Consider the following 71,392-nt stretch of genomic DNA (forward strand, 5'->3'; position numbering starts at 1 on the left):
CCTGTCTTTTCTTGATCTAGAGGGGAAGTAATGATGAGCATAGTATTTCACAGATGTGGGTTTGACTCTCATTACCTTGTGACCCTAGAGCTTTTCCTAAAATCTCTGAGCCTCCATTTTCTCATGAACATGGGGATAATAATGACCATCTCATAGGACTATGCTGGGAAGGAAGAAATGTAGTGTAAAATAATTAAATGATTGGCTGCCTGTCCTTTTTTCTAGGTAAAGCCTAACCAGCAGTGTGAGATGTATGCGTGTTTGCCTGGGCTCCTGCCTCAGGTTTCTGTGCTGGGCAGGGCACATGGCAGCAGGAATAGCTGTCACTGATGATGGAAATGTGAAGTATGACTCCCATGCCTGATGGCTCTTGTTCCCACCCTTCATTTTGTAGCTCTATTCACAGGTCCCAGGGTGCCTCTGCGGAAAGCAGAGGGCCTGCCTGCGACTTGACAGGAGGCTCAGAAAGGGAGGACAAGGTGGTGGCCACATGCTGCCCTGGGAGCAGGCTAACGGCAGGAGAAGGAGTAAGTCCAAGGAGGGTCAGCAGGTCACATGGTGCCAAGGAGTTTCTGGAGGTGGAGCGGGATCCACAACTCTTACCTCATTGGGAATTTCTTGGACTCTCTAGGAAGCTTTGTGTGATAATGGGGGTTGGGACTTGATCAAGGGATTGTCAATGAGGGACAAGACATGGATTAGGACTCAGGGAGAGGGCAGTGTCTGATCTCACAGGGCTGAATATCAACTCCCCACACCTCCCCAGGCTGAGCACAGATGCTGCACATGTAGACACTCTGGAAACCTGCACTGACTGTCTGAATGGACTCACGGGTGCAATTCCCCCACAGTGGCTCCCTTCCCTGAACTGTGGGAACTTCCATATCTGCTATCTCCTTCCTTCCTGAGAAACTCAGCCTGAGAGAAGGGGCCATCCAGGTATGGGGAGATCCACACGCCTCCACTTGCTGGCCACCTGCTTCCCACATTCCATTCCACACCACAAGGCCCCAGGAATTGGTCTTAGGACAAGACCTGAGGAACTGAACAGGAGAACTTGGGGGGCTCATTGCATGACCCTAGGATGGACGGCAAGTGGTCCTGGATCCCATTCTCATTTCTAAGTTCTCATGAGCTCTACTTATCTCTCCCTTAGCCCAAACTCCAATTTCTCCAGCTTAGAAGGTTTGGTTTTTGAAATTGAATAACGGGAAGAGGTTTTAGAGCATTCCACATTCTTCCCAATGCAGAATTTGGAGTATAAATGCTCTAGCGTGCAGCATTAGTTTCCTATTTCTGCACTTAAATTTACCCCACAACTTACTGGCTTAAAACAACAAATATTTTCTCACAGGTTATCTGGGTCAGGAATCTGAGTGCAGCTTAACTGGGTTCTCTGGCTCACAGTCTCATAAAGACTCTAGTTAGTGTGTCAACCAAAGCTACCATCAACTCAAGGCTTCACTGGGGGCTTGATATCTGCCTCCACGCTCACCTCCATGTCTGGTGACAAGACTCAGAGCTTTGGTGGCCATGACATATCACATTAGTTCCCTGCCCCATGGATCTCTCCCAGGGGCACCTCGCACGATGGCAGCTGACTTCCCTCATTGTAAGTGAGAGAGAGGAAGAGCAAGACAGCAGTCACATTCTTTTTGTGACTTAACTTTGGAAGTGATATCTCATCATTTTTGCTGTATTCTATTCATTTAGAGTTGAGTCACTGGAGCAGTCCACCCTTAAGGGAAAGTGGCTGCACAAGGATGTGAATTTCAGCATTGCTGGGAGCCATCTTAAAGACTGTCCACTACATGTGCCTAAAACATGGAATGATTCTTGGTCCTCTTTTCCCTCATACCCCACATCTAAGTCATACCCCACATCTTGTCATCTCTACATTCAAATAGACACAGAATTCAACCACTTCCCACAACCTCCATGGCTATCTCCTTGTTCTAAGTCACTGTTATCACTCCCCTGGATTATTGCCATAGTTTCCTAACTCTGGTCTCCCTGCTTCCACCTTACACACATCAGGCTATTTTTATCACAGCAGCCAGAGGGATCCTATCACACTTCAGACGCCCCCAGTGCCTTCCTATCTCAAAGTAAAGTCGAGAGGAGTCTGTAATAAGCTATGGACCCCTATTCGAGCTGCCCCCACCTCTCTGACTATATGTCTTGCCACTTTCCCACTTACACACTGGGCTCTGGCCACAATGGGCCCTTGACATTCACTGTCTTCCCTCAGGAATTTTGCCTTTGTTGTCCTCTCTTCCTCGAATAATCTTCTCCCATTAGGTGCATAGCTTATTCTTTCACTTCTTTTAAGTCTCTACCCAAACATTATGTTATTTCTAAAACACTCTCTGACGTCCCGACATAAAGCAGTACCCACAAACCTAGCATTCCCGTCCCTGTTATACTGCCATATGCTGCTCATAGCAATCTCACCGTCTGACATGCTATGTACTTACTTGGTTATTATCACATGACCCCTTCACATGCATGTTAGCTCCTTGGGGAACAAGGAGTTGCCTTTTTTTAATTTTTTTTATTTTTTTTATTTTTTTTATTTTTTTTATTTTTTTTAGGAGTTGCCTTTTTATTTTCACTGTTGTACACCCTTGTCTAGAACAGTGGCTGGACCACCCATGTACTTAATAAAGACTTGCTGAGTGAATGATTCTACGCTTCATTCAGCACTTCAGTTACCATTTTCACTGGAAAGCAGTTGGAATTTAAAAACTTTTCTCTACAAGTCACCTGACTTTTGCATTAAAAAGCCTTAGCTCTACAGTCTACTACCTTGGCTTTGAGCTTAAAAGACCCACTGCGCAACTCAACCACCTCTTGGATCTAAGCTGTGTCCACCTGCACACTTAGTAATGTTGCCTGAGTCTTAGGGTCTAACACTAAAGGAAACTTGGGGTAAGAGTCTGTATATACAATTCACAAAATGTTTGGTAAGGGTCTTCTTTGTTAATATCCCCAGACCTTATCCCACTCCACAGGCATGATGCTTCCTCCCCTTTCCTTCCTATGATACCTACCAAATCTCAGCCAAGAGTCAGACATCAGCAATAGGGACATTCAAGGAGTCTGCCTCTTTATCTCCTGATAACATTCACCCAGGAAGCTTCCAATACTAAAAGTAGAGCTCAACCTGGGCCAAATGGGTCAAGATTGAGGTGGCTGCAAGTCACCACTGTGGTTAATTATAAGTGCCAGGTTCCCTGGGCTTCCAGGGATGGAGAAGTCTCAAGAAGAAAGAAAAGGAGGAGAGGGCAGCTGTGCGATGCCAGAAAAAGTTGGGATCCTGTGGCTCTACTGCTTCCAGGGAGAGTCAGACCAGAGGCTATCACCTGGGGTCACAGCACACACACTTACATGAAATTACTAGCCATTCTCTCCTTGCTTCAAAAACACTGTTAAACATTTTGAGTAGGAAACAGAGCAGACCCAACCTCTGTTCTCACTGAGGCAAAAGCTCTAGTGGGAAAGGCAAACGTTGACCATAAATGTATGATTACAAGTTCTGATAAGGTAATTAAGGATGCTTTAGGTTTATCTATAATGTAAAAAGGGGTGGATATCCTCAATACCATGAAGAAAGTGAAGATGTGAGGAGTTTGAGTCACTGAAAAAAGGACGGTGTAGTTGATCTCAAACATGAGTGAAAGAACTTCCAAGTTGAAGCTGGGAAACACTTTGGGTGAATCAAAATCAGGTGGGTACATGAGAAGACTCTTGATATACCTTAAGGGCAGAGACATGCCACTTAAAAAGAGTGACATGATCCGATTTCTGTTTTAAAATGCGCCTCTGGCTACAGTGTGAGGAAAAGACTTAAAAGGGAAAGAGTTAGTGAGGCAGCTGATAGGCTGTTCAAGCCCGAGATGAATTCAAAGAAATGACACAGGAGGATTTGCGATGTATTTAGATGAAAGGATGGGGGGTGGGAATGATACGCAGGTTTGCAGGCTTGATTAAGTAAGTGGATGGGAATGTCAGACACTGAGATGGGGACACAGAATGAAGAGCCTGATGGGGGAGGTAAATAATGAGGACGGTTTGTAATTTCTAAGTTGACAGTAGGATACAGGCATGTAGATGATTTGCATGCTGTCATGCACATACAAAATGGTTCCAGAATTCCATCCAAAGTTCTTTTGGCCCCAAAGCTTGTCCCCTAACACCAAGTTCAATGGTCCCTGCTAGCAAGGACCACCAAATACAGTGAAGGAGGTAGACTCTATGAGTGGGTTGGAGAGCAAGGTTGCCAAGGGTGCTGTTCTAGTTACTATTGTTGCATACAAAACACCCTAAAACCTAGGGGCAATAAACAGCCATTTCAGGAGGGTCAGTGATGTTATGGCCAGGAATTCAGACAGGGTATGAGAATGGCTTGTTTCTGCTTTATGTTGCCTGGGGTCTTGGCTGGGAAGACTCAGCTAGGAGTGACAAATTCCAGGAGCTGTTATCATCTCAAAGCTTCTTCGTTTATACATGTAACAGTGGAGTTGGCTGTTGGCTGGCACCTTAGAAACTCTTACATGTGTCTTTATCATGCAGTCTCTGTGTTTTGTGCTAGTTTAGGCCTCCTCATAGCAGGGCAGCAAGATTTGAAAAATGAGCATCCCAAGATATAAAATAGAAGGACAGGGAAGTTTTATGGTCAAGCCCTCAGAAGTCGCATCACATCACCTGTGTTGTTCTCACAAGCCTGTCCAGATTCATGGGAGAGGATACTTTTACCCACTTCTCCATGGGAGGAGTGTCAAAGAGCATGAGGGAAGGGGGCTATTGCTGCAGTCAGCTCTGGAAAATGCAGTCTCTCACCATTGAAAAGGTGGAGTGGGTTGGAATGATGAATGCTAAATGGAACGCTCTGGCCAGTTCCTTGTCAAGGGCCCAACAGGGAATCTCAATCAGAAGGAAAGAGGAAGGAAGGAAGGAAGGAAGAAAGAAAGGAAGGAAGAAAGAAAAAGGTAGAATAATAAGGTCTCAAGCTAAGAAGGAACTTCTCATGTGACAGAACAAATTATTTGGTCTCTGACTTCCTCTTTGATCTGCCCCTTCTCATCACCAACACACAGTCAGCTGCAGGAAGGATGAAAGGATCAGGATCAGTGGGGAAACTGAGTCACAGAAGGCAGTGTCTGGCATGGGGACCATAGAAGCTCACATCTGAGAGGCCTGGACACAGCTTTTGTGCTGGCTGTTGCTGCTCGGACGAGGAGGCACATTCCTGATGTGGGAGTTTCCCCTGCTCATCCACTCCATTCTGCCCCAGAGCTGACCCCAGACCAGAGCAGACAGAACAGGCACCCCTGCTTCTCCCAGCTGTGATCTGGTTGTGTTGTTCTCCCTGCAGATGAACATGCTAAGGCCCCTCCTCACCTCCCACAGGCCTCCTCCATCCTCTAAAACAGCAGCCATCCTTCCCCTCCACGTATTTTAACTCCTTGCTCACCCAAAGCCACGTCCCCTGCCATGCACTCTCCAAGCCAGAGGCGCCCATCAGACGTGGCTTATTTTTAACACTGACACCTCTGGAGGGGAGAGAACAGGGCCTCACTCCTCTGAGGCCCCTTTCCCAGGAGCTCCCCCCCTGAACAGCTGTGCAGTTCACTGAGCCCACTTGTTGGGCTGTTATAGAAGATGGAACACACCCTCCATATGGCAAAATTTGTCCCTGAAGCTCCTGGATGAGGAATGGCCACCAGCACCCTTGAGATGGAGTGTGGGTGTCCTGGGATCACAGCCTAGGCACTAAGACAGTCTTCCAGGGCCTCTCCAAGCATCTTGGGGCCCTTATAGCAGTAATTTCTTAGCGTGTGCCTGATTCCTGTTTCACAATCTAGAAGCAGGAACTCTCAATATCCCACAGCACTTTCCTCCCATGATAGTCACTTCCTCTTATATCAGGGAGACAAGGCTTCATTTCCCACCACAGAGCACAGAGTCTTGGGCCTCTCCAGGACAACATTCAAAGCAGGTTCCATACTGTATTTGTTTTTCTCTTTCTGACTTACTTCACTCTGTATGACAGACTCTAACTCTATCCACCTCACTACAAATAACTCCATTTCGTTTCTTTTTATGGCTGAGTAATATTCCATTGTATGTATGTGCCACAAATACAGTATGCTAACACATATATATGGAATCTAAGGAAAAAGAAAAAAAAAGGTCATAAAGAACCTAGTGGTAAGATGGGAATAAAGACACAGACCTACTAGAGAATGGACTTGAAGATATGGGGAGGGGTAAGGGTAAGCTGTGACAAAGTGAGAGAGTGGTATAGACATATATACACTACCAAATGTAAAATAGATGGCTAGTGGGAAGCAACCACATAGCACAGGGAGATCAGCTCGGTGCTTTGTGACCACCTAGAGGGGTGGGATAGGGAGGGTGGGAGGGAGGGAGATGCAAGAGGGAAGAGATATGGGAACATATGTATATGTATAACTGATTCACTTTGTTATAAAGCAGAAACTGACACACCATTGTAAAGCAATTATACTCAAATAAAGATGTTAAAAAAAAAAAAAAAAGCAGGTCCCAGGAGCCACCAAGATGCATGTCCCTGCCTCCTCGTTCTAACTGCCGCTTCCATCTTGCTGCTGCCTCTGCTACTGGGACTTACCGGTGAGCGCCATGGCCTCAGGTAACACTGTGCAGGGATGCTCACCTGAGTTTGGTAGTGGTACCATTTCTGCACTGGCTGTGGGGCAGGTAGAGTCTGTTCCAGGGCCTCATTCTTTTCTGCCTCTTTCTCTTCAGGACGTTTCTCTGAATATTCTCTTTTACAACAAGGATCTCCTAAACAAATTCCCCCAGAATTCTTATTACTTAAGAAGCCCTTTCCTCTCCAGTTCAGGTTCAGGCAAGATTTAGCCCACCCAAGCATTTCTCAGGACAGGGATTCCTAGCTGCTCCTCAACTCCTATATTTCTGACACCCTGTGAAGGATCCATGACCCTCTGCGGCTTTACCTGCAAGAATGGGTACCATCCTGAGGAAGGAAGTGAATGTGTGGCACATGACTCTTCCATCTTGCTGAAGACCATAGAATCTGGGAGTCAGAGTTGTCTTAGTTCAGAGGGACATAGATAGATGATAGATAGATAGATAGATAGATAGATCAACCACCACTACACATGCATTGTAGAACTATTAGAAAAAAATTGGTAAGTGGTACTTTTTAGACTATTAAGTCTCCCAGAGTCTCAGATTTTTAGAATTATATTCTTCATGTGGGAGTTATACCTGCCTGTTCACTTTATTTTCCCTAGATCTGACCCAAGACCCAGGCAGACTGGTGAGGCATCTCTCCCCTCCCAGCAGTGTTTACATCTCAGTTGAAAGGTCATCCTAAAAGTGACTAAAAGCATAAATATATTTTTGAAACCTAATGCCTGGGTTTTAATTCAAGTTCCATCACTTATACCATGTTTGACATTGGACAATTACTGAACTTCTCTGTGCCTCTGTTGTCTGAAAAATGGGGTAAATAATAATACCTTACTAATAGGATTGTGGTGAAAATTAAAGAACTTCGTTAATATATTTAAGTATTTTGAGTGATGTTTGGCACACAATAGCTTCTGTGGAAGCTCTGGCTGTTATATTCTCCAGGGTTTAGTTAATGCAAATATGAACACATAAAAATGATCCCACTGTTTCTGGCCTTTACAACACTCATTCTGGGTCCTTGACAAGCTTGTGTCTTCGTTTAAAACTCACGTAAGGCATGAAAAACAGGAATCATTCGTCATGCTTCATAGAAAAAGGAACCAAAACAGAGGGAGAGTTCTTCCCAGAATCTCCAGGCTTATCAGTACTGGGGCTGGGTGTTGAGCCCATGTCCACCTGGTGCCCAGGCCAGGGCCCTCCCTTGGACTCCAGGTCAACAGTGGGAGGCCCTCAGGCACAGTCCTGGCTTTTTTTTTTTTTTAAATTTTCAGTTTCAGGGTCACTAAAAACCTCAAGAGGAGTCCCTTAGGCCAGACAGGGGACCTGGAACTGACTTGTGTTTCCCTCCAGGAGTGGCAGGTGAGGAAACGCTGCAGGTGATTCAGCCTGAGAAGTCAGTGTCAGTTGCAGCAGGAGAGACGGCCACTCTGCACTGCAGCGTGACCTTCCTGCTCCCCGTGGGACCCGTCAAGTGGTTCAGGGGAACTAGCCAGGCCCAGAGTGAATCTACAATATCAGAGGAGGCCCCTTCTCCCGAGTACAATTATTTCAGACACAACAGGGAGAAACAACACTGACTTTTCCATCCACATCAGTAACATCACCTCAGCAGATGCTAGTGTCTACTACTGTGTGAAGTTCCAAAGAGGAAGCCCTGATGTGGAGATTAAGTCTGGACCAGGCACCTGGCTCTTTGTGTGTGGTAAGTCCAGACCCCTGAAAATCCAGCCCTCTGTTCTAAGACAGTCACAACTTCCAGTCTTTATCCTAAGGTTCGTGGGTTGTTAGCATTGTGTCAAGTCTGAGGATAAAAGATGAGGATAGTGAGAAGTCACAGTGAAGAAGAAGAGTAAAATGTAATCCCAGGGACATATCAGTACAATCCTAACCCTTCAGAACCTTACAGTTTTCAAAGGCCACAAAAAAGGCTTAAAAGCACAGTGGGTAAAGGTATAGACTCCGGGCCCAAATGGCCTGGTTTCGACTTCTAGCTCTCATTAACAAGCTGTGTGACATTAGTGAATTGCTTAAATACTCTGTGCCTCAATTTCCTCATCTAAAAGATAAGGATGAAAATAATATTTACTTTACGGATTTGTTGTGAGGATTATAAATATAAGTGCGTTTATAATACAAAGTACTTAGAAGAGACCTGTAACATATGAAGTATTATATTAGTGTATATTGTCAGTATTCAGGATATTAAAACCAATCAGATGTAAAAATACATTCTTAATAGCATGGAACCATATATTACACAGAAACAAAGATGTTAGAATTATTGAGGCAGAAAATTGTAAATATTACTTTTTTATGTAGAATATGTAATGCTTATGTTTCTTGAATTTTGTCCTGCATTTGTATAAATCCTGTATATTCTTGGATTTGGTCCTGACTCATACAGTCAAGGCTGAAGACAAACCCTGCAAGACTCAATATCATCCATTAAAAGAAAGCCTGGGAAGCAGAGCAAATAGTTCAGGCCTGTTTGTTAGCAAAGAAATGATTATAATGTTTTTGATATTAAAAAATGAACATGAAAGTTTACTCTAGCAGGATCATAGAAACATACAACAACAGAACTTTTGAATCTTTAAAATTTTAAAGCCTTAGCACCATGGAGAAACAAGGATAATGGTAGGTGGTCTCTTGGGACAAAGAGAAGGTCATATGATTTTCAAGATTTGAAAATAAATAGCAAATTGTATGTGAACATTTGAAGGAAATCAGCATGAAATGTGCAAGGGTAACATTGAACACTAGAATATAAGGAGTACAGCCTTCAAAACTTAGGGAACCTGATTTCCACCTAAAATTCTACACACAGCCAGTTTAAGTTTGCAAGATCATCAAGAACTACATTTCATGTAACCATTTTTTTTTTTTACCAAACAGGGGTTAAATAAAAACCAGGTAAGAATGAAAAGCAGTAATAGGAGACTAGAGACCCCAAGGTAACAGCCATGCACGAGGCTTAGGAATGGCCACCGGTCATTCCAGACCAAGAGGACTGAGAGCTTTAAAGAGGAACATCTCCAAAAGATAGAATTGTTAGAATATTAAATAGTTCACAAACTTATGCCCACCATTTCTAATATTATTTAACATTGAGCTGAAATATAATCCAATGCTTTTAGAAAGAAGAAAGCAATAGAAAGCATAAGAATTATAAAGAAAATGGGAAAGCTGTCTCTCTATGGCATCTGGAAAACTTAATAAGATCAACATTAAATTTTACAATCAATAAGATAATTTAGTAATGTAGCAAGTTATAAAATTAACAAACAAAAAGAAAAATCTTTCATATATCAAACAACAACCAGTAAGAAGATATAATGGAAAAGACAAGACATACATGATAGAAAATTTAAATTAAATTAAATACTTGGGTCAACTTCTACTAAACCCATAATAAGAACTAGATTTACTCACCCACTAAAAATATAGGCAGGACTTCCCTTGCGGTACAGTGGTTAAGAACCCACCTGCCAATGCAGGGGACACGGGTTCAAGCCCTGGTCCAGGAAGATCCCACATGCCACGGATCAACTAAGCCCGTGTGCCACAACTACTGAGCCTGTGCTCTAGAGCCTGTGTGCCAAAACTACTGAGCCCCTGTGCCACAACTACTGAAGCCCACGAACCTAGAGCCCATGCTTCACAACAAGAGAAGCCCCTGCAATGAGAAGCCCGCGCACCGCAATGAGAAGCCCGCGCGCCGCAATGAAGAGTAGCCAAAGCTTGCCACAACTAGAGAAAGTCCGCTTGCAGCAACGAAGACCCAACGTAGCCAATAAATAAATAAAAAAATTTTTTAAAATCTAGGCAAACTATATGAAACAATGGTTGACAAGACATTGGACATCAGGCAACAAACAACAATAATATCTAAGAGATGAGAAACAAATGAGGTGAGACCAAAGGTTACCTCCAGTTTACTCTCTGGGAAAGCTTGCAGGGCACCATGCAGGGAGAGAGGACTCAGATGGAGCCTAGAAGTCTCCCTGAGTTGATTAGGAGGAGTTAGAAGTCCAAGGAGGACAAGGTGGTAGAATTTTCAGAGTGGAGCACCAAAGAGGAAAGAGATACACAGAGAGTGAACTCCAAAGATCTTGAGCTTGGCCTCAGGGGGAAAGTCCCAGGAGCTCACAAAAGGCCAAGACTAGTGCCTGTTCCCATCAAACTGAGTGAAAAACCTCATATTTTGTAGGCATCTGGGAGAGTACACAGAAGGGTTCTGCTGCAGTAGAGGTAAAAGAATTAGCTCTAGGCTAAATGATACTGTGATTCAGCACCACAAATCTTAACTACAACATATGAAAATGTCAAACTGTTCCCAGGTAATTTAGCCATGTCCCAAAATAAGTCGAGCATATTTGTTACATTACAAATTTTCCAATGCCCAACAAAGTAAAAGTCACATCTGGCATGCAATAAAAATGACCAGGCATGAAAAAACAGGAAAATTCAATTTGTAATGAGAAAATCAATCATTTGAAAATGAACCAGAAATGACAGATAATAGAATTAGTACACAAGGACATTAAAGTTATTATAACTACACTATGGATGTTCAAGTAGCTAGAGGAAAGTTAAATATGTGAAGTAGAGGCATGGAAAACATTTTAAAAGATCAAGACTGAAGTTTTAGAGATGGAAACTGCAATGACTAGGATGAAAAATAGACTAGATGGGATTAATTGCAGATAACACACTGAAGAAAAAGATTAATGAACTAAAAGACACAGCAACTGAAACAATCAATAGTCCAGACCCAAATGACTGCACTGAGGAATTCTACCAGACATTTAAGGAATAAATACTAACAATTCTACACATATTCTTCCAGAAAATTGAAGAGGAAGTAATGCCTCCCAATTTTTAGGGTGAACATTATTCTGGTTCTAAAACCAGATAAGGAAAAATATATACCAATATCTCTCATGAACATAGAATTATTATAAAGCTACAATAATCGTACAGGGTAGTATTAGCATCAAGACACACAAGTAGATCAATGGAACAGAATAGAGACTACAGAAATAAACCTGTACATATCGCCAATTGATTTCTTTCAAAAAAAAAAAGTGGTGGAGGAAAGAAAACAAAAAATTGTAAAGGCAATTTGGTGGAGAAAAGAGTTTTTTCAACACTGGCGCTGGATGAATTGGAGCATTAGTAGGCAGACCAATGGAACAGAATTTAAAAATCCAGAAATGAATACAGTTCCTCCTACCATACACCAAAATAAATCCATATGGATCAGATATTTAAATGGAAAAAGTGAAACTGCAAGTATTAGATGAAACTATGTGTGAATTCTTTTATAATCTGGAAGTGGGGAAAACTTTCCCAACATAATTCAAAAAAAAAGAAGCAAAATAAGAATTTGACCAACTGTACAAAAAGAAACTTGCATATGGATGTATACAAGTATAATATTTTGTAACTGATAATATAGACAAAGAATCACCCTAATATATATATATATAGAGCTTCTAAAATTTTAGAAGAAAAACACAAGAAACTTCATAGTATTATGAGCAATCCATATGAAAAGACAATTTACAGAAAATGAAATAGGAATATCTCTTAAACATATAAAAAATATGTTCATCACCTTTATATAAGAGGAAATGCAATTTAAAACTACACTGGGACACAATTTCTCACCTATTTGCTTGGCTAAAAATTCAAAAGTTTAACAACACACTGTGTGGCAGGAGCTATGGGGAAACTGATGCTTCCATATTTTGCTGGTTGAAATGCAAAATTACATTACTCAAAAGGAGGTGAATGTGACAACATCCAGGAAAATTATATGTTACATATACATAGTCGTAATTACATATTATCCTGTGAATACAATCTATCTCTTACAAATGTACCTCAAGGTATGCTAACATAAGTGCAAGATGACTTACAGTTAGTCTCTTGATTACAGCACTATTAGTGAGGACAAAAGATGTGTTTCTAAATAAATTGTGGTACAGTTAGACAATGGGGTTCTCTGCACTGTAAAAAAGCATGAGAAGAACTCAGCACACTGCTTCAGAGGGACCACAGGATAACATTAAACAAGAAAACAACATGTAGAACAGTGTGTGGAGCACACTAGGTTTTATGATTAGAAAAGTGGGAAATACTAGAATATTCATATTGGCTTATTTTTTTAAAAAAAGAAAATAAATCAAAATCTAATTTTAAAAATTTACTGATGGGGAAGGTAAGAGAGTAGAAGGGACAGGAATGAAAGCTAGACTTCTCTGCTCTACCTTGATTGAGGTTTTGACTTTGAAAACCTATGAACATTTAAAAATTCAAAATGAACAAAGTCCTAAATACTAAACTACTAAATCTGAAATGAAATTACTTAATCTAACTATGGCTTACCCTGACAAAGGCAAATTATCTCAAGGGACTTTAAAACATACAGTTTTAGGATGGATTCACCCAGAGGCAGATCCTGAGACAAGGATTTGAGTGCAGGGTCCCCCAACAAGGCAGTGGTGAATCAGAAAGTTTAAAAAGGGTAGGTCCCCAAGCCAACTACCACTGCAGGTAACTGGAGCTTAATCCAGTTGGGAAACTGTGAGAAATGATACATAAGTCTCAGATTTATCCCTCTCTATGGGAAAGGAGTTTGGGATATTATATATCAACTCCCTTTTGGTCATTGATTGAGAGCTGCTTCCAAAGGCATTAGAGGGTCAGTACTCCAATACTTTCAGTGTTCCGTGTGCACAGGTAACCTTCCAAAAAAACAACCATAAAAAAAAAAATAAATAAATAAACCTGTCAGGTAAAACCATGAAGTTACTGGCATTGGAGTGCTCCTGAGTGCACTAAAGTCGTCAAGCTCAGGGAATTTGGGTGAGCCTTGGAGATAGTATGCAACACATAAGAATGTGTATCTATATCCCCAATGAAACATATCTTGAGGACAAAAAGAACCAAAAATACCCCAAATGCTATTCAATAATCATATTGATTGGTATTAATATTGGTGTTGGTGTTGATAAATATTATATATGTATTGTAGGATGCAGTAAATAAGTAATTGTGTTGGTGTCCTTAGAAATTGGGATTTTCAGTATGAGAAGCAGATACAGAGCAGAATCAAAGAAGTTACATTTAAAAACTGCATTCTTAAAATTAAATTAAAACTATTAGCATTAATCCAGTTAATTGTCTTTCTCCTAAAAAAATTACTTACTTCACTACCCTGTCCACCATAATGACCTGGTATACATGTACTCCAAACAGAAGTCCACTACAATACTTTGTGTTTTAAAAAATACTGGTGGGAATTATACCCATCTGGCAGAAAGTTTGGAGACAAAGTTGTCATAGGTTCATAGAAAACTAAACCAATGAAGAGAATGAGACACTTAAAAACTCCTGGGAAAACAAAAAGTTGTACAAGGAAGGAAATTTACTCATGACTTATTAAATGGCCCAGTTGTGAACAATGCTTCTTTGGTCTTAATGATAAAAGTGCTGAATCCTGATAATATCAAAGAGTGGATGTGTCCCTGATAGAAAGATGTGAGGAGAGGAAGTGTGAATAGCAGGTGGAGGGAGATATAAGAGAACTAAGTCATCACCTCCTACAGTAGTAGGTCTATCCATAACATATGACACTGAGAAATGATAGCATGAGCATGTTATGTAGAAAGATAGAGAGAATGTCCAAACAATCAGCTAAAATAGCTAAGAGTGATTGGTCTGTAATTTTTGCAAGGAAAGGAAGCTATGGGTCTGATATTTTTATTACACACCTTAAATGACTTTTTTTAAAAACATCTTTATTGGAATATAATTGCTTTACAATGGTGTGTTAGTTTCTGCTTTATAACAAAGTGAATCAGTTATACATATACATATGTCCCCATATCTCTTCCCTCTTGCATCTCCCTCCCTCCCACCCTCCCTATCCCATGCCTCTAGGTGGTCAGAAAGCACCGAGTTGATCTCCCTGTGCTATGCGGCTGCTTCCCACTAGCTATCTATTTTACGTTTGGTAGTGTACATATGTGCATGAACAATGTGCTTTGGGAAGGAAAGGATGGAGGCAGAGTTATATGATCAGACCTGCATTTTAGCATGATCAGCATAGTCTAGTTTCTGAGTGTGGGTGCAAAGGTGGAGAAGCAAAGTCAGTGAGACAAGCCCGCAAGCTGTTATGATAAGAAGAGGCAAAATAAAAATGAAGAAGAGGAGAAAACTGAACATGAGAGACTGGGGTCATGTCTCACTGGGTGAACCATAAGGGCGGGTATTGTACTAGACAGTAACTTGCCATCTTCATTTCTCTCTCTTCTCTATCCACCTTGCCTTGATCAAAGCTAAGCCTTCTCTTCCAGAGATTTCTGGCCCCTCCAACAGGGCCAATCCAGGCCAGATAGTGAATCTCACCTCCTTATCAATTGGCTTCTTTCCCAAAAACATACACCTCAAATGGTTTGAAAATGGTGTGGAGCTTCCAGCCCATCAGACCCTCATCGTCCGTCCTGAAGATGCTTCCTCCTACATCATCATCAGTGCTGCCCTGGTGACCCTTGCCTTGCCCTTACTCCGCTCCTAGGTCACCTGCCAAGTGGCTCACAGTGAATTGCAGAGGTAAGGGCCACCCACCTACCCCCATGGCCCAACCTAGGTGACCTCCACCTGTTCCCTGTTTGGAGCACCTGACCTGAGTTCTCCCATTCATTCTTCACCAAACCGCACGTGACGTGGGTATGAGTTTCCCTAACTTTTATGACCATCCTATTTCCTTTAAGGCCATGATCCAGTCCTTCTCTTTCCATGCTTCCTTCTCTTTAGTATATACTGGGAGCTGGAATTTCATTCATTTAACAAGTGTTTATTGAGTATTTGCTATGTGGCAGCATTATTCTAGGTGCTAGGGTTTTCATGGTAAACAGAACAGACCTGGTTCTGCATCACTGAGTTCATAGTCATGGAACTTCGTCAACCAATATGGTATAACTATATGATTATGACTTTTAACATTTGCTGTGATAGAAAGAGTACTGAAATAAACCCATGCACATATGGTCATCTTATCTTTGATAAAGGAGACAAAAATATACAATGGAGAAAAGACAGCCTCTTCAATAAGTGGTACTGGGAAAACTGGACAGCTATATGTAAAAGAATGAAATTAGAACACTCCCTAACACCATACACAAAAATAAATTCAAAATGGATTAAAGACCTAAATGTAAGGCCAGACACTATAAAACCCTTAGAGGAAAACATAGGCAGAACACTCTATGACATAAATCACAGCAAGATTCTTTTTGACACACCTCCTAGAGAAATGGAAATAAAAACAAAAATAAACAAATGGGACCTAAGGAAATTTAACAGCTTTTGCACAACAAAGGAAACCATAAACAAGACGAAAAGACAACCCTCAGAATGGGAGAAAATATTTGCAAATGAAGCAACTGACAAAGGATTAATCTCCAAAAGATACAAGCAGCTCATGCAGCTCAATATCAAAAAAACAAACAACCCAATCCAAAAATGAGCAGAAGACCTAAATAGGCATTTCTCCAAAGAAGATATACAGGTTGCCAACAAACACATGAAAGGATGCTCAACATCACTAATCTTCAGAGAAATGCAAATCAAAACTACAATAAGGTATCATCTCACACTGGTCAGAATGGCCATCATCAAAAAATCTGCAAACAACAAATGCTGGAGAGGATGTGGAGAAAAGGGAACCCTCTTGCACTGATGGTGGGAATGTAAATTGATACAGCCACTATGGAGAACAGTATGGAGGCTCCTTAAAAAACTAAAAAGAGAACTACCATACGACCTAGCATTCCCACTGCTGGGCATATACCCTGAGAAAACCATAATTCAGAAAGAGTCATGTACCACAATATTCATTGCAGCTCTATTTACAAGAGCCAGGACATGGAAGCAACGTAAGTATCCATTGACAGATGAATGGATAAAGAAGATGTAGCACATATATACAATCGAATATTACTCAGCCATAAAAAGAAACAAAATTGAATTATTTGTAGTGAGGTGGATTGACCTAGAGTCTGTCATACAGAGTGAAGTAAGTCAGAAAGAGAAAAACAAATACCGTATGCTAACACATATATATGGAATCTAAGAAACAAACAAACAAAAATGGTTCTGATGAACCTAGGGGCAGGACAGGAATAAAGACGCAGACATAGAGAATGGACTCAAGGACACAGGGAGTGGGAAGGGTAAGCTGGGACGAAGTGAGAAAGTGGCATGGACATATATACACTACCAAATGTAAAATAGATAGCTAGTGGGAAGCAGCCGCATAGCACAGGGAGATCAGCTCGGTGCTTTGTGACCATCTAGAGGGGTAGGATAGGGAGGGTGGGAGGGAGACGCAAGAGGGAGGAGATATGGGGATATATGTATATGTATAGCTGATTCACTTTTTTAGCAGAAACTAACACACCATTGTAAAGCAATTATACTCCAATAAAGATGTTTTAAAAAAAAAGAAGAGTACTGAAATAGATGGAAACAAGAGAGATTTAGTTTACAAGGAAATATGTTTTTGAAGTAGCGATGGTAGAACCAAGGCATAAAAGATGAAAAAGAGTCACCCAAGTTAAGAGTAGAGTGTTCCAGGCAGAAGAAACAGAACGTGCAAGGCCCTGAGGTGGGGTGGGGTGGAGAGTAAGACATGTTTGCGGAGCAGAGAGGAGGCCCAAGTGGATGGATCTTAGTGAGAAGAGGGGTGCCTGAGAAAGGAAATGGCTGGAGAGAAGGGACAGGGACCAGATCACACAGCTCTTATAGGCCACAGCAAGGAAGTTTCTCTCACTTTGGAATCTCCACATGGGCTCCTAAACCCTTGTCCAGACCACCATGTCACCACTGCTTTGCAGCCAGTACTGCCTTTGAAACAGGCTTCCTAAATCCACCTTGGCAGCAAGGGAGGGAACAATGCAGGCAAGGCCACGCCCCACCTTTCTTACTCTGACCTAATAAGACAAACCCATTATGGTGGTGTCAGACTTTGTATCTAAGCTTGCTCAACATATGCTTAACGTAGTCCCTCAGGACATAACTCCTGGGATAATACAAATGTTACCTCACTCTGGAAATGTTCATTGTAAAAATTACATCATAGTGATTTGATTTCCACCATCACCCATCACCAACAAACAAAACAAGGTCTTTCTTAATGACTAGAATTTTTATCAATCCTTTTTCTTCCTAAAGTTCTATATCCATTCTAATTCCTGCAGTGAACTTTATACTACTGTAGCATATTTTTATGTGAAAGTCTTTTATGGACCACAACATTATACATATCATAGAGAACTAAGAGAACACAGAGAACCGTTATCAGAAGTATATAAATTAAATTTATTTGGTTTTTCCTTATGAACTAATGGTGTGTTTAAAAATTATTTTAAATTGAATCGCATAATTGATCAAAACAACCCAGATATATGACAAATTCTGGCAAATAATTATTAAAAATAACAATTAAATTTATATCAAAAAAGCAGCTCTGTGAGACAGATGGAGGAGCTTGTGGTTCTTTGATTAAAGCGGGCTCTCTGGACAGCAATATTTTGAACTGTCCTTTTAAATTGTGTCCCAAATTCTTTACACCAAGGGCAATGTACCACAGTTAGTTTTGGAATGTATGCGAAAGAACTTTTTTTTTTTGTAAATGTGAAGAAGGAGAATTGAGAAACAGGAGGCAAGAGAGAGATCCGGCCTTAGTGTGCAATTTTAGGAAAGAGTCTGGATCTCTCAGCATCTGGAGATTAATGTATTAAATTACCTACGTATTTATTCTTTAGGATGTCATTATGTGCTCCCAGGGTAAGTGTAGCAACAGTAAGTGTAGACAGTCTTCAAAGTCGCTATGAATTTGGCTTCATCCCTCCCACGTTCTCCCTACTCATCATGGTCACCTTAAAGTCCTTGGAACATGCTAGGCTTCACCTCAGGGACCCTGCCCGTGCCCTTCCCTCTGCCTGAGATGCACTTCCCCCACACAGCTGATCTCAGTGCCCTCCCTCCTTCCTCTTGCCCTCCCCCAGCCCCTTTGCCTAGAGTTCCAGTTACCAGGGCTGCATAGTTATACCAAACTTATGCCAGTATTCTACACTTACTCCAAATCCTCAAAATTATTATGCTCTCATATTCTGTACATCAGGAATTTGGGCCCAGCAGGGACAGCTTGTCTCTGCTCTATTACATCTGGGACCTCAGCTGGATGATTCAGAGGCTGGAATCAATGAAGGCTCCATCACTAACATGTCTGGCCATTGGTGCTGGGGTGAGCTCAGCACCTCGGTTCTTACATGAGCCTCTCCTTATCATCTTTCCACTTGGGTTAGTTTGGGCTTCCTCAGAGCTAGCTGGCTGTGTCCCCAAGGTGAGTGTCCCAAGATTCCCAGGCGGAAGCCACATCAACTTTTATAACCCAGCTTTGGATGACACACAGTGTCACCTCTGCTGCACTCTGTTCCTCATCACAAAGTCCTGCCCAGGATCCAGAGAAGCAGAAGTTGACTCCCCCACTGATCAGGAGTAATAAGGTTCTGGATGACAGTGTGGACTTGCTGTAGCCATTTGTGGAAAATACAATCAGCCACATGTAATTCACTTCTATTCATCTTTCATATTTCTACTCAAAGGTCACTTCTTCTAGACACACTTCCCTACCTGCCCACCTCCAGACCAGGTCAGGTGTCCCTACAGGCTCTCATAACCCATGTAGGGGTCAAGTGACTGCTTTTTCCCCCTCTGTCCTCTCCACCAGAGCACGAGCTTCAAGAGGTAGGGACCACGTCTGTCTTTGCTCACTGCTCTATCCCGAGAACGGAGAGCAATGCCTAGAAAAGTGTGGGTGCTCCTTGAGCATCGTTTGCATGAAGGAAGAAGTAATGAAGGAAGGGCTGTTGTTTCAGTTGTTCCCACAGTGAAGATGTCAGTGCAGTGTGTCCCAAGCCTCCAGGTGGCCATCTTCACCTGCCATGTGCAAAGGTTTTACCCTGAAGCCATAGAAATCACCTGGCAGGGGAGGAAAGGATGCTTCAAAACCTGTGAGGTCTTCACCCCCACCCAGAACCCAGATGGCACATTCAGCCAAGACAGTCATATCCTGGTCAGCACCTCAGAGGACAAAAGGCTGTTCACCTACCAAGTGTGGCGTGAGGCCCAGACACTGGTCTAGACCAGCGGGCAGCTGAGAGAGCTTACGGAACAGCAGGCGAGTCTGGGTGATCAGGGGTGGAATAACCAAGCAGCCGAGGACTTGAACCTGGAGACAGGTCGGGTTCAAATGCTGGCTGTGCCATGTTCATCATGTATGACCTTGGGAAGTCACTTCACCTTCTGAAACTCAGTTTCATCATCTTTAAAATGGAACAGCAAATACAGCCACCTCTACATGCTGTGATGCCTTAGGTACTAAAAAGCAGTAAGCACCACTTTATCACATAGCTGCTTCATGACAACGTATCCCCTTTACCATATATTCCTGTGAATAACCAAGGCAAAATGTAATATCTTTCCCCAATTTCCACCCAATCTCCCAAAAGCCATTCGGATAATATAATTACTGAGCACATATTAGTACTTTGCTGGGTGTTCATTTGATACAACAATGATCTAAAGTACATGTTATGATCCCCATTTTAAAGATGAGAAAACTGAGGCTCAGAGAGGTGAGGTGATTACCTCCAAGACCAAGGTGTAGTCTTTGTACCTGAGTATGGGGTGAACTGAGCCTCCCTGGTGGTTGAGTGATGGGAGCAGGAAGCCAGGTTCATCCTGATATCTTCCTGTCACCAGGTGCCAGAGCATCCAGCTCCCTCTTTGGGACCCTCTTCCTGCTTGGCTGGAAGTTGTTTCCCCTGACTAAAATTTCCATCATCTATGCCTTCAGGAGGACCCTCCCTTGCAGGTAAATGGGGCATCCAGGATAGGGCTTGGGCTCCCAGGGTGTGACTCCAGGCCGACAGGGGGACACTGTAAGGAGAAAGCACAAGGTGCTCCCATTTCTCCTCTACCTTGAAGGCATGTTGAATCCAGAGTGTTCCTGAGAGCTGCACCCCATTCCTTTAACCTTCCCCTCTGCCTCTCACAGCTCCAGTCTGAGGATGCACAAAGATGCAGGCTCCCCTGACCTGGGCAGGGCTCACGGTGGAGGGGGATATAGAGGGAGTTAATATAGAGAAAACATTTGTGAGGTGGTCTCTGAGGAGAATTCTGAAGAGAACAAAGTCTTCGCCCAGCTCTCTGCTTCCTCTGCAGGTCATAGACGCCACAAGTAACATAGGACCCTTGTCCCCTCCAGTCTTATACAGGAGGACTGATCCAGGAGGACCACTTCCCATGATGCCTGTAGCCTCTACCCCAGCTTCTCCTACCTCATCAGCCTTCTGAGACCTTTCCAGCACTGGCTGTCCCTCCCTGTCTCCTGCAGCTCAAGAGGAGCTGAGACCCTGGACCTGGAAGGTCAGTAGTGAGAGGTGGCCTCTCATGCTCTACCCAGGAATGAAGCTTCCGCAGACACCTGACCCTTAGCAAGAAAACCAGCAGAGGTACGGCAGGATCTTACTCAGGGAGAACCATACCTGTGATTCTGAAGGCCCCTTCCGGGCTCCTCAGGGAAAGCTCTCTGTGGGCACCCAAGTGCCATGAAACATTTACAGTCCCTTCATTTAATGGAAATAAAGGAAATACTAATGGCCAATAAACATAAAGAAACATGCAATCTCATTAGTGATCAGAAAAAACAAAAGCAAAACCACACTGATACGACCTTTTGTGCCTAGTGGAATAGCCAAAAATATAGAAGCAACTGGCTCTTTATTACATTGATGATGTGCATTTAAATCACCATGACACCTTTACCGTAACTAGATTAGAGGAATGCAAGTAATCAGAAAGTTCAGTTGTGAGGTTTCTGCAACAAACCAGGGGACAGTTAGAGTGGGGTAGGTTGAGCAATGGATGAGATGCGAAGGCAGGTGGAAGAATAGGTTGGTGGTGGGAACTATCGGTTCAGTTCTGAACACATTAAACATAATGTTTGCTCATCATTCCAGTACAGATGTTGAGTAGGCAGACGTCTGTAGTTCAGGAGAGTGGTCGGAGCTGGAGAGATATTTTTAGAGTCATTAGGTCTATAAAGCTGGTTGCCAGGGGAGCCAAGCAGCAGAGCTAAAATAACCATATTTTCTTTTTCCATCCCTCTTGCTTCCCAAAAGGCCTTGGATACAATGCAGTCTCCCGACTGTGGTACAAAAGGGGTACTTATGTAGGCATGGATTGGAAGGAGAACAGAAAGATAAAATATTTCCATTCGTCATGATGGCATGATTGTAGATATATTTTTCTTTTGCAGTTTCATATGATCTCCGCAGGGGTTGAGAATGTCCTCATTGTCCACTGTCACACTGGGCTATCCTGGTGATACTTAGCAGTCTCACTGGACATTGTGGGAAGGACTGCAAAGAGAGTGACATATAAGGAAGACATTCACAGTGCGCAGTGAAACAGCTGAGAGAATCAGAGACTTTAGCATTATGGTTAGTCTGAGCTGGAAAAGCTCTTGGTTGCACCTAGTCCAGCTTCTGCCCCTGAACCCATTTTACAGATGGGGAACTTGTGTCTTGGAGATATTAGGTGACATAATCAAGATCAAACAATGCAACTCTCAAGCCACCATTCCAATGTATGCAAAAAGTATTACATTTTGAATTTTTTCCATGATTTAGCATGATTTCTGTTTTAAGCACCCTTTCCATGGACTTATTCTTGGTCAGTTCATGATCTCATTCATGAAATCAGGTTTCCCCACCCTCTGTGTCCCCAGTGATATTAAGGTGCCTTTGTGACATTTGTCCATTCAGGCGTTTGCTGAGATGTCCATCACCCTGTGCTGCCCTTGACTACAGATCCACACATGTACCCCTAGCACTAACTACTTCCTGATCTCACAGCTTCCACTCGATTCTAGCTCTGCCCACAATCCTCTTCAGCACACTGAGAAATCTGGCTACTTTGGGATGCCAGGAATCTCTGCAAGGTGGTCTCAGGTCCTTTGACCTGGCAGAGCACACGCCCAGTTCTGCTCTTATGTTGCCAGGCCAGGCTAGAGGCAGTAATTTCACAAACTGTGTCACCAGAAAGGAAGGCACGTGTATTCCTGAGTCCCCTGTCCCTCCAAGCTGGACCTTCTAAGGCCTCTCCAGTGTTAAGTCCCTCCAGTTCCCCTCCTCTCTCCAGTAAGTCGGACAATGTTGTTTAGTCTCATAAGGTAACCAGAGGGTGAAGAGGAAGTAGAAAGGAGGGGCCGCTCTACAGGAGCCTACATTTTCCCAAACTTTTGCATCTTTCATCTGAGTTCACCTTTTGATACTCAAAGGTGCCTTTATCCTCTATTTCTGCAGTGACAGCCTCTCTGAAACAGATGCATTACATTTATCTGCTGCCTAATTTGGTCAGAATAAAGCATTCAACACTGAGGTGAAGGGATCAGTGAAAACTGGAGTACAGAGCTCAGCAGTGACACCAACAGGCACGTTTTATAACTACATGTCAGAAGCCCATACACTCTTTAACTCCAGTGCATCCCAAGTCTATGGATATGCTCACAACAAGGAAGGGCCTAGGTACCACTGAACCTCATTGCTGGCAAGATTGGGGGTTCTGTTAGTAAAGTGGGGGCAGGATACTGCTGTGAAGAGGCCCAAACAAGGGCATCTTCCACTGAGTGAAGTAGGATGAAGGACAGGAGTACTGGGGGCTGAACCCAAACACCCCTCACACTGCAGACCAAGACAGAAGGGACACAGGGAGGGTCTACACAAAGCCCATGACTTTTCCCATTTCCTTCCGGGTGAAGTTCACTCAACCCTCTTAAACAGACTCCCTTTGTGTTCGTGTTCTTGTAACCAGTGTATTAGACACACTGGGCCCTCCGAAGGGTTCAAAGAGAAAACTTTCTCTTTATAAAGAATGTGTCCTCAATCCCACTGCCAGTGTGGGTAACTGGAGCTTAATCCAGGTGGGAAACTGTGAGAAATGACATATAAGTCTCAGTTTTATCCCTCTCAAGAGGAAAGGATCTTGGGATAATTACATACCAACTCCCTTTGAGTAACTGATCTGGTTGAGTACTCCTTCCAGAAGGCATCAGGTGCACAGTATTTCCAGTGTTCCATGCGCACAGGCAACCTGCAAAAAAAGCAACCATCCAAATCAAATCCTTTCAGGTAAAAACATGAATACCTGGCACTGGAGTGCTCTTGAGTACACTAAACTGGTCATGCTCCGGGAATTTGGGTGAGCCTTGGAGACAGTATGCTACACATGTATATCTATATCCCTAATGAAACATATCCTGAGAACAAAAAGAACCAATAAAACCCCAAATGCTATTCAATAATCATACTGATTGGTATTAATATTGGTGCTGGTGTTTATAAATATTATATATGTATTGTAGCAGCAGTTCCCAAACTTTTTGGCACCAGGGACTGGTTTTATGAAAGACAATTTTTTCATGGATGGGGGTCAGGGGGATGGTTCAGGTGGTAATGCGAGCGATGGGGAGCAATGAGGAACGGCAGATGAAGCTTTGCTTGCTTGCCTGCTGCTCACCTCCTGCTGTGTGGTCTGGTTCCTAACAGGCTGCGGACTGGTACCGGTCCATGGCCCAGGGGTTGGGGACCCCTGTATTGTAGGATGAAGTGAATAAGTAATTGTGTTGGTGTCCTTAGAAACTGGATTTTCAATATGAGAAAAAGATACAGAACATAATTGAAGAAGTTAGGTTTAAAAACTGCTTTCTTAAAATTGGATTAAAACTATCAGTATTAACCCAACTGAATTGGCTTTCTCCTAAAAAAAAATATACTTCATCACTGTGTCCACCAAAATGACTTGGTAGCTATGACAACCCAGTAGTAATAAACACTGCTAGTACACAGATTATGGTCTCTAAATAGCACTACCACTAAAAAGAACCAGGGCTCTTTAGGGAAATGATTGATTTCAGATCATGGACAGGAAATATGCAAAATGAGCTTGGAATATTTTGTTGTACAGAAGCAAGGAAGCAATGTCAACTGAAGTTATATAAAAAGACTCAGGAACTAACTTAAAGGAGGCTCCCACAGTTGGGACAATTTGAGCGTTAAAAACATAAAATTACAATATATTGACATCCATCAATGTTAAAAATGATGATATCACAATGGTATGAAAATTAAAGAAATGTCAATGGTCACTTTTGGAGATTACTAAGACACCAACTCATTGTTATGAATGCCAAAAGATAATAAGCAAAGGCATTTACCATGCCTTTCCTGTAAGAGTTGTATGTCAACCTCACACATGTGAGAATGGCTATCATCAAAAAGAACACAAGGCAGATCGCAGGAGCTCAGGGCAGGTGCGGCCCCACCTTCGAGGGCTCCTCCAGCTCCTCGCTCTTCCAGCAGGCAGTTGGGCGCAAGTATTTCAGTGGGCCTCCCCCCCAAGCCTGCCTTCATCCCAAGGATGACCGACCATCACCATGCAAGCGAAGGGGTTTAATATGACCAGGAGCTGATATATCAGCCACTAAAAGACCTGATGGCATTGAGCCTCAAGATTTGTGGAAAAACAGCTACTCATACACAGGAACTAGGAGGAGAGCCTACAACTTCTTAGAGAATTTTGTGGAAGTGATAGAAATGATGGCGGAGTGGAAGGACGTGCTCTCACTCCCTCTTGCAAGAACACCAGAATCACAACCAGCTGCTGGACAATCATCGACAGGAAGACACTGGAACTCACCAAAAAAAGATACCCCACATCCAAAGACAAAGGAGAAGCCACAATGAGACGGTAGGAGGGGCGCAATCAGAGTAAAATCAAATCCCATAACTGGTGGGTGGGTGACTCATAGACTGGCGAATACTTATACCACAGAAGTCCACCCACTGGAGTGAAGGTTCTGAGCCACACGTCAGGCTTCCCAACCTGGGGGTCCGGTAACAGGAGGAGGAATCCATAGAGAATCAGACTTCGAAGCCTAGTGGGAATTGATTGCAGGACTTCGACAGGACTGGGGGAAACAGAGACCCTACTCTTGGAGGGCACACACAAAATACTGTGCCCATCAGGACCCAGGGGAAGGAGCAGTGACCCTGGGGGAGACTGAACCAGACCTATCTGCTAGTGTTGGAAGGTCTCCTGCAGAGGCGGGGGGTGGCTCTGTTTCACCGTGGGGACGGGGACACTGGCAGTGGAGGTTCAAGGAAGTGCTCCTTGGTGTGAGCCCTCCCGGAGTCTGTCATTTGCCCCACCAAAGAGCCCAGGTAGGCTCCAGTGTTGGGTTGCCTCAGGCAAAACAACCAACAGGGAGGGAGCCCAGCCTCACCCATCAACAGTCAAGTGGATTGAAGTTTTACTGAGCTCTGACCACCACAGCAACAGCCAGCTCTACCCACCACCAGAGCCTCCCATCAAGCCTCATAGATAGCCTCAACCACCAGAGGGCAAACAGCAGAAGCAAGAAAAACTATAATCCTGCAGTCTGTGGAACGAAAACCACATTCACAGAAAGATAGACAAGATGAAAAGGCAGAGGGCTATATACCAGATGAAGGAACAAGATAAAACCCCAGAAAAACAACTAAATGAAGTGGAGATAGGCAACCTTCCAGAAAAAGAATTCAGAATAATGATAGTGAAGATGATCCAGGACCTCGGAATAAGAATGGAGGCAAAGATCGAAAAGATGCAAGAAATGTTTAACAAAGACCTAGAAGAATTAAAGAACAGACAAACAGAGATGAACAATACAATAACTGAAATGAAAACTACACTAGAAGGAATCAATAGCAGAATAACTGAGGCAGAAGAATGGATAAGTGACCTGGAAGACAAAATGGTGGAACTCACTGCTGTGGAACAGACTAAAGAAATAAGAATGAAAAGAAATGAAGACAGCCTAAGAGACCTCTGGGACAACATTAAATGCAACAACATTCGCATTATAGGGGTCCCAGAAGGAGAAGAGAGAGAGAAAGGACCTGAGAAAATATTTGAAGAGATTATAGTCGAAAACTTCCCTAACATGGGAAAGGAAATAGCCACCCACGTCCAGGAAGCACATTGAGTCCCATACAGGATAAACCCAAGGAGAAACACGCTGAGACACATAGTAATCAAATTGGCAAAAATTAAAGACAAAGAAAAATTATGGAAAGCAGCAAGGGAAAAACGACAAATAACATACAAGGGAACTCCCATAAGATTAACAGCTGATTTCTCAACAGAAACTCTACAAGCCAGAAGGGAGTGGCATGATATACTTAAAGTGATGAAAGAGAAGAACCTACAACCAAGATTACTCTACCCGGCAAGGATCTCATTCAGATTCGATGGAGAAATCAAAAGCTTTACAGACAAGCAAAAGCTAAGAGAATTCAGCACCACCAAACCAGCTCTACAACAAATGCTGAAGGAACTTCTCTAAGTGAGAAACACAAGAGAAGAAAGGACCTACAAAAACAAACCCAAAACAATTAAGAAACTGGTCATAGGAACATACATATCGATAATTACCTTAAACGTGAATAGATTAAATGCTCCAACCAAAAGACACAGGCTTGCTGAATGGATACAAAAACAAGACCCATATATATGTTGTCTACAAGAGACACACTTCAGACCTAGGGACAAATATAGACTGAAAGTGAGGGGATGGAAAAAGATATTCCATGCAAATGGAAATCAAAAGAAAGCTGGAGTAGCTATACTCATATCAGATAAAATAGACTTTAAAATAAAGAATGTTACAAGAGACAAGGAAGGACACTACATAATGATCAAGGGATCAATCCAAGAAGAAGATATAACAATTAGAAATATATATGCACCCAACATAGGAGCACCTCATTACATAAGGCAACTGCTAACAGCTATAAAAGAGGAAATCGACAGTAACACAGTAATAGTGGGGGACTTTAACACCTCACTTACACCAATGGACAGATCATCCAAAATGAAAATAAATAAGGAAACAGAAGCTTTAAATGACACAATAGACCAGACAGATTTAATTGATATTTATAGGACATTCCATCCAAAAACAGTAGATTACACTTTCTTCTCAAGTGCGCATGGAACATTCACCAGGATAGATCACATCCTGGGTCACAAATCAAGCCTCAGTAAATTTAAGAAAATTGAAATAATATCAAGTATCTTTTCTGACCACAACACTATGAGATTAGAAATGAAATACAGGGGAAAAAAAGGTAAAAAACACAAACACATGGAGGTTAAACAATACGTTACTAAATAACCAAGAGATCACTGAAGAAATCAAAGATGAAATCAAAAAATATCTAGAGACAAATGACAATGAAAACACGACGACCCAAAACCTATGGGATGCAGCAAAAGCAGTTCTAAGAGGGAAGTTTATAGCTATACAAGCCTACCTCAAGAAACAAGAAAAATCTCAAGTAAACAATCTAACCTTACACCTTACACCTTACACCTAAAGAACAAACAAAACCCAAAGTTAGCAGAAGGAAAGAAATCATAAAGATCAGAGTGGAAATAAATGAAATAGAAACAAAGAAAACAATAGCAAAGATCAATAAAACTAAAAGCTGGTTCTTTGAGAAGATAAACAAAATTGATAAGCCATTAGTCAGACTCATCAAGAAAAAGTGGGAGAGGACTCAAATCAATAAAATTAGAAATGAAAAAGAAGAAGTTACAACAGACACTGCAGAAATACAAAGCATCCTAAGAGACTACTACAAGCAACTCTAAGCCAATAAAATGGCCAACCTGGAAGAAATGGACAAATTCTTAGAAAGGTATAACCTTCCAAGACTGAACCAGGAAGAAAGAGAAAATATGAACAGACCAATCACAAGTAATGAAATTGAAAGTGTGATTAAAAATCTTCCAACAAACAAAAGTCCAGGACCAGATGGCTTCACAGGTGAATTCTATCAAACATTTAGAGAAGAGCTAACACCCATCCTTCTCAAACTCTTCCAAAAAATTGCAGAGGAAGGAACACTCCCAAACTCATTCTATGAGGCCACCATCACCCTGATACCAAAACCAGACAAAGATACTACAAAAAAAGAAAATTACAGACCAATATCACTGATGAATATAGCTGCAAAAATCCTCAACAAAATACTAGCACACAGAATCCAACAACACATTAAAAGGATCATACACCACGATCAAGTGGGATTTATCCCAGGGATGCAAGGATTCTTCAATATACGCAAATCAATCAATGTGATACACCATATTAACAAATTGAAGAAGAAAAACCATATGATCATCTCAATAGATGCAGAAAAAGCTTTTGACAAGATTCAACACCCATTTATGATAAAAACTCTCCAGAAAGTGGGCATAGAGGGAACCTACCTCAACATAATAAAGGCCATATACGACAAACCCACAACAAACATCATTCTCAATGGTGAAAAACTGAAAGCATTTCCTCTAAGATCAGGAACGAGACAAGGATGTCCACTCTCACCACTATTATTCAACATAGTTTTGGAAGTCCTAGCCACAGCAATCAGAGAAGAAAAAGAAATAAAAGGAATACAAATTGGAAAAGAAGAAGTAAAGCTGTCACTGTTTGCAGATGAAATGATACTATACATACAGAATCCTAAAAATGCCACCAGAAAACTACTAGAGCTAATCAATGAATTTGGTAAAGTTGCAGGATACAAAATTAATGCACAGAAATCACTTGCATTCCTATACACTAATGATGAAAAATCTGAAAGAGAAATTAAGGAAACACTCCCATTTACCGCTGCAACAAAAAGAATAAAATACCTAGGAATAAACCTACCTAGGGAGACAAAAGGCCTGTATGCAGAAAACTATAAGACACTGATGAAAGAAATTAAAGATGATACCAACAGATGGAGAGATATACCATGTTCTTGGATTGAAAGAATCAATATTGTGAAAATGACTGTACTACCCAAAGCAATCTACAGATTCAATGCAATCCCTATCAAATTACCAATGGCATTTTTTATAGAACTAGAACAAATCATCTTAAAATTTGTATGGAGACACAAAAGACCCCAAATAGCCAAAGCAGTCTTGAGGGAAAAAAACGGAGCTGGTGGAATCAGACTCCCTGACTTCAGACTATACTACAAAGCTACAGTAATCAAGACAATATGGTACTGGCACAAAAATAGAAACATAGATCAATGGAACAAGATAGAAAGCCCAGAGATAAACCCACTCACCTTTGGTCAACTAATCTATGACAAAGGAGGCAAAGATATACAATGGAGAAAAGACAGTCTCTTCAATAATTGGTGCTGGGAAAACTGGACAGCTACATGTAAAAGAATGAAATTAGAACACTCCCTAACACCATACACAAAAATAAACTCAAAATGGATTCGAGACCTAAATGTAAGACCGGACACTATAAAACTCTTAGAGTAAAACATAGGAAGAACACTCTTTGACATAAATCACAGCAAGATCTTTTTTGATCCACCTCCTAGAGTAATGGAAATAAAAACAAAAATAACCAAATGGGACCTAATGAAACTTCAAAGCTTTTGCACAGCAAAGGAAACCATTAACAAGATGAAAAGACAACCCTCAGAATGGGAGAAAATATTTGCAAATGAATCAACGGACAAAGGATTAATCTCCAAAATATATAAACAGCTCATTCAGCTCAATATTAAAGAAACAAACAACCCAATCCAAAAATGGGCAGAAGACCTAAATAGACATTTCTCCAAAGAAGACATACAGATGGCCAAGAAGCACATGAAAAGATGCTCAACATCACTAATTATTAGAGAAATGCAAATCAAAACTACAATGAGGTATCACCTCACACCAGTTCGAATGGGCATCATCAGAAAATCTACAAACAACAAATGCTGGAGAGGGTGTGGAGAAAAGGGAACCCTCTTGCACTGTTGGTGGGAATGTAAATTGATACAGCCACTATGGAGAACAGTATGGAGGTTCCTTAAAAAACTAAAAATAGAATTACCATATGATCCAGCAATCCCACTACTGGGCGTATACCCAGAGAAAACCATAATTCAAAAAGACACATGCACCCGAATGTTCATTGCAGCACTATTTACAATAGCCAGGTCATGGAAGCAACCTAAATGCCCATCGACAGACGAATGGATAAAGAAGTTGTGGTACATATATACAATGGAATATTACTCAGCCATAAAAAGGAACGAAATTGAGTCATTTGCTGAGACGTGGATGGATCTAGAGACTGTCATACAGAGTGAAGTAAGTCAGAGAGAGAAAAACAAATATCGTATATTAACGCATGTATGTGGAACCTAGAAAAATCATACAGATGAGCCGGTTTGCAGGGCAGAAGTTCAGACACAGATGTAGAGAACAGACATATGGACACCAAGGGGGGAAAACTGCAGTGGGGTGGGGATGGTGGTGTGCTGAATTGGGCGATTGGGATTGACATGTATACACTGATGTGTATAAAAGTGATGACTAATAAGAACCTGAAGCATAAAAAAAGAAACAAACAAAACAACTAATACTAAAGTTTCATTGGGTTATTTGTATGGAAATATGTTAATATAAATGTTTCAGACATTACATGAAATTTCTAAAAATCTTATATGTTCTGGTATAATGTTATAAGTCATAATTCTAGTTATTACTTTAAAATGTATATCTCAGAAATAACTAAATTTCCTTGTCAATTGCATTATTATGAACTTTCATCAAATCTTTAACCGTGGTCATTTTTAAGTCTTTTGTCATTTACAGACAGTTCTGGGTGTACTCTGATGCTTTTGCAAATATGTTCCTATAAAAGGGTTTCATCTTCAAGGAATTCATGGAAAAGACTCTGACAAGTACAGGTTTCTGGTAACTGATTGTACTGCTGAACTGAATGAATAAGCATTTTCAGAACTCTAATGAAAAACTGATGAACTCATAAAAGTGCTAACAAAAGATCAAGATGAAAAAAAAATTAATTACATGGGACTGAGTGAACTGATGAGGATGATTATAATTTTTCTGACTTTCTGTTTGAATTAAAAAAAAAATCTCAGAAGGACTCAGAGGCAAAGAATATACAAATCAATTTTCACTGCAAAGTAAAGGACCTGTTACAGTGGAGGATTACTGGACTGAATGTCTATATTATGACATAGTATGACTGTGTTTCGTGTTTGGTAATTGCAATCATTGTTGCTTTTGTTGTGATCATCCATTTACAGTGCTTGGTGTCAGTCTATTTATCTCTTGTAAAAATAAAATACAGTGTGTGTGTGTGAAAAAAAAATGTTGAACTACAAAAAAAAAAAAAAAAAGAACACAAATAAATGTTGGCGAGGATGTGGAGAAAAGGGAACCCTCATACACTGTTGGTGAGAATGTCAATTGGTACAGCCACTGTGGAAAACAGTATGGAAGTTCTTTAAAAAAAGAATTATCCTATGATCCAGCAATTCCACCCCTGGCTATATATCTGAAAAAAACAAAAACACTAATTTGATACCTAAGATACATGCACCCCAATGTTCATAGTGGCATTATTTACAATTGCCAAGGTATGGAAGCAACCTAAGTGTTCATCAAAAAATGACTGGATAAAGAAGAGGTGGGTTGGCCAAAATGTTCATTTGGGTTTTTCCGTAAGATACACACACACACACACACACACACACACACAATGGAATACTATTCACCTACAAAAAAGAATGAAATTTTGCCATTAGTAGCAATCTGGATGGACTTGGAGGGCATTATGCTAAGGGAAATAAGTCAGACAGACAAAGACAAATACCATATGATATCACTTACATGTGGAATCTAAAAAACACAACAAACTAGTAAATAAAACAAAAAAGAAGCAGATGCAGATATAGAGAACAAGTTACTGGTTACCAGTGGAGGAAGGGGGCAATATAGGGCTGATGGAGTGGAAGGTACAAAGTATTGGGTGTAAGATAGGCTACAAGGACGTATTATACAATATGAGGAATATAGCCAATATTTTTTAATAACTGTAAATGGATTGTAACTTTTAAAAATTGTATCAAAAAAGAAAATAAAATACATTTTCAAAAAACTTTTAAAAAGAATGGTATGTCAAGAGTTAATGAAGCAAAGAATAATATCACCTAATAAAGGCAGAGGTAATGGGAGTGCTAGATGATATTAAGGAATTACTAAATTTTAAGTGTGATAATGGCATTTATATTACATTTTAAAAAGAATTCTTAACTCTTAAATATACATGCTAAGGTAGTAGTGAGTGAAATGATAGAGTGCCTGGTATTTGCTTTAAGACAATCCAGTGGATGGTAGGTGAAGTAAAGATGAAACAAGATTGGCTATCTGTTGATAATTGTTAGTCTCATGATGAATACTTCCTATTTTTAGGTGTTTTTACAAATCACCGTAATAAAAATTGTGTTTTAATACAAGCATATAGATGCCCTGCAAAGTCTTTGTGCACTTTTAGGTATACATGTACCCCAAATTGAAGTCCACTACAATACTAAGTATTTTCAAAAATACTAGGAGGGGGCTTCCCTGGTGGCGCAGTGGTTGAGAATCTGCCTGCTAATGCAGGGGACACGGGTTCGAGCCCCGGTCTGGGAAGATCCCACATGCTGCGGAGCCACTAGGCCCATGAGCCACAACTACTGAGCCTGCGCATCTGGAGCCTGTGCTCCGCAAGAAGAGAGGCCACGATAGTGAGGGGCCCGCGCACCGTGATGAAGAGTGGCCCCCGCTTGCCGCAACTAGAGAAAGCCCTCGCACAGAAACGAAGACCAAACACAGCCAAAAATAAATAAATAAAATTAAAAAAAAATTACTAGGAGGAGTGATACCCATCTCAGAAAAAGCTTGGGGATAAAGTTGTTATAGGTTTATAGAAAATTAACCGATGAAAAGAATGAGACACTTAAAAACTCCTGGGAAAACAAAAAGTCGTACAAGAAAGGAAATACAATCACTATATATTACACGACCCAGCTGTGAACAATGATTCTTTGGTCATAATGACATTGATAAAGTGCTTAATCTGCATAAAATCAAAGCATTGGATGTTTCCATGATAGGAGGTGTGAATGGCAGGTGGAGGGAGATGTAAGAGAGCTAAATCATTACCTTCTATAGTAGTAGGTCTATCCATAACATATGACACAGAGAGATAAATAATAATATAAGCAGATTACTTAGAAACACAGAGAGAAATGTCCAAAGAATCAGCTAAAATAGTTAAAAAGTGGTTGGTCTATAATTTTTAAGGAGAGGAAGCTAGGGGTCTGATGTTTTCCATGAAACATCTTATATGACTTTTAAAGCAATGTACTTCGGCGAGAGAGGAAGGTAGGGAGAGAGGGAGGCGGGATGACATGGTTGGATCTGCATTTTAGCAAGATCACCATGGTCTGGTTTCTGAGTGTGGGTACAAAAGTGGAGAAGCAAATCAGTGAGGCCAGCTGGCAAGCTCTCACGATAAGAAGAGTCACAATAAAAATGAAGAAGAGGAGAAAACTGAACTTGACTGAGGTGATGTCTCACTGGGTGAACCATAAGGGCAGGTATTGTACTAGACAGTAACTTGCCATCTTCATTTCTCTCTCTTCTCTCTCCACCTTGCCTTGATCAAAGCTAAGCCCTCTCTTCCAGAGATTTCTGGCCCCTCTAACAGGGCCAACCCAGGCCAGATGGTGAATCTCACCTGCACATCAACTGGCTCCTTTCCCAAAAACATACACCTCAAATGGTTTGAACATGGTGTGGAGCTTCCAGCCCATCAGACCCTCATCGTCCTTCTTGCAGATGCTTCCTCTTACACCATCATCAGCACCGCCCTGGTGACCCTTGCCTTGTCCTTACTCCACTCCCAGATCACCTGCCAATTGGCTCACAGTGAATTGCCAAGTCCCTTCAGTGGGCATGTGAACATCTACAAATTCCTTCAAGGTAAGGGCCACCCACCTACCCCCATGGCCCAACCTAGGTGACCTCCACCTGTTCCCTGTTTGGAGCACCTCACCTGAGTCCTCCCATTCATTCTTCACCAAACCCCACCTGAGGTGGGTACGAGGTTCCCTATCTTAAATGACCATCCTATTCCCTTTAATGCTGTAATCTCATACTTCTCTTTCAGAGCTTCCTTCCCTCCAGTGCAGTGGCCCCCAACCTTTTTGGCACCAGACACCAGTTTCATGGAAGACAATTTTTCCACAGACAGGGGTGGGGATGGTTTCGGGATGATTCACATGCATTACATTTATTGTGCACTTTATTTCTATTATTATTACATTGTAATATATAATGAAATAATTATACAACTCACCATAATGCTGACAGGAGACAGAACTCAGGCAGTAATGCGAGCAATGCGGAGCAGCTGTAAACACAGATGAAGCTTTGCTCACTCGCCCACCACTCACCTCCTGCTGTGTGGCCCCATTCCTAACAGGCCACGGACTGATACGGGTCCGTGGCCTGGGGGTTGGGGATCCCTGCTGTAGAGTATTTGGGAGGTGGGAGTTTATTCATTCATTCATTAACAAGCGTTTACTGAGCATCTGCTGCAAGGTGCATTATTCTAGGTGCTGGGGGTTCCATGGTAAACAGAACAGACCTGGTTCTGCATCATTGAGTTCACACTCATGTGAACACCATCATCCAAGATGCAAACAAATATATGGTTATGACTTGTAACATTTGCCATAATGGAAAAGATAGACTACTGAAATAGATGAAAACAGGAGAAATCTAGTTTACAAGGAAATACTTTTTGAAGTAGTGATGATGGAACCAAGGCATATAAGATGAAAGAGAGTCAGCCAAGTTAAGAGTAGAGTGTTCCAGGCAGAAGAAACAGAACGTGCAAGGCCCTGCGGTGGGGTGGGATGGAGAGTAAGACATGTTTGCGGAGCAGAGAGGAGGCCCATGTGGCTGGATCTTAGTGAGAAGAGGGGTGCCTGAAAAAGGAAATGGCTGGAGAGAAGGGACAGGGACCAGATCACACAGCTCTTATAGGCCACAGCAAGGAAGTTTCTCCCACTTTAGACTCTCCACGTGGACTCCTAAACCCTTGTCCAGACCACCATGTCACCACTGCTTTGCAGCCAGTACTGCCTTTGAAACAGGCTTCCTAAATCCACCTCGGTGTCAAGGGAGGGAACAATGCAGGCAAGGCCATGTCCCACCTTTCTTGCTCTGACCTCATAAGACAAACCCATTATGGTGGTGTCAGACTTTGCATCTAAGCTTGCACAGCATATGCTTAAGTAGTCCCTCAGGACATAACTCCTGGGATATTACAAATGTTACCTCACTCTGAAAATGTTCAATGTAAAAATTACATCATAGTTATTTGATTTCCAGCATCAACCATCACCAACAAACAAAACAAGGTCTTTCTTAATGACCAGAATTTTTATCAATCCTTTTTCTTCCTAAATTTGTATATCCATTCTAATTCCTGCAGAGAACTTTATACTACTGTAGCATATTTTTATGTGAAAGTCTTTTATGGACCACAACATTATACATATCATAGAGAACTATGAAAACACAGAGAACTACCATCAAAAAAAGTATATAGGGCTTCCCTGGTGGCGCAGTGGTTGAGAATCTGCCTGCTAATGCAGGGGACACGGGTTCGAGCCCTGGTCTGGGAGGATCCCACGTGCCACGGAGCGGCTGGGCCCGTGAGCCACAATTATTGAGCCTGCGCGTCTGGAGCCTGTGCTCCGAAACAGGAGAGCCCGCGATAGTGAGAGGCCTGCGCACCGCGATGAAGAGTGGCCTCCGCTTGCCGCAACTGGAGAGAGCCCTCGCACCGAAACGGAGACCCAACACAGCCATAAATAAATAAATAAACAAATACTTAAAAAAAAAAGTATATAAATTAAATTTATTTGGTTTTTCCTTATGAACTAAGGGTGTAAGTGTTTAAAAAAAGGCAGCTCAGTGAGACAGATGGAGGAGCTTCTGATGCTTTGATTAAAACAGGCTTTCTGGCCAGCAGTATTTTGAACTGTCCTTTTATTTTGTGTCCCAAAGGCTTTACACCAAGGGCAATGCACCATAGTTAGTTTCGGAATGTACGGGGAGAAGATTTTTCTGTTGTTTTTTTTTTCCTTTTTGTTTTTTTTTTGAAAGTTGGAGAAGGAGAATTGAGAAACAGGAGGCAAGAGAAGGATCTGGGCTTAGTGTGCAATTTTAGGAAAGAGTCACATGAGGGTTCAGGATCTGGAGATTAATTGTATTAAACTCCCTGTGTATTTACTCTTTAGGATATCACATGTGCCCCCAGGGTAACTGTAGCAGCAGTTAAGTGTAGACAGTCTTCAGATTAGCTATGAATTTGGCTGCATCTCGTCCATGTTCCCTTACTCACCCTAGTCACCTTACTGTCCTTGGAATATGCTAGGCTTCACCTCAGGGCCCCTGCCCATGCCCTTCCCTCTGCCTAAGATGCACTTACCCACACACAGACAATCTCAGTGCCCTCTCTCCACTTCTTGTCCTCCTCCAGCCCCTTTGCCTAATGTTCCAGCTACCAGGGCTGCATGATTATCCCAAACTTATTCCAATATTCTAAACTTACTGCAAATCCTCAAAATTATTATGCTCACATGTTCTATACTTCAGGAAATTTGGACAGGGCCTAGAAGGGATGACTTGTCTCTGCTCTATTACATCTGGGACCTCAGCTGGATGATTCAGAGGCTAGAATCATATGAAGTCTCCATCGCTAACATGGTGTGAACTCGGTGCCTCAATTCTTACATGAGCCTCTTCTTATCATCTTTCCACATGGTTAGTTTGGGCTTCCTCAGAGCTAGCTGGCTGTGTTCCCAAGGTGAGTGTCCCAAGATTCCCATGTGGAAGCCACATCAAATTTATAACCCAGCCTTGGACCTCACACAGTGTCACCTCTGCTGCACTCTGTTCCTAGTCACAAAGTACTGCCCAGGCTTCAGGGGAGCAGAAGTAGACTCCCCCACTGATCAGGAGTGGTACGGTTCTGGATGACATTGTGGGCTTGCAGTAGCCATCTATGGAAAATAGAATCAGCCAGATGTAGTTCACTCCTATTCATCTTTCCTATTTCTGCACTTTTTCTAGAAACCCTTCCCTACCTTCCCACCTCCAGACCAAGTCAGGTGCCCCTACAGGCTATCATAACCCATATGGGGGTCAAGTGACTGCTTTTCCCCCCTGTCCTCCCCACCAGAGCAGGAGCTCCATGAGGCAAGGACCTGCCTGCCTTTTCTCACTGCTGCATCCCAAGAACTGAGAGCAATGCCTAGGAAGATGTGGGTGTTCCTTGAGCATCATTTACATGAAGGAAGAAGTAACGAAGGAAGCACTGTTATTTCAGTTGTTCCTACAGTGAAGATGTCAGTGCACCATGTTCCAAGCCTCCAGGTGGCCATCCTCACCTGCCGTGTGCAAAGGTTTTACCCTGAAGCCATAGAAATCACCTGGCAGGGGAGGAAAGGATGCTTCAGGACCTGTGAGATCTTCACCCCCACCCAGAACCCAGATGGCACATTCAGCCAAGACAGTCATATCTTGGTCAGCACCTCGGAGGACAAAATGTTGTTCACCTGCCAAGTGTGGTGTGAGACCCAGACACTGGTCCAGAGCAGCATGCAGCTGAGAGAGCTTACAGAACAGCAGGAGAGTTTGGGTGAGTAGGGGTGGAATAACCAAGCAGCTAAAGACTTGAACCCGGAGTCAGGCTGGGTTCAACTGCTGACTCTACCATGTTTGGGAAGGTCACTTCACCTTCTGAAACTCAGTTTCCTCATCTTTAAAATGGAACAACATATACAGCCACCTCTACATATTGTGATGCCTTAGGTACCAAACAGCAGTAACCACCACTTTATCACACAGCTACATCCTGACAGCACATCCCTTTTACCAGATATTCCTGTGAATAACTAAGATAAGATGTATTATCTTTCCCCAATTCCCATCTAACCTCCCAAAAGCCATTCAGATTCAACCATTACTGAGCACATATTAGGTACTTTGCTATGTGCTCTTACTTGATACAAAAATGTTCTAAAATACGTGTTATGATCCCCTTTTAATTTTTTTCCTAAACCAAAAAAACCCATTATTTCCATGAACATATGTTTTTTTCTTATTAAAGTAGTATATTCTTCCCATGACAAAAATCTTTTACTGTAATATTTATAAATATTTTACAACAATATATAAAAATATTTTGTGTAAGTAGCATAAGCATACGATAACAAAATTTCAAACTATATAAGAGAGTTCAAAATGGAAAATAAAATTTTCTTCTGGAAAATATGACACAACATTGAGGATGTCTTCCGGAGGTTTCTCTTGGGAGGAAACTTTTCTCAGAAGTCCCCAGCAAACTTCCTCTTACCTCTCATTAGTCATATGTCCATTCTTAAACCAATCCCTGTCCTCGATGGCTTAGTGGATCCTGAACCATTCAAGAGATGTGGGATCACCGCGATTGAATATAACTGGGAGAGGGGAAAATGAATGTGAGGGAGACAGCCTCGATGCTCAGCATGTCCTCTTCTTCACAGTCAGGGTTCCCTCCCTCTGTCTCTGATGCCCATATGATAGGATCTCACCAATTCGACATAGCTTTCTTCATGTCCTCTCTCTGATTCAAGGCCTTCATGATGGAGAGGTGGCAATTGAGCTTGGTTTCTCATTGCTTTCCAAGCCCACTACTATTTTCTGACCTTTCCCCACAAGCCACAGCTTCTGTGTCTCCTTAGTTGGACTCTCAGCACCAAAGTAGTTGTCATGAAATTACCATTGTCTCTACAGTCTACCAAATGTTTTGTCCCATTAGCACCATCCTTACTGATGTCCCCAGCTATCCCTGGGATGTTGCCATGACAATCCTATGCTTCCTCTACTATGCAGACTGTAGTTTGCTAGCTAACAGAGGATATAAACATTTCAAATGTGGTTTGACATTTCCAATTGCCTCTAAAAGAGTTTGCACAAATTCACACTCCTATAAATAAGAAATGAGTGTCTGTTTCTCACCACATTTTTGCCAGCATTGCATACTGTCAACCTTTTGATCACTGTAAATTTTATAGGTTAAAAACTGGAAATATTAATTTTGTTAATCTCTTGGTCAGCTAGAGTGTATTTTCAAGTAATTTTTTTGAGGAAGAGTCTCTGCATGTAATATTTCCTGAGCCCTTGTATATCTAGGAAAATCTATTGCCTATTCACATGAATGAGAAACCTGAAAGTTCTAGGTTTACAGCACAATTGTATCTTTTTTTTAAAAATTGGAGTATAGTTGCTTTACAATGTTGTGTTAGTTTCTGCTGTACAGCAAAGTTGATCAGCTATACATATACATATATCCCTTCTTTTTCTGGATTTTCTCCCATTTAGGTCACCACAGAGCACCGAGTAGAGTTTCCTGTGCTATACAGTAGGTTCTTATTAGTTACCTATTTTATACATAGTACCGTATATAAGTCAATCCCAACCTCCCATTTCATCCCGCCCTCCCTTTCCCCCTTGGTATCCATATGTTTGTTCTCTACATCTGTGTCTCTATTTCTGCTTTTCAAATAAGTTCATCTATACCATTTTTCTAGATTCCACATATATGTGTTAATATATGATATTTGTTTTTCTCTTTCTGACTTACTTCACTCTGTATGACAGTCTCTAGGTCCATCCACATCTCTGCAATGGCACAATTTCTTTCCTTTTTATGGCTGAGTAATATTCCATTGTATATATGTACCACATCTTCTTTATCCATTCCTCTGCTGATGGACATTTAGGTTGCTTCCATGTCCTGGTTATTGTAAATAGTGCTGCAATGAACATCGGGGTGCATGTTATCTTTTTGAATTATGGTTTTCTTCATGTATATGCCCAAGAGTAGGATTGCTAGGTCATATGGTAGTTCTAGTTTTAGTTTTTTAAGAAAGCTCCATACTGATCTGCATAGTGGCTGTATCAATTTACTTTCCCACCAACAGTTTAAGAGGGTTCCCTTTTCTCCACACACTCTCCAACATTTATTGTTTGTAGATTTTTTGATGACGGCCATTCTGACTGGTGTGAGGTGATACCACATTGTAGTTTTGATTTACATTTCTCTAATAATTAGTGATGTTGAGCATCTTTTCATGTGTCTCTTGACCATCTGTACATCTTCTTTGGAGAAATGTCTATTTATGTCTTCCATCCATTTTTTGATTGGGTTGTTTTTTTTTGATATTGAGCTGCATGAGCTGGTTGTATATTTTGGAGATTAATACTTTGTCAGTTGCTTCATTTGCAAATATTTTCTCCCATTCTGAGGGTTGTCTTTTCATCTTGTTTATGCTTTCCTTTGCTGTGCAAAAGCTTTTAAGTTTCATTAGGTCCCATTTGTTTATTTTTGATTTTATTTTCATTACTCTAGGAGGTGGCAAGATCAAAAAAGATCTTGTTGTGATTTATGTCAAAGAAAGTTCTGCCTGTGTTTTCCTCTAAGTGTTTTATAGTGTCTGGCCTTACGTTTAGGTCTTTAATTCATTTTGATTTTATTTTTCTGTATGGTGTTAGGGAGTGTTCTAATTTCATTCTTTTACATGTAGCTGTCCAGTTTTCCCAGCACCACTTATGGAAGTGGGAGTCTTTTCTCCATTGTATATTCTTGCCTCCTTTGTCATAGATTAGATGACCATACGTCTGTGGGTTTATCTCTGAGCTTTCTATCCTGTTCCATTGATCTATATTTCTGTTTTTGTGCCAGTACCATACTGTCTTGATTACTGTAGTTTTGTAGTATAGTCTGAAGTCAGGGAGCCTGATTCCTCCAGCTCCATTTTTCTTTCTCAACATTGCTTTGGGTATTCGGGATCTCTTGTGTTTCCATACAAATTGTAAATTTTTTGTTCTAATTCTGTGAAAAATGCTATTGGTAACTTGATCGGGGTTACACTGAATCTGTAGATTGCTTTGGGTAGTATAGTCATTTTCACAATATTGATTCTTCCAATCTGAGAACATGGTATATCTCTCCATTTGTGTCATGTTTGATTTCATTAATCAGTGTCTTATAGTTTTTGAGTACAGGTCTTTTGCCTCCTTAGGTAGATTTATTCCTAGGTATTTTATTCTTTTTTTGCAATGGTAAATGGAATTGTTTCCTTAATTTCTCTTTCTGATCTTTCGTCATCAGTGTATAGGAATGTGAAGTTTCTGTTTATTAATTTTGTATCCTGCAAATTTACTAAATTCATTGATTTACTCTAGTCATTTTCTGGTGGCATCTTTAGGATTTTCTATGTGTAGTATCATGTCATCTGCAAACAGTGACAGATTTACTTCTTTTCCTGTTTGGATTCCTTTTATATTTTTTTCTTTTGCGTGATTGCTGTGACTAAGTCTTCCAGAACTATTTTGAATAATGTTGGCGAGAGTGGACATCCTTGTCTTGTTCCTGGTCTTAGAGGAATACTTTCAGTTTTTCACCACTGAGAATGATGTTTGCTGTGGGTTGTCATATATGGCCTTTATTTATGTTGAGGTAGGTTCCCTCTACACCAACTTTCTGGGGAATTTTTTACCATAAATGGGTACTGAATTTTGTCAAATGTTTTTTCTGCATCTATTGAGATGACCATATGGTTTTTATTCTTTAATTTGTTGATGTGATGTATCACACGGATTGTTTTTTGGGTATTAAGGAATCCTTGCATCCTTGGAATAAATCCCACTTGATCATGGTGTATAACCCTTTTAATGTGTTGTTGGATCCTGTTTGCTAATATTTTGTTGAGGATTTTTGCTCTTATGTTCATCAGTAATTTTGGCCTGTAATATTCTTTTTTTGTGACATCTTTGTCTGGTTTTGGTATCAGGGTGGTGGTGGCCTGGTAGAATGTCTTTGGGAGTGTTCCTTCCTCTGCAATTTCTTTGGAAGAGTTTGAGAAGGATAAGTGTTAGTTCTTCTCTAAATGTTTGATAGAATTTGCCTGTGAAGCCATCTGGTCCTGGGCTTTTGTCTGTTGGAAGATTTTTAATCAGTTTCAATTTCAGTAATTGTGATTGGTCTGTTCATATTTTCTATTTCTTCCTGGTTCAGTCTTGGAAGGTTGTACCTTTCTAAGAATGTGTCCATTTTTTTCTAGATTGTCCATTTTATTGGTGTATATTTGCTTGTAGTAATCTCTTATGATCTTTTGTATTTCTGTGGTGTCCATTGTAACTTCTCCTTTTTCATTTCAAATTTTATTGATTTGAATCCTCTCCCTTTTTTTCTTGATGAGTCTGGCTAAAGGTTTATCAGTTTTGTTTATCTTCTTAAAGAACCAGCTTTTAGTTTCATTGATTTTTGCTGTTGTTTTCTTCATCTCTATCTCATTGATTTCCACTCTGATCTTTATGATTTCTTTCCTTCTACTAACTTTGGGTTTTGTTTGTTTTTCTTTCTCTAGTTGCTTTAAGTGTAATGTTAGGTTTCTATATGAGATTTTTATTGTTTCTTAGGTAAGATTTTGTTGCTATAAACTTCCCTGTTAGAACTTCTTTTGCTGCATCCTATAGGTTTTAGGTCATCGTGTTTTCATTGTCATTTGTCTCTAAGTATTTTTTGATATCCTTTTTGATTTCTTCAGTGATCCATTGATTACTTAGTAACATATTTTTTAGCTTCCATGTGTTTGTGTTTTTACATTATTTTTCCTGTAATTGATTTCTAATCTCCTAGTGTTGTGTTCAGAAAAGATGCTTGATACAATTTCAATTTTCTTAAATTTACTGAGGCTTCATTTATGACCCAAGATGTGATCTATCCTGGAGAATATTCCGTGTGCACTTGAGAAGAAAATGTAGACTGATGCTTTTGGATGGAATTTCCTATAAATATCAATTAAGTATATCTGGTCTCATGTATCATTTAAGGCTTGTGTCATCTTATTAATTTTCTGCCTGGGTGATCTGTCCATTGGTGTAAGTGGGGTGTTAAAGCCCCCCACTATTATTTTGTTACTCTCAATTCCCCCTATTATGGCTGTTAGCATTTGCCTTATGTATTGTGGTGCTCCTATGTTGGGTGCATAAATATTTACAGTTGTTATATCTTCTTGGGTTGGTCACTTGATCATTATGTAGTGTCCTTCCTTGTCTCTTATAATAGCCTTTATTTTAAAGTCTATTTTGTCTGACATGAGTATTGCTACTCCAGTTTTCTTTTGATTTCCATTTGCATGGAATATCTTTCTCCATCTCCTCACTTTCAGTCGTATGTGTCCCTAGGTCTGAAGTGGGTCTCTTGTAGACAGCGTATATATGGGTCTTGTTTCTGTATCTAAGCAGCCAGTGTGTCTTTTGGTTGAAACATTTAATCCATTTACAGTTAATGTAATTATCAATATGTATGTTCCTTTTACCAATTTCTTTAATGCTTTGGGTTTGTTTTTGTAGGTCTTTTTCTTCTCTTCTGTTTCCTGCCTAGAGAAGTTCCTTTAGCATTTGTTGTAAAGCTGGTTTGATGTTGCTGAATTCCCTTACCTTCTGCTCTTTGTAAAGCTTTTGATTTCTCCATTGAATCTGAATGAGATCCTTGCTGGGTAGAGTAATCTTTGTTGTAGGTTTTTCTCTTTCAACACTTTCAATATATCCTGCCACTCTCATCTGGCCTGCAGAGTTTCTGTTGAAAAATCAACTGATAACCTTATTGGGGTTCCCTTGTGTGTTATTTGTTGCTTTTCCCTTGCTGCTTTTAATATATTTTTTGTATTTAATTTTTGTTAGCTTCATTAATATGTACCTCAGCATGTTTCTCCTGGGTTTATCCATTATGGGACTCTCTGCACTTCTTGGACTTGAGTGACTATTTCCTTTCCCATGTTAGGAAAGTTTTTGACTATAATCTCTTCAAATATTTTTCTCAGCCCCTTTCTCTTTCTCTTCTTCTGGGACCCATACAATTTGAATGTTGGTACGTTTAATGATGTCCCAGAGGTCTCTGAGACTGTCTTCATTTTTTTTCATTCTTCTTTCTTTATTCTGCTCCATGACAGTTATTTCCACCATTCTATCTTCCAGCTCACTTATTCGCTCTTCTCCCTCAGTTTTTCTGCTATTAATTGCTTCTAGTGTGTTCTTCATTTCAGTTGTTGTGTTGTTCATCACTGATTTTTTATTTCTTCTAGGTCCTTTTTAAACGTTTCTTGTATTTCCTTGATCCATGCCTCCATTCTATTTCTAAGATCTTGGATCATCTTTACTATCTTTACTATGAATTCTTTTTCAGGTAGATTGCCTATTTCCTCTTCATTTATTTGGTCTTGTAGGTTTTCACCTTGCTCCTTCATCTGCAACATATTTCTCTGTCATCTGATTTTGTCTAACTTACTGTGTTTGTGGTCCCTTTCCACAGGCTGCAGGGTAGTTGTTCCTCTTGCTTCTGGTGTCTGCCCCTGGTGGGGAGGTTGGTCCAGTGGCTTGTGTAGGCTTCCTGGTGGGAGGGACTGGCGCCTGCACTCTGGTGGGTGGAGCTGAGGCTTTTCCCTCAGATGGGTAGGGCCACATCAGGTGGTGTGTTTGGGGGTGTCTGTGAGCTTAGTATGATTTTAGGCAGCCTGTCTGCTGTTGGATGAGGCTGTGTTCCTGTCTTGCTGGTTGTTTAGCATGAAGAATTCCAGCACTGGCACTTGCAGGCTGTTGGGTGGAGCCGGGTGTTGGTGTTGAGATGGAGCCCTCCAGGACATCACATGCCACTTAATATACCCTGGGGCTGGGAATTCTCTGATGGTCCAGCATCATGGACTTGGCACTCCCACCCTGGAGGACCAGGCCTGACCCCTGGTCAGGGAACCAAGACCCCGCAAGCCACAAGGTGAGGCCAGAAAAAAAAAAAGGAAAAGAAAATAGACAAAGAAAACCAAGAGAAATAGCAAAAATAAAACCATAAAAACTGCAACAACAACAAAGCAAAAAAAAAAGAAAAAAGAAAACAAAGAAAACCAAAGAGAAACAATAAAAGCAAAACCAAACAGAACAAACAGAAAAAACAAAAGAGAAAAAAAAGAAGAGAACACCCAAACAAACGAATGAACCTCCAAATGAAAACAGTCAATAAAGACTAAATTAACAAAAGCAAAAAATAAACAGAACAAAAACAGAAAGCAAACTAAAAAAAAAGCACAGAAAATGAAAAACAAACACAAAAACAATAAAAAAAGATAAAAGCAAAACAGAACAAAGAACAAAAACAATATAAAAAACACAACGGAACAAAAAAGTAAAGTGAAATAGAAAAATTAAAAATATATTAAAACTTAAAAAAAGAAAAATAAATAAAAAAAAAATAATAACAGCAACATAACAATACAAAACAAAGAATAATATTAATAATAATATTTTCTTGGTGCCTCTGCTCTCAGTGTCCTTGCCCCCACAGTGAGTCACAGCCAACCCCTGCCTACCCAGGAGGCTGTCCAATACCTCCAGGTAGGTCTCTGGACCCACTGTGGGCACTGTGGGGGCAGCTCAGACTCTCACCTGGCCCAACTCCCTTGTGTACTTATCCCCAGAGTCCACCAGTCTAGCTTTAGACTTGTCTAAAGCTAGACTGGTCTTAGCTGTGGGAGCACTTGTTGTCCATTCAGATATACCACAGACTCAGGTTTTACCATTCAGATTGCAGGGATTTAATCTGCAGTTTGTGCAGCTGCACAGAGAGATTTCCATTCCTCTTCTTTAGTCGCACCACCTGTGGGACTCAGCTTTGGTTTTGGCCCCACCTCTGCATGTGGGCCACCCTCAGTCATCTGTTCCCTGTCCAGGTAAGAGGGGGTGAAAGTAGCAGCTGATTTGGGCACACTTACTCGCTCAGGCTGGGGAGGCATAAGGCAGCCACAATTGGGGTGTGCATGAAATGCCTGAGGCAGCAGAGACCTGAAGGAAGTTGCAACAGACTGGGGTGTGCTTGATCTAGTGGGAGTCCCTCCCAATGCCCATGGTGGCAGGGGCTGGTGTGTGGCAGCGATGGCAGACCCACCCCTTGTGCACCACTAAACAGTGGTGGCTCATTTCCAAGGCCAACCACGCTTCCTCTAGGAGCATTCCTGACCATGGAGCCCTTCACTTTCTTCCCCTCAAGTTGTCTCCATGCAGCCAAAATCAGTCCTCTCCCTAGATCTGATCTCTTAACCCCACGCATTAGCACTCAGCCCCTACCAGCACTGATGGATTCTTGTCTCAGGCTGGGGTGCCCAGGGCTGATTCCCGAGGAGGCTTTGGCATGGGTGACACTCAGGACCCTGAAGCCTGCATGGGAGGAGGAGGCCTTGGCTTGAGGGTCAGGTGAGCCTGTTCAGATGGGTGCCCCTCCCAGTGCTGGCAGAGGCAGAAGCAAGAAGTTGGGGGAGGGGGTTCCAATGGTGGCTCCGCCCTTTGCACACCACTCAACAGTGGTGCCTTGCTTCTGTGGTGGTCGGGGCTTCTTCCACAAACTTTCTTAGTTGTGGAGCTCTTACTCGTGTCCCTTCAGACTGTCTCTTCACAGCCAACAGCTGTCTCCTCCCTGGGTCCACGTTCCAAACCCCACTTTCCAGCACCCAGTCCCCCTCTGCAACAGGAGACACACAACTCAGGTTGAGGTGTGCAGGGCTGCAGCTCAGACCATGTGTGCAGTTCTTACTTAGCTCTGCCTTTCACAGACCAGCCGCTGCATTTCCCTCTGATCTCTCGAAGGTACCTTTCTGCCCCAGCTGATTTCCCCACTGTGAGGGGATTTTTCTGAGTGCAGGAACCTCTCCTCACCTTCAGCTCCATACCAGGGTGCTGGTCCCTTCCCATTTCCTCTTTTCTTTTTTTTTCTTCTGTCATCCTACCCAGTTGTGTGGGGACTTTCCTTGTCCTTTTAGGTGTCCGAAGTCTTCTGCTAATGTTCAGCAGGTGCTCTGTGAGAATTGTTCCATTTGCAGATGTAGTCTTGATGTACTTGTGAGGAGAGACGAATTCCACATCCTCCTATTCCACCATCTTGACTCCTCCCCCCCTTGATCCCCATTTTAATGATGAGAAAACTGAGGTTCAGAGAGGTGAGGTGACTCCTTCCAACACCAAGGTGTAGTCTTGGTACCTGAGTATGGGGTGGACTGAGCCTCCCTGGTGGTTGAGTGATGGGAGCAGGAAGCCAGGTTCATCCTGATATCTTCCTGTCACCAGGTGCCAGAGCATCCAGCTCCCTCTTTGGGACCCTCTTCCTGCTTGGCTGGAAGTTGTTTCCCCTGACTATAATTTCCATCATCTATGCCTTCAGGAGGACCCTCCCTTCCAGGTAAATGGGAGACCCCAGATAAGGCTTGGGCTCCTAGGGGGTGGAACTGCAGGCCAACAGGGGGCACTATGAGGAGAAGACACGAGGTGCTCCCATTTCTCGTCTACCTTGAAAGATGTTGAATCCAGAGGGTTCCTGAGAGCTGCACCCCAGTTCCCTCAACCTTCCTCTGCCTCTCATAGCTCCAGTCTGAGGATGCACAAAGATGCAGGCTCTCCTGACTTGGGCAGTTTTGGTGGGGGGGAGGATTTAAAGAGGAAGATAGAGAGGGAGAGAACATTGGTGAGGTGGTCTCTGAGGAGAAGTTTGAGAAGAACAAAGGTTTTGCCCAGCTCCCTGCTTACTCTGCAGGTCACTGACACTGCAAGTCCCTCTTCAGTGACATGGGACCCTTGTCCCATCCTGTCTTATTCTGAAGGACCAATCCAGGAGGACCACTTCCCATGATGCCTGTAGCTTCTGCCCCAGCTTCTCCTGCCTCATCAGCCTTCTGAGACCTGTCCAGCACTGGCTGCCCCTCCCTGTCTCCTGCAGCCCTGGAGGAGCTGAGAGCCTGGACCAGGAAGGTCAGTAGTGAGAGGTGGCCTCTCATGTCCTACCAGGAAAGAAACTTCTGTGGACACCTGACCCTGAACAAGAAACCCAGCAGAGGCAGGACAGGCTCCTATCTAGGAGGAATCATACCTGCATTTCTGAACGCCTCTTTCAGCTCCTCAAGGAAAGCTCATTGTGGGCACCCAAGGTAGCATGAAACCTTTAAAGTCCCTTCATTAAAATGGGATCAAAGAAAACATGTATGACCAATAGAGATATGCAGTCTCATTAGTGATAATAAAAAAGCCAAAGACCATGCTGAGATGCAATTTTGTCCCTATTCAAATAGTAAAAACAAAGAAGCAACTGACTCTTACATTGCTGATGGTCATGTAAATTGACACAGTTGCTTTGGAAAACAGTCTGGAAAATTTTAATTTGAACATTCACATACCCTACAACCAGGCATGTCCTCACTTTGGTTGTACACTCCCTTCCAAAAAGAAAAAAACAAACAAACTCCTGTACATGTACACAAGGAGATATGTACAAATATGTATATGGTAACATAGTTTAAAATTACCAAAACCTGAGAAAAATCCAAATTCTCATGTACAGGAAGATGATCAAGTATTTAAGGAAAATCACAGAATTAAGTTTTCTACAGTAATAAAAATAAATCAACAATAGCTACACACAATAATATGGATAAATCTTAGCAAAAATATTAGGTATGTAAGCCTCAAAAGATTTTATACAACATGATATATGATAAAACCATATTTTCAAAAATAGAACAATGAACCCAAGATTTTAAATAGTAGTTGTTGAGGTGGAAAAAGGCAGAGGAATGAGAAGGGTGGGTACATATAGGTAAGTTAAGTTAATATCAGGATTCTAGATGACAAGCTGGGTGCTGGCTTCATGAATGTATATATCATTATAAACAACAACAACAATAAAACAAATAGAGAGAGTAACAGTAAAAGATTAATAAACAGGTATGTAAGTAAATTGGTACATAAATGGATGGATGATTGGAAAGAAGAGATGAAGAGAGTGATGGAGGAAGGATGGATGGATGGATAGATGGATACATAGGTAAGTAGATTAATAAATGAGGGTCAAGCATGGATCAATGATGTGGGTGTCATGAAGCAAGAATTATGATAAGCACAATTGTATGTACTCAAGATCCAAGGAAAACAATAAGGGAAGGAATAAATGTCCTGTAAATTTACACAGAAAATGCAAGTAAATCTGTTGACTAAAACACTAATGGATTAGAAAACCCACATATCCATGGGAATTTGGGAATCACTAAAAAAAGTGGGCCAGCCACCAGTGGTGCTGGGGACAGTTATTTTTTTTTTTATAAATCTCATTGAACAAGAAATGAATTCCAGACAGATTAAATTCTTAAATCTAAATTTGATAAACTATTAGAGTAAAACTAATAAAAACTTTGTCTTTAGGATGAGAAAAAACTTTAAGATCCTAAAAACACAACTCATCGAGATTTGTAAAGTTGATTTTAAGGATTTATAAAGATGACTATACAATGATAAAAATTATGTATGATGGAAACACCATAAACAAAATTTAAAAGTATGCAATAAATAGGGAAGAAGAAGGAAATAATAAATATGAGTAAAAATTAATATAACAGAGAACAAGTGTAAAAGAAAGAGATTCAATTTAACCAAAAAGTAATTCTTTAACTTTGTATAATCCTCTGGTGTGATGAAAAGAAAGGGAAAGATAGAGAGAGAGAGAGAGAGAGAGAGAGAGAGAGAGAGGAATCTACATGAGGAATGGAAAAGGGGCATTACTATAGATCCTGCAGATAATAAAATGGTAAAAGAGGATATCATGAACAACTTTGCCAATATAATATATAACATTTAGATGAAAGGGAGACCACCTGGAAAATGTAACTGATCAAAACAGAATAAGAGAAATAGGAAACACGAGGAGTCCTAAACCATTAAAGTAACTGAATCAGTAATTAAATAAAAATCTTCCTATAATGAATACTGTAGATATACATGACTTCACAGGCAAGATCTGACAAACATTCAAGTAATACAATTTTGATCTCACACAAGCTTTTTCTAGAGAATAGATAAAGAGGGTACACTTCCCTAGTCATATTTTTGAAGCTAGCATAACCTCAATAATAAAACTCCAACAAGAATAATATAAAGAAGGAAAATCATTGTCATTCTCACTTATGAATATGGACAAAAAATCCCAAGCCAAATTTTAACAAAACCAAATATTATACCATCACAAGTGAGTTTTATTCCAGGAATGGAAAATTAGAAAAATCAAATTATATAATTCATCACATTTACAAATTGAAAGAAAGACAATAGAAACCATATGATCATCTCAATAGATGCAGGAAATCATTAAATTATCAATATTCATCTTTAAATAGTCTTGGAAAATAGAGTGAATTACTTAATCTGATAAAGCTAATCTGTTAGAATGACCCCTACACAATTTCTATTTCTATTAACATGGTAGAATATTGGTTATATCATGGTTCATTCTAATTGAAAAAATATAGCCAAGCAAACATTATACTCAGTGGTGAAACATTGAAGGCTTTGTAATCAGAACAATATAATCTGGTTGCTACCACTTCAATTCATTGTTTTATCAGAGATTCTAGGTTGCTGATTAAGTCATGAAGGGGATATAAAACTATAAATATTACGATATTATTAGTGATATGACATCACTGTACATTAAGAAAGTCCAAAAGAACTCATGGAAAAATTTTTAGAAAAATGTGAAAATTTAGCAGGGGTTCTAGATACAAAATCAATACACATAAATCAACTGTAACAAACATTAGAAAATGAAAAAAAGTTTTAATGATGTTATTTTTAATAGTATCAAATATCAAATATATTTTAATCAATTTAACAAGTGTCTATAGGCAAAACCTGCAAAACATTATTGAATGACATTATAGAGGACTGAAATGAATAAAAAGATATATTATGTTCATTGATAGAAAGATGACATTGTAAAGATATGTATGATATTGTAAAGAGATATATGTTTAGACATATATAAAGATATAAACATTTCAATTGTTCCCAATTAACAGTCAATGTAATCCCAATTAAAATACCAAAAGTTGTTTTTCTTGTTGTTGTGTGTGTGTGTTTGTGCTCATTTTGACAAAGATATTCTAAATTTTTCATGTAAATGAAAAAGTCCAAGTGTAGCTAAGAAGAAAAATGAGGTGGAATGAATTGTTCTACCAGGTGTGAAAACTTACTATAGAGCTGTAGTTATCAAGATAGTGGTGTTAGTGCAGGAATGAACAAAGAAAACATGGAAGAAATTACAGAGTCCCAACTCAGGCACACTTATTTGTAGATGCTTAATTTCTGACAAGTTTGCACCACAGAGTAGTGAGAGAAAGGGCAATATTTTCATTAAATGAGAGTGGGACAATTCGATATTCATATGGGAAAAAATACAATTGGACTCCTATGTTACATCACAAACGTGCATTACAGACATGTTTCACAGGCACAAATATAAGGCTTTCATAAGTTATATAAAAGTATATTTTCAGGACTTTGTTTGTAAGGAAAGTTTTCTTAAGCACTAAAAGCTGTAACCATAAAGGAAATGATTGATAAGGGAACAATGATTCTCCTCGTTGTCAGTTTACTTGGTTGTTGCAGGAACAGCAGGGCCTGTGACTAGCTTGAGCAGTTAGTCTAGATTGTTTTCAACAGAGGCACCTGACTTACATGTAAAACACAAGTCTACACTTACATTGGCTTTTTTCCCCCACCGGCAAAAATAGAACTTTGTAAAACAACAGCTTCTTCATTGTTTACAACAAAATGGAAAACCCAGTAAGCAATTCTAGAGAAAATTTTCAACGTCATCAATAATAAATAAATATCACTTAAAAAATAGCACTACTGTTTTTTATAATCCATATTTATCTCCATTCCTTTCTCTGTTCTTTCCTATTGGAGGGCTAAAATCCTGGGAACCACATTTTCTAGAATTCCTTGCCAGGTTTGCTCTGGATTCCATTCTACTGAGGAGAGATGCTTGCAGTAGATTTGGAAGGTGAAAGAGAAGGAGAGGCATGATTTCTCCTCTAGAAATGGAGAGGGGAAGAGGCATGGGCATCAGAAGATGGATAATCTGAAGTTTTACAGTGGCCCCCACCATAAATCTTCCATAAATCACTTGTAAATCACAGGCAGCTGTGATCATTGGTGACGGGTTCCTATGAATCTTACAGATTCTAGATTCTCCAAGTGCTAGGAGTAAACTTGGGAGTTAAAGCAGTGAGGATTTCCAGTGGTCTGTAAACACCAAATTCCACGATTTCCATGAGAACAAAGCAGGAGTGCATGGGTTTTTATGACCTGACCTTGAAGTCATCTTACATCATTTCAGCCATTCTCTTTATTTAGGAGAAACATTTGGTGTCTCAATACTGAAGCCTCTAGGTCCTTGAACCTGACTTTCTGCTGTTTGCCAATTGCCCTGCCATGTGGCTTGTTTTGCCTTTCTTTTCCACTTTTTCCTATTTTATATGAAATCCTATGACATGCTTGTTGGTGTTGTTTTAATTTTTATTGAGGTATGACATAAAATACTGTATGTAATTGCACAAACATTATGCATGGCTTACTACATGTTTAGACATTTTATGTCCTTATACACCCATGTAATCACCACCTCAAGACATAGAAGTTATTCTTCTTGCTCCTTGTCATTCAATCTCTGCCCCATATGCAACTACCAATCTGATTTCTATCACCATAGATTGGTTTTGTGGTTTCTTGAATTTCACATAAGTAAAGTCTTACAGTGACTTGTGTATGGCTTCTTTCACTCCTCTTAAGGGTTTGTGTGTGTGTGTGTGTGTGTGTGTGTTTCTTTATTGTGGTAAAAATAGCTCACAACATTAAATGTACCACATTAACTATTTTTAGTGTACTGTTAAGTAGTGTTAAGTATATTTATAGTGTTGTGCAAAAGATCACTAGAACTTTTTCATCTTGCAAACCTGAAACTCTAGATCCACGAAACACTAGTTCACTCTCTACTCTCCCCTTAGCCTTGGAAACCATCTTTCTAATTTTTGTTTCTATGATTTGACTACCTTAGATGAGTGGAGTCATGCAGTAATTGTCCTTCTGTGGTTGGCTTATTTTACTTAGCATAATGTCCTCGAGGTTCATCCATGTCCTAGCATGTGATGGGATTTCCTTCCTTTGTAAGGCTGAATAATATTCCATTGTATGGACAGACCATGTTTTCTTTATCCCTTTATCAGTGAGTGGACATTTGGTTTGCTTCCATCTCTTGGCTATTGAGAATAATGCTGTGATGAATGTGAGTGTGCAAATACCTCTTTGAGATCCTGCTTTGAATTTTTTTGAATATATGCCTAAATGTGGGATTGCTGGATCATATAATAGTTCTATTCTTAATTTTTTGAGAAATTTGTATACTGTTCCTTATTTTACAATCCCATCCACAGTGCCCAAGGGCTCCATTACTCCACATCCTTGTTAGCTCCTGTTATTTTTTTGTTATTTTAATAGTCGCTATTGTAGAGCCTGTGAGGTGATATCTCATTATGGTTTTGATTGCATTTCTGCTTGGTGATGCTGAGCATCTGTTCATATGCTTTCAGGCCATTTGTATATTTTCTTTGGAGAATTGTTCATTCAAGTCTTTTACCCATTTTTGATCAGGTTATTTTTGTTATCGTTGAGTTGTTGGAATTCTCCTATAGTCTAGATATTAACCCTTCAGTAGATTTATGATTTGCAAATATTTCCTTTCATTCCATAGGTTATTTTACAACTTGTTGATTGTTTTCTTTGGCATGATGACGTTTTAAAGTTTACAGTAGTCCCATTTGTCTATTTTTGCTTTCTTTTTGCCTTGGATTTTGGTGTCATAGTCAAAAAGTCATTGTGAAATCCAGTGTTATAAACATTTTCCTATATTTTTTCCTCTAGGGGCATTGTAGTTTTAAGTCTTACTCTAGTTAATTTTTGTATATGGTGTAAAGTAAGGGCCCAGCTTCATTCTTTTGTGTTTGGGTTCGCAGATTCCCTAACTACATTTGTTGAAGAGAATATCGTTTCCCCATTGAGTGATCTTGGCACCCTTGTTGAAAATCACATGGATATGTGTGGAAGAGTATATTTTTGGTGTCTCTATTCTATTCCATTGTTTTATATATCTTTTTTTTTTTTTTTGCCAGTACCACACTGTGTTATGACTGTTGCTTTGAGTATCTTTTGATATCAGGAAAAGAGAGGTCTGCTACTTTATTCTTCATTTTCAACATTGTTTTTACTTTTCAGGGTCCCTTAAGATTCCGTGTGAATTTTATGATATTTTTTTCTATTTCTGCAAAAAAAAAAAAAGAAAAAACAAGAAAAGGGCCATTGCCATGTTGATAGGAATTGCGTTGAATCTTTGGGTAGATCGCTTTGGGTATTACGGACATATTAACAATATTAAATCTTTCAATCTATGTGTAAAATGACTCCAAGTATTTGTATCTTCTTTGATTTCTTTCCACAATGTTTTGTAGTTTTCACTATGTGAGTCTTTAACCTCGTTGGTTAAATGTATTTGTAAGCATTTTATCCTTTTTGATGCTATATTAAATTCATTTGTTTACTTCATTCCCTTTTTGGATTGGTCATTGTTATGTTATAGAAGTGCAGTCAATTATCGTGCATTTATTTTGTATCATTTATTAGTTGTAAAGTTTTTGTGTGTGTAGTCCAGAGGGCTTTTACGTATGTGGTCAAGTCATGTGAGAATAGAGATAATTTTACTTCCTCGTTTACATATGGATTACTTTTCTTTTCTTTCTTATCTAACTGATCATCCTGTATTATGTTGCAATGTAGTGGCAAGAGTGTGTGTCCTTACTTTCTTCCTATCGTGAAGGAAAACATTTTAGCCTTCAACATTGAGTATGATGTTAGCTTCAGCTTTTCATATATGACTTTTAATTTTTTTCTTTTCTTAAAGTTTTATTGGAGTATAGTTGATTTACAATGTTGTGTTAGTTTCAGATCTACAACAAAGTGATTCAGTTATACATATACATATATTCATTATTTTTAAGAATCTTTTCTCATATAGGTTATCACAGAATATTGAGTAGAGTTCCCTGTGCTGTACAGTAGGTCCTTGTTCATTATCTATCTTATATATAGTAGAGTGTGTATGTTAATCCCAAGCTCCTGATTTATCCCTCCCCCCACCATGCACATTTCCCCTTTGGTAACCATAAGTTTTTTTTTCAATATCTGTAAGTCTATTTCTGTTTTGTAAATAAATTCATTTGTATTATTTTAAAAAATTAGATTCCACATATGAGTTATATCATATGATATTTTTCTTTCTCTGTCTGATTTACTTCACTTAGTATGATAATCTCTTGATCCATCCAGGTTGCTGCAAATTGCATTATTTCATACTTTTTATGGCTCAGTAATATTCCACTGTATATATGTACCACATCTTCTTTATCCATTCTTCTGTTGATGGACATTTAGGTTGCTTCCATGTCTTGACTATTGTAAATAGTGCTACAATGAACATTGGTGTGCATGTATCTTTTCGAATTATGGTTTTCACTGGATATATACCAGAGTGGGATTGCTGGATCATATTGTAGTTCTATTTATAGTTTTTAAAGAAACCTCCATACTGTTCTCCATAGTGGTTGTATCAATTTACATTCCCACCAACAGTGTAGAAGGGTTCCCTTTTCTCCACACCTTCTCCAGCATTTATTCTTTGCAGACTTTTTGATGAGGGCCATTCTGACCACTGTGAGGTGAAACCTCATTGTAGTTTTGATTTGCATTTCCCTTATAATTAGTGACGTTGAGCATCAAAAGAATGAAATTAGAAATTCCCTAACACCATACACAAAAATAAACTCAAAATGGATCAAGGACCTAAATGTAAGGCTGAACACTATAAAACTCTTGGAGGAAATCATAGTCAGAACACACTTTGCCATAAATTGCAGCAATAACTTCTTTGATTCACCTCCTAGAGTAATGAAAATAAAAACAAAAATAAACAAATGGAACCTAATTAAACTTAAAAGCTTCTGCACAGCAAAGGAAACCATAAACAAAACGAAAAGACAGCCCACAGAATGGGAGAAAATATTTGCAAATGAAGTGACCGACAAGGGATTAATCTCCAAAATATATAAACAGCTCATGCAGATCTGTATGAAAAAAACAAACAACCCAATCAAAAAATGGGCAGAAGATCTAAATGGACTTTTCTCCATATATGCCTTTTATTAAGTTGATGTAGTCTCTTCCTGTTCCTAATTAGTTTAGTGTTTCTATCATGAAAGTGTAATGAATTTTTTTCAAATGATTTTCTCCCTCAGTTGAGATGATCATGTGGTTTTTGTCCTTCATTTGTTATTATAGTGTGTTTCATTGATGATTTTCATATGTTGAATCATCTTTGCATGTCAGGTATAAATTCCACTTCTTCATGGTGTATACTCCTTTACTTTCCTTTGATTTGGTTTGCTAGTAGTTTATTGAGAATTTTTGGCATAAATATTCCTCAGGCATATTGGTCTGTAGTTTTCATGTTGTGTCTTTGTTTTGGTTTCAGACTAATGTTGGCATCATAGACTAAGTTTGGAAGTGTGTCCTCTTCTCGAATTGTTTGGAGAGTTTGAGGAAGATTGGTATTCATTCTTTTTTATACATTAGGTAGAATTCTCCAGAGATACCATCTGGTTCTGGGCTTTTCCTTATTGGGAGGTTTTGACTACTGCTTCATTTTCCTTTCCTTCCTACTTGTTAGAAGACTGTTCAGATTTTTTCTTTCCTTATGATACAGTCTTGGGATGTTGTATGCTTCTAGGTTTTTTCTATTTCTTCTAGGTTATCCAATTTGTTGGCATATAATTTTATACTAGTCTCCTGCAATCTTTTTAATTTTTGTGACAACAGTTGTAATGTCCCCCCTTTCATTTGTAAATTTAGGTACTTGATTCTTTTCTTTTTTTTCTTCTGATATTTTTATTTTCTTTCTTTCTTTATTTTTTAGGAGGAAATTGCATTTATTTATTTATTTATTAAACATCTTTATTGGAGTATAATTGCTTGAAAATGGTGTGTTAGTTTCTGCTTTATAACAAAGTGAATCAGTTATACATACACATATGTCCCCATATCTCTGCTCTGTTGCATCTCCCTCCCTCCCACCCTCCCTATCCCACCCCTCTAAGTGGTCACAAAGCACCGAGCTGATCTCCTTGTGCTATGTGGCTGCTTCCCACTAGCTATCTATTTTACGTTTGGTAGTGTATATATGTCCATGCCACTGTCTCACTTTGTCCCAGCTTAACCTTCCCCCTCCCCGTATCCTCAAGTCCATTCTGTAGTAGGTCTGCATCTATATTCTCTTCTTACCTCTAGGTTCTTCTGATCATCTTTTTCTTCTTTTTTATCTTTTTTTAGATTCCACATATATGTGTTAGCATACGGTATTTGTTTTTCTCTTTCTGACTTACTTCACTCTGTATGACAGTCTCTAGGTCCATCCACCTCACTACAGATAACTCAGTTTCGTTCCTTTTTATGGCTGAGTAATATTCCACTGTATATATGTGTCACATCTTCTTTATCCATTGATCTGATGATGGACACTTAGGTTGCTTCCATGTCCTGGCTATTGTAAATAGAGCTGCAATGAACATTTTGGTACATGACTCTTTTTGAATCATGGTTTTCTCAGGGTATATGCCCAGTAGTGGGATTGCTGGGTCGTATGGTAGTTCTATTTTTAGCTTTTTAAGGAACCTCCATACTGTTCTCCATAGTGGCTGTATCAATTTACATTCCCCCCAACAGTGCAAGAGGGTTCCCTTTTCTCCACACCATCTCCAGCATTTATTGTTTCTAGATTTTTTGATGATGGCCATTCTGACCGGTATGAGATGATATCTCATTGTAGTTTTGATTTGCATTTCTCTAATGATTAATGATGTTGAACATGCTTTCATGTGTTTGTTGGCAATCTGTATATCTTCTTTGGAGAAATGTCTATTTAGGTCTTCTGCCCATTTTTGGATTGGGTTGTTTGGTATTTTGATATTGAGCTGCATGAGTTGCTTGTATGTTTTGGAGATTAATCCTTTGTCCGTTGCTTCATTTGCAAATATTTTCTCCCATTCTGAGGGTTGTCTTTTCGTCTTGTTTATGGTTTCCTTTGCTGTGCAAAGGCTTTTAAGTTTCATTAGGTCCCATTTGTTTCTCTTTGTTTTTATTTCCATTTCTCTAGGAAGTAGGTCAAAAAGGATCTTGCTGTGATTTATGTCATAGAGTGTTCTGCCTATGTTTTCCTCTAAGAGTTTGATGGTGTTTGGCCTTACATTTAGGGCTTTAATCCATTTTGAGTTTATTTTTGTGTATGGTGTCAGGGAGTGTTCTAATTTCATTCTTTTACATGTAGCTGTCCAGTTTTCCCAGCACCACTTATTGAAGGGGCTGTCTTTTCTCCACTGTATATACTAGCCTCCTTTTGCAAAGATAAGGTAACCATATGTGCGTGGGTTTATCTCTGGGATTTCTATCCTGTTCCATTGATCTATATTTCTGTTTTTGTGCCAGTACCATACTGTCTTGATTACTGTAGCTTTGTAGTATAGTCTGAAATCAGGGAGACTGATTCCTCTACCTCCGTTTTTCTTTCTCAAGATTGCTTTGGCTATTCGGGGTCTTTTGTGTTTCCATACAAATTGTGAAATTTTTTGTTCTAGTTCTGTGAAAAACGCCATTGGTATTTGATAGGGATTGCATTGAATCTGTAGATTGCTTTGGGTAGTAGAGTCATTTTCACAATGTTGATTCTTCCAATCCAAGAACATGGTATATCTCTCCATCTATTTGTATCATCTTTAATTTCTTTCATCAGTGTCTTATACTTTTCTGCATACAGGTCTTTTGCCTCCTTAGGTAGGTTTATTCCTAGATATTTTATTCTTTTGGTTGCAGTGGTAAATGGGAGTGTTTTCTTAATTTCACTTTCAGATTTTTCATCATTAGTGTATAGGAATGCAAGAGATTTCTGTGCATTAATTTTGTATCCTGCTACTTTACCAAATTCATTGATTAGCTCTAATAGTTTTCTGGTAGCATCTTTAGGATTCTCTATGTATAGTGTCATGTCATCTTCAAAGAGTGACAGCTTTCCTTCTTCTTTTCCAATTTGTATTCCTTTTGTTTCTTTTTCCTCTCTGACTGCTGTGGCTAAAACTTCCAAAACTATGTTGAATAATAATGGTGAGAGTGGGCAACCTTGTCTTGTTCCTGATCTTAATGGAAATGGTTTCAGTTTTTCACCATTGAGGATGATGTTGGCTGTGGGTTTGTCATATATGGCCTTTATTATATTGAGGAAAGTTCCCTCTATGCCTACTTTCTGGACTGTTTTTATAATAAATGGGTGTTGAATTTTGTTGGAAGCTTTCTCTGCATCTATTGAATTTATCATAAGTTTTTTTTCCTTCAGTATGTTAATATGGTGTATCACATTGATTGATTTGTGTATATTGAAGAATCCTTGCATTCCTGGGATAAATGCCACTTGATCATAGTGTATGATCCTTTTAATGTGCTGTTGGATTCTGTTTGCTAGTATTTTGTTGAGGATTTTTGCAGCTATGTTCATCAGTGATATTGGCCTGTAGTTTTCTTTCTTTGTGACATCTTTGTCTGGTTTTGGTATCAGGGTGATGGTGGCCTCGTAGAATGAGTTGGGGAGTGTTTGTCCCTCTGCTATATTTTGGAAGATTTTGAGAAGGATAGGTGTTAGCTCTTCTCTAAATGTTTGATAGAATTTGCCTGTGAAGCCATCTGGTCCTGGGCTTTTGTTTGTTGGAAGATTTTTAATCACAGTTTGAATTTCAGTGCTTGTGATTGGTCTGTTCATATTTTCTATTTCTTCCTGGTTCAGTCTCGGCAGGTTGTGCATTTCTAAGAATCTGTCCATTTCTTCCAGGTTGTCCATTTTATTGGCATAGAGTTGCTTGTAGTAATCTCTCATGATTGTATTTCTGCAGTGTCAGTTGTTACTTCTCCTTTTTCATTTCTAATTCTATTGATATGAGTCTTCTCCCTTTCTTTTTTTTGATGAGTCTGGCTAATGGTTTATCAATTTTGTTTATCTTCTCAAAGAACCAGATTTAATTTTATTGATCTTTGCTATCATTTCCTTCATTTCTTTTTCATTTATTTCTGATCTGATCTTTATGATTTCTTTCCTTCTGCTAACTTTGGGGTTTTTTTGTTCTTCTTTCCCTAATTGCTTTAGGTGCAAGGTTAGGTTGTTTACTTGAGATGTTTCCTGTTTCTTGAGGTAGGATTGTATTGGTATAAACTTCCCTCTTAGAACTGTTTTTGCTGCATCCCATAGGTTTTGGGTCGTCGTGTCTCCAATGTCATTTGTTTCTAGGTATTTTTTGATTTCCCCTTTGATTTCTTCAGTGATCTCTTCGTTATTAAGTTGTTTATTGTTTAGCCTCCATGTGTTTGTATTTTTTACAGATCTTTTCCTGTAATTGATATCTAGTCTCATAGCGTTGTGGTCAGAAAAGATACTTGATACAATTTCAATTTTCTTAAATTTACCAAGGCTTGATTTGTGACCCAAGATATGATCTATCCTGGAGAATGTTCCATGAGCACTTGAGAAAAATGTGTATTCTGTTGTTTTTGGGTGGAATGTCCTATAAATATCAATTAAGTCCATCTTGTTTAAGGTATCATTTAAAGCTTGTGTTTCCTTATTTATTTTCATTTTGGATGATCTGTCCATTGGTGAATGTGGGGTGTTAAAGTCCCCTACTATGATTGTGTTGCTGTCGATTTCCCCTTTTATGGCTGTTAGTATTTGCCTTATGTATTGAGGTGCTCCTGTGTTGGGTGCATAAATATTTACAATTGTTATATCTTCTTCTTGGATCAATCCCTTGATCATTATGTAGTGTCCTTCTGTGTCTTTTGTTATAGTCTTTATTTTAAAGTCTATTTTGTCTGATATGAGAATTGCTACTCCAGCTTTCTTTTGATTTCCTTTTGCATGGAATATATTTTTCCATCCCCTCACTTTCAGTCTGTATGTGTCCCTAAGTCTGAAGTGGGTCTCTTGTAGACAGCATATATACAGGTCTTGTTTTTGTATCCATTCAGCCAGTCTGTGTCTTTTGGTGGGAGCATTTAATCCATTTGCATTTAAGGTAATTATCAATATGTATGTTCCTATTCCCATTTTCTTAAATGTTTTGGGTTTGTTATTGTAGGTGTTTTCCTTCTCTTGTGTTTCTTGCCTAGAGAAGTTCCTTTAGCATTTGTTGTAAAGCTGGTTTGGTGGTGCAGAACTCTCTCAGCTTTTGCTTGTCTGTAAAGGTTTTAATTTCTCCATCAAATCTGAATGAGATCCTTGCTGGCTAGAGTAATCTTGGTTGTAGGTTTTTCTCCTTCATCAGTTTAAATATGTCCTGCCACTCCCTTCTGGCTTGCAGAGTTTCTGCTGAAAGATCAGCTGTTAACCTTATGGGGATTCCCTTGTGCGTTATTTGTTGTTTTTCCCTTGCTGCTTTTAATATGTTTTCTTTATATTTAATTTTTGATAGTTTGATTAATATGTGTCTTGGCGTGTTTCTCTTTGGATTTATCCCGTATGGGACTCTCTGTGCTTCCTGGACTTGATTAACTATTTACTTTCCCATATTAGGGAAGTTTTCAGTTATAACCTCTTCAAATATTTTCTCAGTCCCTTTCTTTTTCTCTTCTTCTTCTGGAACCCCTATAATTCAAATGTTGGTGTGTTTAATGTTGTCCCAGAGGTCTCTGAGACTGTCCCCAGTTCTTTTCGTTCTTTTTTCTTTATTCTGCTCTGCAGTAGTTATTTCCACTATTTTATCTTCCAGGTCACTTATCCGTTCCTCTGCCTCAGTTAATCTGCTATTGATCCCTTCTAGAGTATTTTTAATTTCATTTATTTTGTTTTTCATCATTGCTTGGTTCCTCTTTAGTTCTTCTAGGTCCTTGTTAAATGTTTCTTGCATTTTGTCTTTCTATTTCCCAGATTTTGTATCATCTTTACTATCATTATTCTGAATTATTTTTCAGGTAGGCTGCCTATTTCCTCTTCATTTGTTAGGTCTGGTGTGTTTTTACCTCGCTCCTTCATCTGCTGTGTTTTTCTGTCTTCTCATTTTGCTTATCTTACTGTGTTTGGGGTCTCCTTTTCGCAGGCTGCAGGTTCATAGTTCATATTGTTTTTGGTGTCTGTCCCGAGTGGCTTAGGTTGGTTCAGTGGGTTGTGTAGGCTTCCTGGTGGAGGGGGCTAGTGCCTGTGTTCTGGTGGATGAGGCTGGATCTTGTCTTTCTGGTGGGCAGGTCCACGTCTGGTGGTGTGTTTTGGGGTGTCTGTGGCCTTATTATGATTTTAGGCAGCCTCTCTGCTAATGGATGGGGCTGTGTTCCTGTCTTGCTAGTTGTTTGGCAAAGGGTGTCCAGCACTATAGCTTGCTGGTCGTTGAGTGAAGCTGGGTCTTGGTGTTGAGATGGAGATCTCTGGGAGATTTTTGCCATTTGGTATTATGTGGAGCTGGGAGGTCTCTTGTGGACCAGTGTCCTGAAGTTGGCTCTCCCACCTCAGAGGCACAGCCCTGATGCCTGTCTGGAGCACCAAGAGCCTTTCATCCCCACGGCTCAGAATAAAAGGGGAAAAAATAGAAAGAAAGAAAGAAAGAGGATAAAATAAAATAAAATAATATCAAGTAAGATAAAATACAATAAAGTTATTAAAATAAAAAATAATTATTAAGAAAAAAATTTTTTAAGTAAAAAAAACAAACCGGCCCACAGAACCCTAGGACAAATGGTGAAAGCAAAGCTATACAGACAAAATCTCACACAGAAGCATACACATACACACTCACAAAAAGAGGAAAAGGGGAAAAAATAATATATCTTGCTCCCAAAGTCCACCTCTTCAATTTGGGATGATTCGTTATCTATTCAGGTATTCCACAGATGCAGGGTACATCAAGTTGTTTGTGGAGATTTAATCCACTGCTTCTGAGGGTGCTGGGAGAAATTTCCCTTTCTCTTCTTTCTTCGCACAGCTCCCAGGGTTCAGCTTTGGATTAGGACCCGCCTCTGCATGTAGGTCGCCTGAGAGTGTCTGTTCTTCGCTCAGACAGGACGGGGTTAAAGGAGCAGCTGCTTCGGGGGCTCTGGCTCACTCAGGCTGGGGGGAGGAAGGGGCAGGGATGCGGGGCGAGCCTGCGGCGGTAGAGGCCGGCATGACGTTGCACCAGCCTGAGGCGCACCGTGCGTTCTCCCGGGGAAGTTGTCCCTGGATCACGGGACCCTGGCTGTGGCGGGCTGCACAGGCTCCCGGGAGGGGCAGTGTGGATAGTGACCTGTGCTTGCACACAAGCTTCTTGGTGGCGGCAGCAGCAGCCTTAGAATCTTACGCCCGTTTCTGGGGTCCGCGCTGATAGCCGCGGCTCGCGCCCGTCTCTATAGCTCGTTTAGGCGGCGCTCTGAATCCCCTCTCCTCACGCACCAGGAAACAAAGAGGCAAGAAAAAGTCTCTTGCCTGTTCGGCAGCTCCAGACCTTTCCCCGGACTCCCTCCCGGCTGGCTGTGGTGCACTAACCCCTTCAGGCTGTGTTCACGCAGCCAACCCCAGTCCTCTCCCTGCAATCCGACCGAAGCCTGAGCCTGAGCTCCCAGCCCCCGCCCGCCTCGGTGGGTGAGCAGACAAGCCTCTCGGGCTCATTGAGTGCTGGTTGGCACCGCTGGTCGGCACCGCTCCTCTTTGCGGGAATCTCTCCGCTTTGCCCTCCGCACCCCTGTGGCTGCGCTCGCCTCTATGGCTCCGAAGCTTCCCCCTCTGCCACCCGCAGTCTCCGCCCACGAAGGGGCTTCCTAGTGTGTGGAAACCTTTCCTCCTTCACAGCTCCCTCCCACTGGTGCAGGTCCCGTCCCTATTCTTTTGTCTCTGTTATTTCTTTTTTCGTTTGCCCTACCCAGGTACGTGGGGAGTTTCTTGCCTTTTGGGAGGTCTGACGTCTTCTGTCAGCATTCAGTGGGTGTTCTATAGGAGAAGTTCCATGTGTAGATGTATTTCTGATGTATCCGTGGGGAGGAAGGTGATCTCCGCGTCTTACTCTTCGGCCATCTTTGTTGTTGGAAGATTTTTAATCAGTTTCAATTTCAGTGCTTGTGATTGGTCTGTTTATATTTTCTATTTCTTCCTGGTTCAGTCTCGGAAGGTTGTGCATTTCTAAGAATTTGTCCATTTCTTCCAGGTTGTCCATTTTATTGGCATATAGTTGCTTGTAGTAATCTCTCATGATCGTTTGTATTTCTGCAGTGTCAGTTGTTACTTCTCCTTTTTCATTTCTAATTCTATTGATTTGAGTCTTCTCCCTTTTTTTCTTGATAAGTCTGGCTAATGGTTTATCAATTTTGTTTATCTTCTCAAAGAACCAGCTTTTAGCTTTATTGATCTTTGTTATCATTTCCTTCATTTTTTTTCATGTATTTCTGATCTGATCTTTATGATTTCTTTCCTTCTGTTAACTTTGGGGTTTTTTTTTTGGTTCTTCTTTCTCTAATTGCCTTAGGTGTAAGGTTAGGTTGTCTATTTGAGATGTTTCTTGTTTCTTACGGTTAGCTTGTATAGCTATATACTTCCCTCTTAGAACTGCTTTGGCTGCATCCCATAGGTTTTGGGTCATTGTGTTTTCATTGTCATTTGTTTCTAGGTATTTTTTGATTTCCTCTTTGATTTCTTCAATGATCTCTTGGTTATTAAGTAGTGTGTTGTTTAGCCTCCATGGGTTTGTATTTCTTACAGATTTTTTTCTGTAATTGATATCTAGTCTCATAGCGTTGTGGTTGGAAAAGATACTTGATATGATTTCAATTTTCTTAAATTTACCAAGGCTTGAGATGTGACCCAGAATATGACCTATCCTGGAGAATGTTCCATGAGCACTTGAGAAGAATGTGTATTCTGTTGTTTTTTGATAGAATGTCCTAGAAATATCAATTAAGTCCATCTTGTTTAATGTATCATTTAAAGCTTGTGTTTCCTTATTTATATTCGTTTTGGATGATCTGTCTATTGGTGAAAGTGGGGTGTTAAAGTCCCCTACTATGATTGTGTTACCGTCGATTTCCCGTTTTATGGCTGTTAGTATTTGCCTTATGTATTGAGGTGCTCCTATGTTGGGTGCATAAATATTTACAATTGTTATGTCTTCTTGGATTGATCCCTTGATCATTATGTATTGTCCTTCTTTGTCTCTTGTAATGGTCTTTGTTTTAAAGTCCTTTTTGTCTGATATGAGAATTGCTACTCCAGCTTTCTTTTGATTTCCATTTGCATGGAATATCTTTTTCCATCCCCTCACTTTCAGTCTGTATGTGTCCCTAAGTCTGAAGTGGGTCTCTTGTAGACAGCATATATACGGGTCTTGCTTTTGTATGCATTCAGCCAGTCTATGTCTTTTGGTAGGAGCATTTAATCCATTTACATTTAAGGTAATTATTGATATGTATGTTCCTATTCCCAATTTCTTAATTGTTTTGGGTTTATTATTTTAGGTCTTTTCCTTCTGTTGTGTTTCCTGCCTAGAGAAGTTCGTTCAGCATTTGTTGTAAAGCTGGTTTGGTGGTTCTGAATTATCTTAGCTTTTGCTTGTCTGTAAAGGTTTTAATTTCTCCATCAAATCTGAATGAGATCCTTGCTGAGTAGAGTAATCTTGGTTGTAGGTTTTTCTCTTTCATCACTTTAAATATATCCTGACCCTCCCTTCTGGCTTACAGAGTTTCTGCTGAAAGTTCAGCTGTTAACCTTAAGGGGATTCCCTTATGTGTTACTTGTTGTTTTTCCCTTGCTGCTTTTAATATATGTTCTTTGTATTTAATTTTTGATAGCTTTATTAATATGTGTCTTGGTGTGTTTCTCCTTGGATTTATCCCGTATGGGACTCTCTGTGCTTCCTGGACTTGATTAACTATTTCCTTTCCCATATTAGGGAAGTTTTCAACTATAATCTCTTCAAATATTTTCTCAGCCCCTTTCTTTTCCTCTTCTTCTTCTGGGACCCCTATAATTCGAATGTTGGTGTGTTTAATGTTGCCCCAGAGGTCTCTGAGTCTGTCTTCAGTTCTTTTCATTCTTTTTTCTTTATTGTGCTCTGCAGTAGTTATTTCCACTATTTTATCTTCCAGGTCACTTATCCGTTCTTCTGCCTCAGTTATTCTTCTATTGATCCCTTCTAGAGAATTTTAAATTTCATTTATTGTGTTCTTCATCTCTGTTTGTTTGCTCTTTAGTTCTTCTAGGTCCTTCTTAAACGTTTCTTGTGTTTTCTCCATTCTATTTCCAAGATTTTGTATCATCTTTACTATCATTTTTCTGAATTCGTTTTCAGGTAGACTGCCTATTTCCTCTTCATTTGTTAGTTCTGCTGGGTTTTTGCCTTGGTCCTTCATCTGCTGTGTGTTTCTCTGTCTTCTCATTTTGCTTAACTTACTGTGTTTCCGGTCTCCATTTCACAGTCTGCATGTTCGTAGTTTCCATTGTTTTTGGTGTCTGTCCCCAGTGGCTAAGGTTGGTTCAGTGGGTTGTGTAGGCTTCCTGGTGGAGGGGACTAGTGCCTGTGTTCTGGTGGATCTTGTCTTTCTGGTGTGCAGTTCTACGTCTGGTTGTGTGTTTTGGGGTGTCTGTGGCCTTATTATGATTTTAGGCAGTCTCTGTGCTAATGCATGGGGTTGTGTTCCTGTCTTGCTAGTTGTTTGTCATAGGGTGTCCAGCACTGTAGCTTGCTGATCGTTGAGTGGAGCTGGGTCTTGGTGTTGAGATGGTGATCTCTGGGAGATTTTCACCATTTGATATTACGTGTATCTGGGAGGCCTCTTGTGGCCCAGTGTCCTTAACTTGGCTCTCTCACCTCAGTGGCACAGCCCTGATGCCTGTCTGGAGCACCAAGAGCCTGTCCTCCACACAGCTCAGAATAAAAGGGAGAAAAAAAAGAAAGAAAGAAAGAAGAAGATAAAATACAATAAAGTAAAATAAAATAAAATAACGTTATTAAAATGAAAAATAATTATTAAGAAAAAAAATTTTTTTAAGTAATTAAAAAAAAATGGACAGACAGAACCCTAGGGCAAATGGTAAAAGCAAAGCTATACAGACAAAATCACACAGAGAAGCATACAGATACACACACGCAAAAAGAGAAAAAGGGAAAAAATATATGTATCATTGCTCCCAAAGTCCACCTCCTCAATTTCAGTTGATTCGTTGTCTATTCAGGTATTCCACAGATGCAGGGTACATCAAGTTGTTTGTGGAGATTTAATCCGCTGCTCCTGAGGCTGCTGGGAGAAATTTCCCTTTCTCTTCTTTGTTCGCACAGCTCCCGGGGTTCAGCTTTGGATTTGGACCCGCCTCTGCGTGTAGGTCGCCTGAGGGCGTCTGTTCTCCGCTCAGACAGGACGGGGTTAAAGGAGCAGCTGATTTGGGGGCTCTGGCTCACTCAGGCCGGTGGGAGGGAGGGGTACGGATGCAGGGCGAGCCTGCGGCAGCAGAGGCCGGCGTGACGTTGCACCAGCGTGAGGCACGCCATGTGTTCTCCTGGGGAAGTTGTCCCTGGATCACGGGACCCTGGTGGTGGCGGGCTGCACAGGCTCCCAGGAGGGGAGGTGTCAAGAGTGCCGTGTGCTCGCACACAGGCTTCTTGGTGGTGGCAGCAGCAGCCTTAGCGTCTCATGCCCATGTCTGGGGTCCGCCCTGATAGCCGCGGCTCGCGCCTGTCTCTGGGGCTCGTTTAGGCGGCGCTCTGAATCCCCTCTCCTTGTGCACCAGGAAACAAAGAGGCAAGAAAAAGTCTCTTGTCTCTTCGGCAGCTCCAGACTTTCTCCTGGACTCCCTCCCGGCTAGCCATGGCGCACTAGCCCCCTTCAGGCTGTGTTCACGCAGCCAACCCCAGTCCTCTCCCTGGGATCCAACCTCCTTAGCCCGAGCCTCAGCTCCCAGCCCCCACCCGCCCCAGTGGGTGAGCAGACAAGCCTCTCGGGCTGGTGAGTGCAGGTCGGCACCGATCCTCTGTGCGGGAATCTCTCCGCTTTGCCCTCCGCACCCCTGTGGCTGCGCTCTCCTCTGTGGCTCCGAAGCTTCCTCCTCCGCCACCCGCAGTCTCCGCCCATGAAGGGGGTTCCTAGTGTGTGGAAGCCTTTCCTTCTTCACAGCTCCCTCCCACTGGTGCAGGTCCCGTCCCTATTCTTTGTCTCTGTTTTTTCTTTTACCCTACCCAGGTACGTGGGGAGTTTCTTGCCTTTTGGGAGGTCTGAGGTTTTCTGCCAACGTTCAGTAGGTGTTCTATAGGAGGTGTTCCACATGTAGCTGTATTTCTCATGTATTTGTAGGGAGGAAGGTGATCTCCGCGTCTTAGTCTTCCGCCATCTTGAAGATCCTCCTAGGTATTTGATTCTTTTATCTTTTTTACTTAGTGTAGCTAAGGGTATGTTGATTTTGGTTACCTTTAAAAAATTAATTCTTGGCAGTGTTGATTTTTTCCCCATTCTTTTTCTATTCTCTATTGCATTTCTCTCTGTTGTAATATTTATTATTTACTTCCTTGTGCTAATTTTGGTTTGAGTTTCTTCTTTTTATCTTATTTGAGGAATAAAATTAGATTGTTGATTGTGATGTTTCTTGTTTTTAATGTAAACATTCACCACTATGAATTTACCTCTTTGTTCTGCTTTCACTGCATTTCATAAATTTTGGTATATTGTATTTTCATTTTAATTTGTTTTCAGTTATTTCAAATTTCCTTGTGATCTTTTACCCATTGCTTATTTAAGAATGAGTTGTTTATTTCTACAGACTTACGAATTTTCTTGTTTTATTTCTGCTATTAATTTCCTTTAGTTTATTTAAAAATTTATTGTTTGAAATATATTTGATTTACAATGTTGTTTTAATTTCTACTGTACAACAAAGTGATTCATATATATATGAATATATATATATTCATTCTTTTTCATATTCTTTTCCATTATGGTTTATCACAGGATATTGAATATAGTTCCCTGTGCTATACAGTAGAACATTTTTGTTTATCCAATCTGTATATAATAGTTTGCCACTGCTAATTCCAAACTCCTAGTCCATCCTCCCAACAATCCCTGGCAACCACAAGTCTGTTTTCTATGTCTGTGAGTCTGTTTCTGTTTCATAGATAGGTTCATTTCTGTCATACTTTAGATTCCACATATAAGTGATATCATATGGTATTTGTCTTTTTCTTTCTGACTTACTTCATTTAGTATGATAATCTCTAGGTCCATCCATGTTGCTGTAGATGGCATTATTTCATTCTTTTTATGGCTGAGTAGTATTCTATTTATATGTGTATTACATCTTCTTTATCCATTCATCTGTTGATGACATATAGGTTGTTTCCCTGTCTTGGCTATTGTGAATACTGCTACTATGAGCACAAGGATGCATGTATCTTTTTGAATTATAGTTTTGTCCAGATATATGGCCAGGAATGGGATTGCTGGATCATATGACAACCCTATTTTTAGTTTTTTGAGGAACCTCCATACTGTTTCCATAGTGGCTGCAGCAATTTACATTACCACCAACAGTGTAGAAAGGTACTTATTTCTTTACACCCTTTCCAGCATTTATTACTTGTAGATGTTTTGATGATAGCCCCTCTGACCAGAGTGAAGTGGTACCTCATTGCAGTTTTGATTTGCATTTCTTGAATAATTACCTGCTATTAATTTCTAATTTTATTTCATAGTGGTCAGAGGAGATACTTTGTGTGCATTCAATCTTCTTCTATTTGTTAAGACTTGTTTTGTAGCCTAACTTATGTTCTAACTTGGACAATGTTCCATGTTGCAGGAGTAGATTTTGTATTCTTCCTCTTGCTGGGTGGAGTGTTCTGAATATGTCTGTTCAGTCCAGTTTGTCTATAACATTATTTAAGTCCCCTGATCTTCTGTCTGGTTTTTCTATCTGTAAATGTAAGTGGGGTTTTGAAAGCTCCTATTATTAATGTGTTTCTGACTAGATATTACTATGTTCTGACCATTATTGCTATATTCTTCCATATGTGCTTTATATATTTGGAATTTCAAATGTTAGATACATATGTATTTGTAATTATTAAATCTTCCAAGACAATTGCACCCTTTATCACAGTAAATATCCTTCTTTATCTCTTGTGACATTTTTTGGTCATAAAGTCTATTTGTCTGATATGAATATGGCTACACATACTGTCTTTCAGTTCCTATGTGTGTGGAATAACTTTTTCTATTATTGCAGTTTTAGCCTATGTATATCCTTATATCTGAATTGAGGCTCTTGTAGATGTCATATAGTTGGCATAAAGTTTAAAAAAATCTATACGGTTAATCTATGTATTTTAATTAGTGTGTTTAATCCATTTACATTTAAAGTAATTACTCATATGGAAGAACTTCCTACTGCATTTAAAATGTTTTTTTTTTTTCCTGTATGTCTTGTAGCTTTTTTGACCATCTTTTCCTCCCTTGTTGCCATCTTAGTGCTTCATTGATTTTGTTTACTTATGTATTTTTGTTCTTTTCACATTACCCT

General features: G+C 40.2%; 1 pseudogene; it reads left to right on the top strand.

Annotated features, from left to right (window-relative positions):
• Positions 1–1,590: 1,590 nt before the first annotated feature.
• Positions 1,591–38,478, top strand: LOC133104165 (signal-regulatory protein beta-1-like; annotated as a pseudogene).
• Positions 38,479–71,392: the final 32,914 nt, after the last annotated feature.

This window comes from Eubalaena glacialis, chromosome 13 (assembly GCF_028564815.1).
Source record: "Eubalaena glacialis isolate mEubGla1 chromosome 13, mEubGla1.1.hap2.+ XY, whole genome shotgun sequence".
NCBI classification, from domain to species: domain Eukaryota; kingdom Metazoa; phylum Chordata; class Mammalia; order Artiodactyla; family Balaenidae; genus Eubalaena; species Eubalaena glacialis.